At 37.4% G+C, this 72,089-nt stretch overlaps 1 protein-coding gene across 1 annotated transcript; it reads left to right on the top strand.

Moving 5' to 3' along the window:
• Window positions 1–8,341: 8,341 nt before the first annotated feature.
• LOC140140420 (uncharacterized) lies at window positions 8,342–26,232 on the top strand. Its single transcript, XM_072162181.1, has 3 exons — window positions 8,342–8,413; window positions 25,555–25,700; window positions 25,954–26,232. The coding sequence occupies exons 1-3, from the start codon at window positions 8,368–8,370 to the stop codon at window positions 26,230–26,232; spliced, it is 471 nt and encodes a 156-aa protein (XP_072018282.1). The 5' UTR covers window positions 8,342–8,367.
• Window positions 26,233–72,089: the final 45,857 nt, after the last annotated feature.

The raw sequence follows: 72,089 nt of genomic DNA on the forward strand, positions 1-72,089 counted from the left end.
AAAGAAAACCATTTGTTTTACCAAACTTGATAACACTCTTATAGCAATGTACCTTAATTATGTTATATGAAATTCTTTTTGCTTCTTTAAATGACTACCCCTGGTCTATCCGTGAATTAATTTAACTGCAATTTAATAATAAACATGGGATTTATAAAGCGCCCCACGATGTAAAAAAACATCCTCAAAGCGCGGCGCTGCACAGAATATTAAAATACACCCACTAAATAAAAAATAAAAAATAGGGCCTACATGCTGAACAAAATAGTATACATAAAAACTTACGCATGATAGAACTCATATACACACCTTACTATACTAAACCCATGAAAACATAATAATAATGTACAAGAGTTCTGGACTTCGTTTGATAGATACGAATAAGAAATCCTTTACCATGAATTTGTTTTGATAATTTCATAATAATCCTCTACTCAATGTAGCCATTAACTATATGTAATATGTTATATGCATATCCTTATGCCTCTGATAGTAACTACCTACAGTCTATAAGCGAAACTTACGAGGCGGTGTAATTATAAGTATGCCATAATAGATGAAACTGTAATTCAATTAATGACAAATTATTCTCTTTGTTTGATAGATACAATTATTACCACATTTAATCACACACATGCTTAACTTGATGATAATGAAGATCCAGTCTTTGTTTGATAGATACAGAAAAATTTGGTAATAACCGCTCGACTAGCCATTAACAATAGGTAATATATTATATGCATTTCCTTCTGCCTATGTTAACAGACTACCCCCAACCTGTGTCGGAGAATAGTTAGGTGACAAAAAGTATAGTGTAAAAGGTAATTTGATTGAAAGCATTGCCAATTTGCAATAATTTACTTGATGAATAATTTTTCCCTAGTAAATAAGTTTTATTCGGACTCTGCACCTGCGCACCCTATCTGCAAATACACACATTTCCTTGTTTTATTAATATGAACATCTATAAAAGTTTGATATGATGAGCAATATTTCACTTCAATTTGAATTCTACCCCATAGAATTTGGGGTTCTTTTTCCAACTAGCAAAAGTTTGCCGTTATTTCTCCAACTAGCAAAAGTCAAGTTGTCTGATGTGCTATGACACCTAAAAGATAATTCATGCAGCAACGAGTTTGGTTAATTAGCTACTCCGAGATAAATCCACTTACTTCAATTGCCTTCAGATCGCTTCAGCATTTAATGTATGACATTTTATCACTAAAATGATCCATTGATGACACCAAGATAATTCTGCAGTTTCCTGCAACCGCTTCCTTCATATGTTTCTTGTATTATTTGACATGGACATATTGCCCAAGAATAATATAAGCCCAATCAGTGGTACAAAATAAATTTTGGCATTTCCATCAAGCTATGGAATGATCTTCCTCTATCCTTTATTGCAGCTCCATTCGTAGAAGCATTTTTGACATCCACCGCTTCCTTCATCTGTTTCTTGTATTATTTGACATGGACATATTGCCCAAGAATAATATAAGCCCAATCAGTGGTACAAAATAAATATTGGCATTTCCATCAAGCTATGGAATGATCTTCCTCTATCCTTTATTGCAGCTCCATTCGTAGAAGCATTTTTGACATCCACCGCTTCCTTCATCTGTTTCTTGTATTATTTGACATGGACATATTGCCCAAGAATAATATAAGCCCAATCAGTGGTACAAAATAAATTTTAGCATTTCCATCAAACTATGGAATGATCTTCCTCTATCCTTTATTGCAGCTCCATTCGTAGAAGCATTTTTGACATGGACTTGTTAGCATACAGAGCTTTGCTTATGCTATTTTTACTCGCATGAAGAACTGTATAATATATAATCTTCCCGTTCACCACTTGCATTTTGGTTCGCTTCCTCGCCATATTAAGGTGCAACAATACTCTCTTTCAAGGATACACTGTATCTAATGTAGATGAAGATTCTTCGTTATCTGTACATGCTCTAAATGTAGTTAGCTGTTATACACAATAAAATTTCACCATTAGAGAAGTTACCGTTTCCATCATACTTGTGCTCTAACAAAGATCGTTCCTCCCCATAGAGCCAGGTTACGATTCAAAATATACTCCATCCACTGTCATAGGCATGGTAATTACGACTTTCTGTTGCAGATCCCGCAAGATGTCCTCCTTGCTACCACCTGTCTCGAAGTAACCACATGACCTGCAGTGAATTAAAAGACAGAAAAAAGAGAAGCAAATTCTGCCAGCAAAGCCATTTTACTTTGTGTATAATTCATGCCTGTCTATAAATGACATCCAATATATTCGACAATTCAACTCCTTTATTAATCTATTTGAACTCCGACAACCTTGGATTGAACTTGTAATAAATGTAAAAAAACACATAATTAAATCCATTTTTTATTCATTTTTTAAAAATTTATTTATTTATCTATTTATTTTTAAAGGCCGTTTTGTTTTTCATAGACGACATAGACGACAGCGTTGAAGTTTTTTTGTTTGTGATTCGTTTTAATGGAAACCCGGATGGCTTCCAAAATTAGAGCATCCTGTGTCCACGTCATGATGCTTGCGCTAAAAAAAATTGAATTTGACAATTAAATTCACTCATATGGTTTTTATATACCAAGAGAGAGAAGCACGCGTTTACGGCCATGATGATGATTGCGATAAATTGACCATGAAATTCACCCATATTATGACTATTATTATAACTTTACCCAGAGAGAGCATCACGTGTCTACGCCCATCATGATTGCGCTAAACGGATTGAAATTAAAATCACTCATAATTATGGTTATTATATACAAAGACAGATTTTCCAATTCAGAACAAAATGTTTGAACCATGTTGCCAAAAGATTGAAATTGACAATTAAATTCACTCATAAATTATGGCTTTTATATACCAAGAGTGAGCATCACGTGTCCAATGCCATGATGATTGCGATGCAAATTTTGAAAATGACGATTAAATTCCCTCATATGACTAGGCCTATTATAATTTTACCAAGACAAAGCATCACGTGTCCACCCCATGATGATAACATGTGCTAACTTCACTCATATGGCTATTAAATACCAAGAGAGATTTTCCAATTCAGAACAAAAAATTTTGAACCACTTTCAATTTCAAACCAGAACAGAAACAGATTGTGTTCCTTCAGACTGCCTAATATAATTATGATGAACATAGAAATGGTTCAAAACTTTGCTTTCCCTTAATTTCACGCATTTTCCATTCCACTACCTGCATGATTTATAAATATTTATGAGTTCAAAAAACCCCTGATAACCCAGTGACCCCCCCGGCTATATACTACCGTGATTCAGTGGTCTATGTTACCATTAATAATGTACATACATGTATACATGTAGACGACCACGTTTGACAATTTTGAAAGCAAATTTCTCACCGTGTTTATTCACTGTTGACGCAAAATACAAATACTCTATTTGGCCATCTGCTGTTGCCACCGCTTACAAGCATAGGATAAATGTATTCTCTCTTCTGACAAATGTAATAGCGCTAAGATCTCGCCTCCAACATTTCAACACATTAGAATTATTCCATACCACCAGTCCGGCAATCCCAATCAATAGTACTCATACATGCCTGACTTCCTCGGATCACTGTTTAGACAATCGACCACGAAAGTTTTATCGAGTTATACAAACAACTCCGGACTGTTCATTGTACCGTCACAATTCATTTCATGTGGTGTGATGTGCTGTAACCTGTAAGCTTACTTGCTTTTTTTTTTTTTCCAGTTGTTCATATTCGAGGTATCCTTGATGTGTTTTGTATCCACATCCGTTGGATTCACCACTACCCACTTTTTTGTAAGCTGTGACGGCCTATTCATTGTCTTATAGTTGAATAAAAATTTCTGCGTCCGTTCTTGCTGAAAAACTGACAGAGAATGGCATTAGCAAACAAAATGGCCACCGACCAAACAAGGCACCCAATTGTGACCTCACGAGGGCGATCCCATTTCAGCTGCAGGGATAATTTTGTGTTTCATTTGATATGTACAAATTAAACTGCATTTCGAGGTTTTTGCATATCTTACATAATAGAGATATTTTGCTCCAGAACGCCGTTTTACCCAATGAAATCGGACATTCCTAAGCGAAGATATTGAGTTCGTAAGTTATGGTATTATAAAATTGGAAATTGAGATATCGGTCTTTGGAAATATTATTAACAATGATAATGTTGAGAGTAGGAATTACCTTGAAAAATGCCTCAAAAAATACAAGATGCAAGTTATATTCCGGTCTGAAACTATTAGACAATATTTTAAACATTAATAACATCACAAATTCGAAACAAACCCAAATTGTAAAAAAAAAAATCAGTCCCGGGCAAATTTTTGGCTATTTCTCCATTTACGATCCTACCCAAAAGTGTCTCCTTTTGACATGACACGTCACAATATGCATCCCGTATCATACACAGCAAACTATGGTAACCGTGAAATCAATTGGCACTGATTTTGGGTGACCTAATTTCCCAGGTTCTTTTGCTATAAACAAATTTAAAATGTAATTAATGCGGTAAATAGCTCTGACAATATCATTAATCATTATTCATGATGATTACAATGATTACTATTGTGGTTTGTGGCCTTTTCATACCACTGTCATGACTGTGTGTTCCTACTATAAGCATGATACGTGATCAGCGGAAAATTGTCATAAAATAAAAATACCCAAAATCAAATTTTTAGCCCTCATCTTACCAAAGGGTGCAGGGTTGATGTTTTGGACAAATGTCTGAAATATGCAACATTCGTTGCAAACGCCTGAAAAAATTCTGTTTGACCGGATCTGCAGGGGGAGCGGATTACCGTGGTTCTATCCTCTCGTTGCACTACTGAGGTCCCCGGTTCGAGCTCCCAGGCGGCTTAATTTTTAAATCCACCTGGTTTCTAGTCTATACTCGCTCTCATGGGTTTTCATTGATATTCTGTGCTAAACCGTGATTTCTTTTATTTTGTTGCGCACAATTGCAGACATTTTGATATTGGATATTGGCATTGGCATACTTAATACTCGTAAACATGGCAGAGGATGATTTAAGGAAGCCCCATCATGCACTGCAAACGTGTTATCACCAGAGTTTGAATTCTGTGCAAAAGATGTTGTTTAAGAATTGTGTGTCATTATTACTTGGTCGATTTCAGATCTAAAGTGATGTTTGCATGAAGGATAATTCACACCTTCTGTAGGTAACATAAAATGTGAAATCGACTAGCATTTTGAATGCGTTTTTATTGTAAATATATCAGTCCAAATTCAAATTTAACAATGGCCGTCAATGCAATGTGCGAGCAGTGTTGTGTCATGTTCACTCACACAGCTGTGGTAACCGCAAGTCAACACAGTGGCGTGGTGGGAGGTGCTTTTCATCCTCTGTAAGGGACGCACCATTAGATTCTCAGGGGGGGCATGGGAGTTTGGGTCCGGCAGAATTTTTTTTTTTTATAATATATATATTCTGTGCTAAACCGTGATTTCTTTTATTTTGTTGCGCACAATTGCAGACATTTTGATATTGGATATTGGCATTGGCATACCTACTCGTAAACATGGCAGAGGATGATTTAAGGAAGCCCCATCATGCACTGCAAACGTGTTATCACCAGAGTTTGAATTCTGTGCAAAAGATGTTGTTTAAGAATTGTGTGTCATTATTACTTGGTCGATTTCAGATCTAAAGTGATGTTTGCATGAAGGATAATTCACACCTTCTGTAGGTAACATAAAATGTGAAATCGACTAGCATTTTGAATGCGTTTTTATTGTAAATATATCAGTCCAAATTCAAATTTAACAATGGCCGTCAATGCAATGTGCGAGCAGTGTTGTGTCATGTTCACTCACACAGCTGTGGTAATCGCAAGTCAACACAGTGGTGTGGTGGGAGGTGATTTTCATCCTCTGTAAGGGACGCACCATTAGATTCTCAGGGGGGCATGTGAGTTTGGGTCCAGCAGAATTTTTTTTTTTTCGCCGCCGAAGGCGGCGGATGTTTTTTTTTTCGCCTCGTAGAGCACCAAATTTCTTTTTTCGCCGCCTTCGGCGGCGAAGTATTTTTTTTTCAATTTTAATGTATATTTTTATACAAAGTTGGGTGGGGAAATTTTTTTTTTTACTCATCAGTGAGGCAAAAATTTTTTTTTTCGTCTCACTAGTGGGCAAAGTTTTTTTTTCGTCTCACTAGTGGGCGAAGTTTTTTTTTCTTCAAAAAACTCCCATGCCCCCCTGGAAATCTAATGGTGCGCCCCTAAACATGGTAAATGGTTGGAGTAACAGATGAACAGCAGTAAATCCTAGCATCCAATCCTATCCCAACCTCCTACATTAAAGGAAGGTGACCCGATCGTTTTGAAATATGGATTTCGTTCAAGCTTACATATATTATCAAAATAATGGGGGTTTCTGCAAAATGCAGCTTTGCAAATGCTTTTTACTATCCTATAAAATACTGAAAATTTAATATTCCGAGTTCCGACTGATTTTGCTTGATCGCATCACATAATTGTGTATAATTCTTCGGTGATTCAATACGGCGTATTAAATGTTTTCCCCTGTTGAACAAATCTGATCTTCTCTCAACAGCGATGGTTTAATCTAACGATTATATATTTCCGCAAATTGCATCTTCAAAACCTCCTTAAAATTCACCTGTATGCGTGTGTACTTGCCTCTTGGGTGCTTGTGTCGCATTTAGCTTAATTCTCCATTAAGCAACAAAATCGGGGCTTGCAAATCTGTCAAAAGTGCAACAATTGCATTTACAATACAGGTGCTAACGCATCAGTGAGTGTGCAGAGAACTTTAAATTTATGCATAGAATCTTTAAGTTTTCCCGGGAGATATAACCCGTTTCTTTGTTACCACTAAATGAAGCTTTTATCATCTCTTGATGGTAATTTTGATATTTAAAATGATACATTATTAAATTTTACAATTTCGACCATATCAGGTTTTGACTTTCGCGCAACATCTATGTAAAATCATAAATTCGAGGTTACCATGGTTACGCACTCTTTCGGCAAAAGTACCGTCATGAACGTTCTGCTCAAATTTCGTATCGGGCTATTCCATTTGAAATCCACACTACCCCTTGTGGAAGATTTTGGAAATATCTTCCAAAAGGAGAGTATGTATTGCAAATGGAAAGAACACGTTAGGCAGCTCCATTTGAAACTTACCCTCCCTCTGTAGAAGATTCATGTTGAATCTTTCTCAGAGGGGGTATGAAATTCAAATGGAGCTGCCTAATGTGCTCATTCCATTTGCAACTCATACTCCCCCCTGTGGAAGATATTTCCAAATCTTCCACAGGGGGAGTGTGAATTTTAAATGAAATTGCTCATTGATCAGAAATTATTGAATGAAAAATAAAGCGCATCAATTTCCATTGGAAGCTGAGTGATGTCTATGTAATGAGCCCTATATTTCCATTACTCAAAATGGCCATGAGAAATTCAACAACAGTTGAAAAATTGTTAAACTGATTGAATTTCATTTAAACTTATAGGCCTATGCCACAGAATTAATTCGGTGGCCTATGCACAACCTTTGCTTATAAATCAATGAATAGATTCATCAGATTTGTAGGTAAACAGACTGAATAAATTTATTTGGCACAAAACCAGAATTACACTCACGATTGACGGTTTCGTCATTTAATAAACTGGGACAATGCAAAAATCCTTTATATAGTTTGATGGAAAATCCATATGGATTCGAAAAACGTATCTCTATCTATATATATCCCCTCTCTTCTTTCTCACCTACTCTCACTCTCGCTCTCCTTCCCATCATTTATTCTTCATTTCTTCTTATTTCTCTCTCCCTCCAGGTTCTGACCGTATACTGAGTCGCTTCATGCTCCAGATCAAGATATGGAGCCTATCAGTCACCAAACTGTGAACCAATTACGCGTGGTATCGCGTGCAATATTTCGCGATACGCGCAGCCCCTTGTAAACGCCTTGGAAACGCGTCTCGCTCTACTTTGATGTATTGAATCAACATTAAACACATTTTTGGGGGGAAAGGGTGAATAAAGCACTTTTCTGCGGTAAGAGAATAGAAGTTAATGGTATCGCATCATGTTTTACACGCAAAAAAGTGTCATCAGCAGTATAATACGTTTAAATAATGGGTTCAGATAAGCACCACCCATTATTTACGTTTTTACTGCCTCATTATTTGGTTGTAAAGGATATACTGCATAATTAGCCTTTATTTCTTAATCATGTGGTAGGCCTATACTAATGATAGGGGCCTACCCATGATGAGAGAAGTTTCTGAAGATATTTGTTCTTTTTTTGACATACAGGTTTTCTAGGAACAACTACCAACCATGAAAGGTCTTTTGGTATTGACGATATTTGTCTTATCCATAATTGGTAAGTAGCATTTCTGCATCTTCTGTAAAACTAAACAACTCCGCCAGTTGATTCATAGTTGTGTGCCCTTAAGGTGCACTGAGCCTGGATGAGCTCTCGCTCTCTGTCTCTGCACTCGTGGAAGCTACATGTGCCTGGTTGTGATTATCACATTAGATTAATCCATAATCCTTTTTGGCGTGGTGACAGCTTGGATTCGAAACCAGTCATCTCTGAAGTCTCTCAGCTGACCTTCCTGACGAAATTGGTGGTCATCTTGAACCCTAAATGTGTGATCTTTCACAAGACTGTGAGCGACCAGTAAGCTTAAAACAGTAAGCTTAAGCCTGCAAGGCTGCATATTAGCTTTTATTCTGGTTCACATACACGAGTGTAAAAACAATCAGCAATGGCCACAACACATCGTGCGCCGAAGCAATGGCCTCTAACAAAGAACGAAACAATAAACTCATTTGAAAGCTGGAAACATAACCTCCAGTATACACTGTCATTAGACCCAAGCTTTTCTCCCTACTTGGTTGAAGGAGCGGTATGGGGCAAAAGTCAAAAACTTCCCTCTTCGAGGTCTCACTAACGATGGTGAGGACATACAGGAAGCCCAAAGGAAAACAGCAGTCCAGAAAAATGCTGCATTGAGTTATGCTTGGACAAATAGCCAACTATTGTCCAATTATCTCACGAAATACAATACTCAAAAACTGCACCAGCCTGAACAAGATATGGCAAGCCATCCGTCTCCATTTTGGCTTCCAAACAACAGGTGGCCACTTCCTAGAGTTCAACAATTTTAGCCTTGGCCCTGATGAACGGCCAGAGGACTTGTACCAGCGTCTAGTAGCATTCACCGAAGACAACCTCATGCGTGAAGGAGGCGGCATCAGTCACCATGACCAAGTCATCGATGAAGATGAGGAGATTACGCCTACACTAGAAAACTTTGTAGTGTTAACTTGGTTGCGTCTTATAAACCCTGATCTGCCCCGATTAGTAAAGCAGCGGTACGGTACAGAGCTAAGATCCCGCACCTTGGCTTCTATCAAAGCCGAAATTTCTGAAGCTCTGGATTCGCTCCTGGATGAGCTGAGCTCAAACGATGCTGCTCGCAGCATGCGCACTAGTAGTCAGCGTAGACCGATGCCTAAATTGAAAGCTAAGAAATCATTTGGTAAATCCTGCCCTCTGTGTGAGCAAGCTGGTCGGCATGACCATGCGCATTTCTTAAGCGAGTGCTCGTACCTCCCTGAAAAGGACAGAAAATACCTGGCCCGCGCTCGTCAGCTGAACATCCTTGATGATTGTGACAGCGACTCAGATTTAGCATGCGCCTTTGTTGACCAATCTGACCTTAGTGCGCAGCCCAATGTTCAGACAGCGCTGCGAATTCATGTTGATCAGTCTCCTTATGTAGATGCATTCCACAAGCACCATGCGGTCCGCATCACCATTGACAGTGGATCCACTGGTAATCTCATTCGCGAAAACACTGTCCAACGATTAGGATGCCCCATTCATCAGAGTTCGCAGTCTGCCCGTCAAGCTGATGGGTCATCCCTCTTAAGGTAGTTGGGGAACCAACCCTCACCTTACTCGTGACAGACACTCCTTTGTCTTTAAAGGTCTAGTTGTTAGAGACCTTGACGAAGAAATCCTTGCATGTATTCCCTTCATGAAATGCAATGATGTCGCAATTCGCCCTGCTAAGAACCAAATCATCTTGAAAGATGGTACAATTATCACTTATGGCGCCAACAAGAGCCCCAAATCCCAGCACACTGTTCGTCGTGCCCATATACTTCGTGGACCTTCTCAAAACACTACCATATGGCCAGGCTCATACGTTGAGGTAAATCTCCCTGCAGACATCGTTGAATCAGATGCTACTTTTGCCATTGAGCCCCGTGTTGATACCCCGCTCGGTAGGTTCCTACCGCCCAAACAAGCCTGGCCCAAGCCTGATGTAATCACAAGTATTGCAGGCAGGGTTCGCATTCCCAACAATACTGGTGTGCCACTTGTCATCAGAAAGCATGAACATCTTGGCCAGATACACACTGTTTATTCACCATCACTAGCTTCTAAGCCATCACACACTGCTGCAGCAGCATCAGTCAATGTCCCAAAGCCCAGTTTACCGGTTAACTACTCAGCTGCTGTTGCCCTTGACCCAGATGGTATACTTGGCACTTGTGAGCAATCCAACTTCCGCAGTCTTCTCGATGAGTACGATGAGGTTTTTGACCCTAGTTTCCCAGGTTACAATGGTGCTGTCGGCCCTTTCAAATCTGTGGTTAATATGGGACCGGTCCAACCCCCCCAACGCAAAGGTCGTCTCCCATTGTATGCACAGGATAAACTCCAAGAGTTGCAATCAAAGTTTGATCAGCTTGAAAAAGCAGGCGTCTTTGCTAGACCTGAAGATGTCGGTGTGTGTGTCGAATACCTTAACCCGTCCTTTCTTGTCAAGAAGCCTAATGGAGGCTTTCGTCTGGTTACTGCATTTGCTGATGTCGGTAGATACAGCAAGCCACAACCCTCTCTAATGCCCAATGTGGACTCAACATTGCGTTCAATTGCCAAATGGAAGTATTTGATTGCCACTGACTTGACTAGTGCTTTCTACCAAATTCCTTTATCCCATGAGTCCATGAAATACTGTGGTGTTGCAACTCCCTTTCGTGGGGTGCGTGTGTATACACGGTGTGCCATGGGTATGCCAGGTTCTGAAACAGCCCTTGAGGAACTGATGTGTCGTGTCCTTGGTGACCTCTTAGAGAAAGGTGTCGTAGCAAAACTCGCTGATGACTTGTACTGTGGTGGTAATACTGTGGATGAACTTGTTGAGAATTGGCGTCAAGTTTTGCAAGCTTTGTCTAAGTCTGGGTTACGTCTTTCTGCTTCCAAAACAGTCATTTGCCCCCAAAAGACAGTAATTCTGGGTTGGATTTGGTCAAATGGAACCCTTTGTGCTAGCCCCCATAGCATCGCCACACTTTCCAGCTGCTCGCCTCCAAGCAAAGTTAGTGGCATGCGGTCCTTCATCGGTGCATACAAGGTTCTGGCCCGTGTCATTCAGAATTGTGCCAGTCTGGTAGCCCCATTAGATGATGCTATTGCAGGGCACCAATCAACTGAAGAGCTTACATGGTCTGATAGTCTGCATACTGCTTTTCACAAGGCTCAAGCAGCACTGTCTTCCGCTAGGGCAGTCACACTTCCCCATCCCAATGATCAGCTTTGGATCATTACTGATGGATCCGTGAAGAAACATAGCATTGGGTCGACATTGTATATTTCCCGCAATGACAAACTCTTCCTCGCCGGGTTCTTCAGTGCTAAATTGCGTGATCGACAGCCAACATGGTTACCCTGTGAAATTGAGGCGCTGTCTATTTCTGCCTCCACCAAGCACTTCAGTCCCTATGTTATTCAGTCCAAACACAAGACATGTATCCTCACTGACAGCAAACCTTGTGTTCAGGCATATGAAAAGCTCTGCCGGGTTGAGTTTTCAGCCAGTCCTCGCGTGTCCACATTCCTCTCCACTGTCAGTCGTTTCCAAGCATCTGTTCGTCATCTTGCAGGATCAGCTAACACCCCCTCAGACTTTGCTAGTCGTAATGCCCCTGACAGCACTGAGCCCACTTGTCAAATATGCTCCTTTATCAAACGTGAAGAGGAAGCAACTGTCCTTCGTGTTTCCGCACATGACATTCTGTCCGGGAAAGCTAAGCTCTCCTTTGCCAGCAAAGCAGCCTGGCATGCTATTCAGCAGGAATGCCCGGATCTGCGACGAACACATGCTCATCTAGTTCAGGGCACTCGCCCTTCAAAGAAAGCTACTTCTGTCAAAGATGTGAAGCGCTATTTGCAGGTTGCATCTATCGCTAGAGATGGCCTACTTGTTGTTCGTCATGATCAACCATTGTCCCCAACTCGCGATTGTATTGTTGTTCCCAGACAGGTCTTAAATGGTCTTCTCACTGCCCTGCACATCCAACTTGACCATCCGTCCAAACATCAGCTCAGTTTGGTGACCCAGCGTTACTTTTATGCTCTTGATATGGACAAGGCTATTGATCAAGTGACATCAACTTGTCACCAGTGTGCTTCTCTGTCCAATGCCCCTAAGGCATTGATTGAGCAGTCCTCAAGTGACCCTCCCGATGCAGTTGGCATTTCTTTTGCAGCTGATATCCTGAAGCGTAGCCGCCAGCTAGTCCTTGTGCTGCGCGAAACCTCAACGTCCTACACAGCTTCTTGCATTGTCGAGAATGAACAACATGGCACATTGCGTGATGCCCTGATTCAATTGTGCATTGAACTTCGTCCACTTGATGGCCCCCTGCAGTCATTCGTACTGACCCAGCACCAGGGTTTGTTCGACTCGCCAATGACAAACTTCTCACACGTTACCATCTATCGGTTGAGATCAGTCGTATTAAAAATAATAACAAGAATCCTGTTGCTGAGAAAGCCATTCGTGAGCTTGAAGATGAGTTGCTCAGACAAGATTCTACAGGTGGTCCGGCTACAGCATTATCACTTGCCATTGCTACTGCAGCCCTTAATACTCGCATCAGATCTCGAGGTCTTTCAGCCCGTGAGATGTGGTTTCAGCGAGACCAGTTTACCAATGAGCAGGTTCCTTTCACTGATTGTCAAATGATTCAGGCCCAGCATGCCTTGCGAAAAGCCAACCACCCACACAGTGCTCATTCAAAGGCCCCATTAGCCTCTGCCTCCCCAGCAGCAGAGTTGGAGGTTGGTGATCTTGTCTACCTCTACTCAGATCGCAAAAAATCTCATGCTAGAGATCGCTACTTAGTCACTACTATCGAAGGCCCATGGTGCAACATCCGCAAATTTGTGGGTTCTCAGCTTCGGAATACTTCTTATCGTATCAAGAAATCTGAGTGCTTTAAGGTCCAGTATTATCCTGACCTGGATTCTCGTCCCTTTCCCAAGTCGTCTCCACCCACCGAGGATTCCGAGTTTGTTGAAGTGGTCCCTGAATGTACTCCTCCAGAGCCTCCTTTCATACCTGGCGAGTTGTCCACACCTGCTACTTGTGACCCCCTGCCCAGGAATGCTAATCACTCGCACCCCAGTTCTGAGTCAGATCCTCGCGATCCCTTGCGCGATAGCGGTCATAGCTCCAGCAATACCTCCGGTTTGGTTGCACAGTCTAATCCATGTACCGGTAACAGCAGTGAGGTTAGTGAAAGTATCCCCAAGCAGATATAGCTGCTGAGTCAAGAGTGCACACACACACACTTCTTGAGCTCCCAAACATCCGTCAATTTAACAGTCTTCATTGAAGTATACTACATAAATTTTATACTGTTGTAACCAGCTAAGCACCAGGATTCTTCACATGTGCTTTTTATTTTGTATGGACATATAATTTTGCAATTATATTGCATTTTATATATCAATTTTGAGTAATATCTACAACTTGGAACTGTAAACTGTAAACATCATTATTGATTTTCATCACTGCACTTCCTGTTTTGCATCCAGCCATCATCTATTCACTGGACAATAGGGTCCTAATTGAACAATGGCATCTTCCCTGAATAGGACAATTGGCTCAGCATGGAGTACTATACATACTTTCATGAACTTGTCCTTTGCTGGATTTACAAATGGAGAAATCTACAACACTGAGAAATGGAAAATTATTCCAAAAACATTTTCCACTACAATACATGTGGACCCTGAATGTATTCAAGAAGTTCGCCACCAATTATCAGCTATGTATGGATCCCCTGAATGCAAGGGCAAATGTGGACTTATCTTCAGATCTTCTACACCAGTGGCAACTATTACTATGTATACTTCAACATTTACTATTTCTGTTCAAGGCACCCAGCATACTGAATGGGTAGACTCCGTCCTTCATGAAATCAGCAGTAGAATTGACTCTGACACATCATTTGTTGGCCCCTCTCCAGACATCTGCCAGAACACTTCAATTTGTACGCAGCCTCAAACATCAACCCCCCAGCGAAGCTCAACACTGCCATGTTTTGATCTCAATGCTTCTGCAAATGTCATGGACTATTCATCTTCCAGAGCTGTTGAAATACAAACAGATGATGCTCCAGTTTATGCCAGTGTTGGAACACAAACCACTACCACCACGTCATGTGCATCAACCCAATGTGACACCACCACCACATGTATGTCCACCCAATGTGAGGAAGCACCTAAACTAGTACCAAAACCAGCACCAAGAACTTCACTACTTCAACAACAGCCATCCTATGAACCAATTGTGAATCCAAACCCTACCCCCGCCCCACAGACTTGTGAAGCAGTTGCTACTATTCCCACCAGCAACCGTTTTAGTGCTCTGCAAGTTGAGGACTGCGACGTGCCCAGGAATATCCCCACAATTGTAACCAGCCGCAACTCTCCAACCAAGAAACTTAGACCTGTACCAAAGCCAAGATTACTTTTCCCTCCTCCCACGCCATCTCCTACCCCTGTTGAACCAACTCATGAACCACCACAACCAACAGCTTCAGCTTCACGCAAACATACCAGAAGGAAGATATTGATAATTGGAGATTCCATCCCAAAACTTCTTGTAGGCCATGGACAAAACTGGCTGCCCCTATCATTGAAGAGGAACAACCGGACTTAATCATTATCCACTGTGCTACAAATGACTTGTCAAAATGCCTTGTAAATGAATGTCTTGATATGTACAACTCTCTTCTAGCTGCAATCTTGAAAACTGACCCTTCAATTAAAATCGCGATATCATCACTTACTACTCAGAGAAATTACGCCCATCGAATGTGGATCAACGAATTTAATGCTAGGCTTCATGATTTATGTAACGCAAAGGACTTACTCTTTATCAACAATAACAATATTGAAAGAACTCATATCGCGGATGAAGGCCTGCACCTGTCAAAATCAGGCAGAGCTCTCCTTGCCCGGAACTTTATTTCTTGTGCTTCAAATGCTTTCCAACAGGATTTTCACATGACTCCATCTCAGTGGAGGAAGAGGTAAATAAAAAAAGGACTCGTGTTAAAGAAATAATAATATCAATAGTTGCCAAGAACATATGTTCTGTGGACAGTGTAATTGTAAAATTGGTAAGGCTAAGTATTTATCTTGTAATAATTGTAATCTTGATTTTCATGTTCAATGTATTGGTAGATCTTTAACAGATAATTTTGTGAATTGGTTATGTGATTGCTGTTTTACACGAATTGCTAATGATGAGCTCCCTTTTGGTAAGTGTTTTGTTGATTTAAAGTGCAAGTTGCAACAAGGTCTCAAAATGGCTCATCTAAACATTAGAAGTGTTATTGACAAACTTGATTATCTGGATATCTTTGTGCATGAAAACAATATTGATGTTCTTTGTCTGAGTGAGACCTGGACAGATAATAGTATTGATGACTCTGAACTTATGATAAGTGGTTATAATTTTTGTCGTCTTGATAGAAGTAATGGGATGACTCATGGTGGAGTAATGTGTTATGTAAAAGAAAAATTTATGTTTTAAAGAAAATATTGATATTCATGATGATGAGGTAGAGGCAATTTTTGTTGAAATCAACTTACCTAACACCAAACCTGTTGCTGTAGGTACTATTTATCGACCACCAGATTCTACTGTTGATTATATTGATAAAATGAATGTTTTGTTTCAAAAGTGCAATGATATTTATGAAGATGTGTATAATTTGTTAATTTGGATGTTGCAAAAAATGTGATTCTAAAAAAGTAACCAATCTTGCAAAAAATTCCCAAATGTGTCAACTCATTAATGATTACACTAGAATTACTGACAAAAGTAGAACTATAATTGATTTGATCTTTGTGTCTCGTCCAGAATTGGTCATTTCGTCAGGTGTACATAGTCTAGGACTTAGTGATCACTCATTAATATATGTTGTTCGTAAACACAAACAAATTAAATTGCCTCCAAGAACTGTCACATCCAGAAACTTCAAAAATTTTGATGAATCACACTTTGTGGAACAAGTAAACTGTATTGATGATGTTGATGATGCTTTATCTAAGTGGCAATCATTGTTTAATGAAGCATGTGATAAACATGCACCTTTTAAACTAAGCGTATAAAGGACATCTCCTGAATGGGTAGACAGTAATTTTCTTAAATTGTGTAAGGATAGGGATTATTTGTATGCCAAGGCTCATAAAACAAATGACCCTGATGATTGGGAAAAGGCTAAGTCAGTTAGAAATAGAGTTAATAATATGAAATTTTATTTGAAGAAGAAGCACTTTGAAAGGGCAATTAATGATAATGTACATGATAGTAAAAAGTTATGGAAAACACTTAAAAAAGTAATTCCAAGTAAAAATAATAAACCAACTGTGCCTAATATTATAAGTCAAAATGGTCATGGTAATATTGCTACAGGTAAAGACACTGCTGACTCATTTAATCAATTCTTCACCTCAGTAGGTGAAGAACTTAGCAGACAATTTGATAATGTTGATATCACTTGCCCATGTAATGATGGAAAAAGTAGTATATCTCGATGTAACCATAGTGAGAGTTTTAGATTCTCTTCTGTATCTTATGATTTTGTATATAATCAAATATGTAATATGGATAATAATAAGTCACCAGGTTTAGATAAATTCAATGTAAAACTACTCAAATTGGCCGCACCTTATGTGTCAAAGCACTTGCTCATATTTGTAATATTTCTTTAAACAGTTCTAAATTTCCTAATGAGTGGAAGAAAGCCAAAGTTACTCCAATTTTTAAATCTGGTGATAAGAATAATGTAAACTAGAGCGGTCCTCGGCTTTCGCGGTTCTCGGCATTCGCGGTTCTCGGTAGTGTGGGTTGGTCCGTATGTGACGTTTCTGTTCAGAACCTTGTGTGACCCTTCCCCCCCCCAGAAAAAAATCATCCGCCACCACTGGTTATAACAAGGGCCTTGTAAATGCAACTGGTGAGACAGAGCCTCGAATGACGTTTGTGTTTTCAGTCTGATTTCAGTTCCCTAACAGGTACAAAGTTTACGCATTATCATTAGGCCTACCAAGTAGGTATGTCCTATAATCTCTTATGTATGACATGGATCTTTACCATGATTGTGCAAGCCAAAAAAATATAATTTCAATACCCCAAACATGCGTTAAAAAAAGACCATGTTTTACACATGCAACCTCAAGTTTAGACATATAATTTAATTTTCCCTAATCCCTCATGCACGGGAAAAATCATGCCGCCACCATTGGTTATGACAAGGGCCTTTTAGGGTGCACACCAGTAAATAACCCCCACTGACTTTCTGTACAGACATGGGCCGGGAAAACAACTCAGTTCTTCAAAACTTCCCCTTTCTACAAGCAGAAGGTCAGATGACGACATCCATTGTAAAAATTAATATATGGATTTCAGGATTTTTTTTCCAGAAATATTGTAAAAAGTTCAACCTATAACCCATACAGCTAACGCCACCTCACAAACAGCTTGGTGTTTCTGAAATGTAACACATTTTGAAAGTCGTCATAAAAGTCGGATCCTGCTAAATTTACACAGACAATCTAATTTACAGGCCTAAATGATGATTAAATATGAATCAGGGCCTAATAGTTGCCTTTTAAGCCTTTTCTAATGTATTACATTAAGTCATATTGCACATTTCCTCGTTTCAAATACTGTTTTTTTCCCGTCCAGGGTGTAGCTAGACTTCTCCGTACTCCACTTGCCAATTGTGCTTCTGGCTATTGCATTTAAGCTTAAAACTCTGATTATTATTTGTGCACAATTGATAGATTTTCACATCTAATCTTTTCAGTCACCGTACGCCCTCTGTTTGTTAGCTTCCCAAGTGGACTACTGACTTTGGATTGCGGATAACTTTTTAACACGGGATTCTATGGAGAGTTAGGCCAATTTCTGGCCTAACTAAAATTGGTCATGATGTAATGCATCTTTAAATGAATCTGGCTTGTGATTGGTCCCCCAGATATCGTTATTGATTGAACAAATTCATCAGGATCGGTAGAGTAAACTAGTAAACCAGAGTTCGTAGTATCTGATCCAAGAAAATGCACTTACTGTGTACGTTTCAACAACCACTGTTGTCTTTGTCAACACTTGATGAGGAGTGACTGCAATCTACTGACAACCAACGCTAGAGGGATATGTAAAATCAGGCGATTTTTGGCGATTTTAGCCATTAAGCCCCCCACCGCATAAATCTGAAAGCCCTCTGAGCCCCCCTCCTGGAGACGCTATTGCAAAATCAATGGAGAGAAACTATACTACCTTGTTTCTTAATAAAATGTAACGGGGTACATCAGGCAACTATGAGAGCCAAAAAGGCCTCAAATTGAGCAAAGAAAGACATTAATTTTCACGTGCATTTCAACCAAGACGCTTCATTAGTGGTGTTCGCCCTTAATGTCATATTATCATGACCGTTTTATTTTGTTTTATGTTAAGGGCTGGGGTATGAACGTTTGGACAGTATTTATTGTGGGACATTAGAGCACATCAGACATATCGAATTGCATTCTGAATACTAAGAATGTCCTGATATCAAATAATTTTGATTTTTTGAAATTCGCAATGTAATACACATTTTATGACAAATCATTAAAATTGATATTTTGATATATAACAGTCCTCGAAGTAAATTTTATAAATTTAATGATACATTCTTTAAGTATATGTAGCTGGGAGGAAAGGCCGACGATCAATTGAAAATTTTGACCTTTCGTATTGAAGATATGGGTTGAAATATTTTTGAAAAATATCAAATTTTAATAATTTGTCATAAAATTTGCATTATATCGTGAATTTCAAAAAATGAAAATTATTTGATATGAGAAAGACATTCTTCGTATTCAGAATGCAATTCGATATGTCTGATGTGCTCTCATTTCCCACAAAAAATACTGTCGAAACGCTCAAAACGCTCATTCCAGATCCCTTAAGTATATGTCATATTACATGTTTCACATTTGTACGATTTTAAATAATTCTTTATCATGTTTATAGGACATGCTCTGTTATATTTTTATATCCTCTTTTCATTCTTGAAAAGATAGATCATGCTTTTTATTTCACCCATTGGGTATTTCTTTATTAATTTGTGTTTATATGGCGATTTCAGGTGGGATAATAACTCCTGGATGACGTAAGCATAATGTTGCTAGATTTAAATATCATTATAAATAGGCACTTAATAATAATGATATTGAAATAAATTGATAAATAGATAAATTAATAGATAAATAAATAAAAGATATATAAGCCTAGATAAATAATAAATAAATGATAAACTAGGAGTAAATTGCAAACATTAAATATCTTAGAGCAAATGAGCATTTAATAAGTTTTTGCGACAAATATTTTGCCCCTTCTTGTACGTTTTATCATTATTTTATCTTTTACTAATTTTTTTTGGGACATGCTCGCTTATTTATTTTTATGTGTTCCTCTTATCATTTGTGAAGTATTTCTTTATTTTTGTTTTAGTACAAGTGATCACTGAGTATGTTTAACTGTGGAAATATCGGTAGATAAGGTGTTTTTTATTTCACCCTTGAGTATTATTTATAAGTGTATCAACATACATTTCACATGTCATGATTTTTCATTGTTTTATTTTAAAGCAATTCTTTATTGGGGTGCATGCTCTCATATATTAGGTGTTTTTTTTTCATGTTCCTCTTGTCATTCTTGATAGATGGCTGTTTATTTATGTCGCGTGTTAAGTATTTTTTAATTTTTGGTCGAAGTGTATAATTATCATCAGACACATGTCACATTTTTATGTATGATTTTGCATTATTTAATTTCAAATTATATAATTTTTTAAACGTACTAACGTAGTTCTTTATTTTTGTTTCTGTGAATATCATCCGAAAAGTAGGCCTCCTGCACATTATGATTTTGCCTTGCTTTATTTAACTCTTTACTGGGGTGCATGCTCTCTGCTGGTTTTTTTCATGTTCCTCTTATCATTATTGACAAGATAGCACCTGCTGTACGCTGTTTATTTATTTCGCCCTAAATTATTTCTTTACTTGTGTTTTTAGATTTTGAAGTTTATATCATGATAGCACACGCTATGTTTTTATACCAACCGCGTTTTCTTTTTGAAAACAGTTCTTGTTTCAAATCCTGGTCCGCAATGTCAACATTCAGTTCGTTCATAAAATATGGCTATTTATTTATGTCGCGTGTTAAGTAGTTCTTTATTTTTTGCTCGAAGTGTATAAATATCATCAGACACCTGTCACATTTTTATGTATGATTGTTCATTATCTAATCTTAAAATATATAATTCTTTAAACTTATTTCTTTTTTTCTGTTTCAGTGAATATCATCCGAAAAGTAGGCCTCTACACATTATGATTTTCCTTGTTTTATTTAAACTCTTTATTGAGGTACATGCTCCTCTTATCGTTATTGACAAGTCATCACATGCTGTACGCTGTTTATTTATTTCGCCCTCATTTTCTTTTTTACTTTTGTTTTTAGATCTTTAGTTCTTTTTTTGTTTCTGTGAATATCATCCGAAAAGTAGGCCTTCTGCACATTATGATTTTTCCTTGCTTTATTTAACTCTTTACTGGGGTGCATGCTCTCTGCTGGTTTTTTCATGTTCCTCTTATCATTATTGACAAGATAGCACCTGCTGTACGCTGTTTATTTATTTCGCCCTAAATTATTTCTTTACTTTTTTTTGTTTTTAGATTTTGAAGTTGATATCATGATATCACACGCTATGTTTTATACCAACCGCATTGTCTGGTTAAAGACAGTTCTTGTTTTAAATCCTGAATACAATGTCAACATTCAGTTCGTTCACCTCACAATGCGGTGCGATGTTATATAACTGTATATATTGCAGGGTTGCCAAACCCGCGATGTAATAGGCCTAGGTCAATAGGATGAGTTTTGAAGATTTTCCTCGCGACAATTTCCTGTCCTATAGACACCAATTGATGGTTAAGAAAAATATTGCATGACATCTCAACATTGGCTTACATATTGCAGGGTTGCCAAACCCGCGATGTAATAGGCCTAGGTCAATAGGATGAGTTTTGAAGATTTTCCTCGCGACAATTTCCTGTCCTATAGACACCAATTGATGGTTAAGAAAAATATTGCATGACTTCTCAACATTGGCTTACGCGACTTCTGGTAGGTTTTTATCTCATAGAAACCAACGGTTGATAAAAAAAATATTGGGCGACTTTTCAATGATTTGACCCGCGGTTTGCCCTCATTTGTTTGGCAACCGTGGTCTGTGTTAAGTGAATATATTTCGGTAAGAAAATAATTATCATAGACCATGTAGACAGAACGGACAATAGTCATAGGCGCTCTCCTCCATTTTGAGAAATATACTTTTACACACACACTACATTTACCTTAAAGTTTTACCTTTTAGTGGGTTAAGCCAAACCTAAGTGGATGAAATATAAATCAACACTTCTGGCACTGATTGGTTTCCGTAGTTGTTATATGGAATACGAGCTGTCTGTAGCTACAACAAATTGTCTGCAAATCGGCTTTTGCCGGGCCTCTCTTTTTCGGCGTTTTTCTCATTAAATTAGGGTCCCGTTCAAATAAAAAATAAACTGGTGTCTAGATGTAATCACAGTTAACACACCAGGAAAATTATAGAATATACAACAACCTAGTTACACCTGTAGACTGCGAACAAACATGCACCTGGCCAGACCTGGCCGTAAAACAAAGTGTTCTCCCTACGGATACCCTTAAGGGTCACACAACAATTACAGGCCAATATCTGTCTTACCAATTATTTCGAAGATTATTGAAAGAACTGTTCATAACCAATTATATGATTATCTTTGTAGTAGAAATATCCTTTCTGATTCTCAATTTGGTTTTAGATCCAATCATTCCACAACAACAACTTTACTAGATGTCCAAGATTATATTCTTAATAATACGGACAATGGTTTTGCAACAGGAGTTATATTTTTGGATTTAAAAAAGGCTTTTGATACAGTAAATCATGAAATTTTAATTAATAAACTTGCTGAATATGGTATTAAGGGTAATGAACTTGGTTGGTTTAAATCATATCTAAGTAATAGGGCTCAAGCTGTGCATGTTAATTCTTTTCTGTCAGATTTCAAAACTTATAATACTTGAATTCCTCAAGGCTCAATCTTAGGTCCTCTGCTATTTATTATTTTTGTTAATTGTTTACCTGATGTTGTAACTTGTAAGACAGTAATGTATGCAGATGACACTTCTCTTATGTGTAAAGCAAAAAATGCTGATGACTTACAAATGCAACTTGAATACAACCTAAAAACTGTAGCTAACTGGTTTAAAGCTAATAAGCTCACATTAAATACTGACAAAACAAGTGGAACTAATCATACACTTAATCATTACAATGACATAACTCTTACATTTGATGACAAAATTATTGAAAGAGTTGATGTTTTCAAATATCTTGGTATTAAGTTTGATAGTAATATGTCTTGGTCATCACACATTGATTATGTATCTGGAAATGTTTCCAAGAGAATTGGTGTTGTAAAACGTGCAAAGTATTTCCTTCCTCATAAAACCTTAGTTATGCTCTCTAATGCTCTTGTAATTCCACATTTCGACTATGCCAGCAGTGTTTGGTCTAATTGTTCTACAACCAATCAATATCAGCTTCAAGTACTTCACAACAGATTAGCTAGAACAATTCTCTTTGCTGATATCAGAACACCAGTAGATGAAATGTTAAGTTCTTTAAATTGGATTAAACTTTATGATAGATGGTCTAATCACATGATTTTTCTTACCTTTAAATGTATCAAAAATATGTGTCCTGAATATTTATGTAATCAATTTGACTTTGTTCATAATACTCATGATCACATTACAAGGAGTCATTCTTCAAACACATTGATCGTGCCTAAATATTATTCTAACAGTGGTAAACGTACATTTATTGTAAGAGCTGCAAACTTATGGAACAATTTGCCACCATCATGTCGTGTAAACCTTGAAACTATGTCTTTGCATCAATTCAAGGCAAGCATCATTACTACTGCTGAATTATAATCATTTATTTATATTGTATGTATTTTAAGATTTATATCATTCATGTATTTGAGGTATATTTATTTTCTTTCACACTTATTATTGATGTTTTTATATAAATTACTAAATATCATGTTATTTTGTATATATTCTGTAAAAATGTTGTATATATCATTGTATGAGGGCCTGCTTGGAAAGCAGTGCTTGCCACTGAAGTAGTTTAAATCCCTCAATAAAGATTTCACAAATAAATAAATAAAATAGTATGGTTGGCCCTGAGATCATGCCACCATTGCTCACACAAAGGCGTTCCGCGCGCCCTCACAAACTTCCTGAGCACCTGAAAGACTATGTGTTAAACTAAATGGACAGGTCACTGTGTACTATGACATTTTAATCCATCACCGGTGTCCTCCTATGGTCACTTCATTGAACTTTGAACTGATTTACGTATGTTATTTGGAATTCTAAAAGAAAACTCTGGAACTGACGTTTACTTCTTTGAACTTTGAACCATTTTACATTCATGTTGAATGTCAGTTTGTCATTGCAGACAAAAAGACTCTTGAACTGTTGATGTTATTGACTGTTGGCACATTGCCTATTTTGAGTGTTCTAACCAACAGTGTCTTCATTGTATGAGGGCCTGCTTGGAAAGCAGTGCTTGCCACTGAAGTAGTTTAAATCCCTCAATAAAGATTTCACAAATAAATAAATAAAATAGTATGGTTGGCCCTGAGATCATGCCACCATTGCTCACACAAAGGCGTTCCGCGCGCCCTCACAAACTTCCTGAGCACCTGAAAGACTTAGAGAATAAATGATAGATTTTGTCTTTTGCCTATCAATATCGTGTCATAATGGATGGGCTGGCCAATATTTTGAGTAGTGGATGCCGGCGCAGCCGGTATCCACTACGATAAAATATTGGCCAGCCCATCCATTATGACACGATATTGATAGGCAAAAGACAAAATCCTATCATTTATTCTCATTCTTATTCAGTTTTAATGTAATTTTTGCGAGAAAAACTGCCTTTTTTCAGAAAAAATAAAGTTACTTTTGTGAGGACATCCCCGTTGTTTTAAATGAACGAAACCATCACGAACATCTAAGCCGCCGTATCGCGTTCTTAGTTCTCGCACGTGTATTACGCGAACGCATTATCGCGCGATCATTGAGAAGCAACAAGCGTGCCGCCGTTGCGTGGCGGCGCGCGCCCTGACTAATATCACTATCAACTATTGTGAGATATTATACACCCGAAAGCCAATCAAATTATGTGAATTCTTTACAAGACGCACCCATTGAATAAGAATATGTGTTAAACTAAATGGACAGGTCACTGTGTACTATGACATTTTAATCCATCACCGGTGTCCTCCTATGGTCACTTCATTGAACTTTGAACTGATTTACGTATGTCATTTGGAATTCTAAAAGAAAACTCTGGAACTGACGTTTACTTCTTTGAACTTTGAACCATTTTACATTCATGTTGAATGTCAGTTTGTCATTGCAGACAAAAAGACTCTTGAACTGTTGATGTTATTGACTGTTGGCACATTGCCTATTTTGAGTGTTCTAACCAACAGTGTCTTCATTCACATAAGCTGTTAGATTGGTTTCTGCAAGTCAGTTGTTAGTAGTAGTTGTTTAGTAGTGTTATCCTCACTTCCTTGTGAGGAAAGTGATCTTGGTTTTTTTTCTTTAAAAAAAAGAGAGAGAAAGAGGTAGTTACGCCAGTTGATTCATAGTTGTGTGCCCTTAAGGTGCACTGAGCCTGGATGAGCCCTCTCTCTCTGTCTCTGCACTCGTGGAAGCTACATGTGCCTGGTTGTGATTATCACATTAGATTAATCCCTAATCCTTTTATTGGCGCTCATTGTCATTCAAGTCTAATAATAGTTAATACCGTTTTCATTATCCTCTTCCATCGTGCCGTGTGCTAGTGAGATGTCAAAATAAAATTTTCCATTTATCAACCACTTTTTTTTGATAATTTTGTTTGAGTGTATGTAATGATTCACTTCATTAAAAACATTGTGTTACCCCAAACCAAAGTGTGAAACATTTCCATTATATTTTGCAGTTAATGTAGTAGTCGCGGATGACCATGAGAACACCTGTTACTTCTGTACATGGTTTGAAGGGATGGAAGACGATTGCTCTGACCAAAACTTTAATACAAGTTCGCCAACTGTTTTTGCGATGCCATGTCCCGACAACTTCTGTGTTGTAAGTATTTCATAAAGTCTGCTTTATTCCCAAAAAAATTATTGTAATTATGTTTTGACGTTTCGTCTTCTGGTCAGAAGATTTCATCAGTAACGCGCCGATCCCATGGGGGGGACAATGTTATCAAGAAAGTTCATACGCCTATTAAATCTTTAAGGTTCTTTTTACAACTTTTAAAGGCTCTCTATTTTGGACTTTTTTTCATAAGAGTGTATTTTCACATTCACATCTCATTACTTGGTTCTGTTTTTAGATCATAGCTACAGAGAAGTCGGACCTCTTGCCAGCAAGTGTGACTCGGGGATGTGACAACATAGAAGGGGAAGAAGGCGAAGAACAGGAAAAGATCTGTACCAAAGCAGGTGTATTTCCTCAACCCTTTGGCCTAGGCGAGATAACCTGTTGTAACGATGACAAATGCAACGTACCAGCTACAGGAGGAACTGCAGGGATCGTCATGGACATGTCCGTTGTTATTTCAACTACATGTACCGTTCTGACAATCCTGCTGGACAATTTTAATCATAATTAGCCTATTTATTTAAAGTTTGGAAAATATTGATAAGAAACAAACTATTGAATAGATCTAAATTATAATAACTTTGAATATAGAACCATTTTCACACTTGAACAAAATAATGTAATTATTAATAAACAAGTACCGGTACTCATATTCAATGGACAATTTATTATTTCTATTCTGTTTGTTGTTTACGTTACGAGGGTACATAAGGCCAAGAAAAAAATGCTTGCCCTCCAGTGGGATATTTGGGATGGGTCGGTCGGTCGGTAAAATCATTCTGTAATGACTCACTATACTATCATAGGTCTGTAGGCAATGAACATTGGTCATGTGGAAAGATACACCAATACTTCACTTCAGACCTTCAATACGCAAGATACACCATAGAAAATGATTCAATTAGAACGACTGCATACTTACAGGCATAAGACGCCAAGTTTATTGGAAACGTTGATGCAGGAAGCGCTGTAATTTTGCTGCCATGGTGAATCATCACAATCAAGTCGCATCGACTAGGCCAGTTGCAGCCGAACCTGGCGCAAACCTATCCGCACTTAGATTGTAACATCCACCAAGTAACTGTGCAGCTCCCCAAATTCCATTGGGTGATGGAAGTTTTTGATAACTAAACAATTAGTCATCGATCATAGTTTTTGAAAGCAGGAGGAAACCGGACATCTCGGAGAAAACCTGCGAGAGCGAGCATGGGCACGGCCGGGGTTTGAACCTGGGACCTCAGTGGTGCAAGGCAAGGGAACAACCGCTGCGCCAACTCGCTCTCCCCTATCTCAGGTCACAGGTGTGTCATAATATAAGAGATACGTTAAGTTCACACTACGACCACTATCCTATGTATTCTTCTGACTAAGTTGTATCCCGAATCTCTTACACAGATGTTCTGCATCGCTCCGTAACTGCATCACTCGTGTATTCAATAATTGCATAATTAGTAACATCGATGGTCTTTACGATAATCCGCATATATGGAATCAGTAGGCCTATGCCCATATTAAGACAAAATAATTGCAAAGGCCTGGCAAAGACCATCGGATGCACACGATCTATGAGGTTGATGAACTACGTCATACCCCCCTGGAATAGTGCATTGTGGAATAGAGGGAAAAAGGTCAATACATGGTCCCTAATTAAATAGGACCAAATAAGATGTTGTGCCTAAACACAATGTTCATGGCGAGTACTTTCGCTGATGTATTATAAACTCTATCTGAGTGCGGCGCGTACCCTAGATTTTTAATGATTTTAAATATAGGGCCCTACACAGAATTCAAAACTGTAGGCCTAAATGGACGAAATTTAAATAAAATGTGACATTTTAAGTATTACCATTACATGTTCCATCAAGGGATTACAAAAACTGAATTTAGCATATAGATACCATAGACACGGGTCTTATCTCGCGGGAAAAGTTAAAGATTCTGACTTTAAAGTTATCTGCACACTTACTGAGGCGTTAGCATATGCATTAGTTTAATTAAATTGTTGCACTTTTAACAGATTTGCCACCCCCATTTTTGTTTCTTATTAATGAAGAGTAAAATTAAATGTAACACAAGTCCCAAGAGGCAAATGTGCAAACATAAAGGTGATTTAAGGAGAGTTTTTATGCGAGTTCAGAAAATATTATAACTAATCTTCGGATTTTCCTTAAACAGTTGCTGTAAAGTCACTTTCTACAATCAATTAGAAGAGATTAATGCAACACTCATTACGTTTGGGAATTGGAAAGAACCTTCTGATAAATCATGCATGACTCAATTACAAATCTCTACATCCCTTTCTTCTTGTCTATTGATATTTTGAATAGTGTTTATCTTTCCCTAATAGATAGCGCCCTGATCGATTCTTCCTGCATATCAATATGCTTCATTTACATTACATTACAGAGATCGGACACTAATCCCTACCATAACAAACCATGTATAGACTCTCATGCAAATACAGGTGATATAACAGGTCTATATTACAGGATTAGATTAGTAAACTATGATCTATTTGCAAGTATTATATTGATTGAGCAGGAAAGATTTGATACTATTTTTTTGTATAGTAGTAGGGATGCCCACTCTCAATACAGTTTCCACTAGAACGATTTTTCATTTACTGTGTGCGTGCACTCACACACGTATTGTCTATGGAGAAACTGATCGATACAAGAAATCCCAGGCCTGTTAAATGGCGTACATACTTGTTTTGATCCAAATGTAGGCCTATATCAGGGTGTTTCAAGAAATTCCTGATTCCACCAGAAAACATTAACCAAACTTTTTCCTGTTTGGTCAGTAAATAGAGAGGACCTTCCTGCATGAAGAGATCAACTTTTTTTAATGAAAATTTAATGAGATGAGAACTACAACAGGTTGAAGTGACACCATTCCGTGCATCAGGTGTTCAAACGCAATTATCTCCGAATTTGGAGCGAATCAGACAAGCAAACTTACATACTCATAAAATTTAACTATTTATGAAGACAAAATGTGTAGGATGTTAAGAAATTTAAGAATGTTTAAGCCTACCGCTGCCCATCTCAAATCATGCACTTCCCCGTGCACTTCTCACTACCATGTCCATTTCATAGGGAGTATAAAAACCGGGGACCATCATGGCTTCCATGCACACACAGTGTATTGCTCAATGTAGTAAAGATAACTTTTGAGTTGGAGCAAATTTCTCAAAATTGGTAGTGATTAATGTTACCAAACTTATGCCATGATGAAATATAATAATTTTTGAAGATAAAATGTGCTGACCTTAAAAGATTGAACAATGTTTAAGACTACCGCTTTTCATTTGAAATAATGCACTTATTGTTCATCTCCTCTATGGAGATATTTTCCATGGCGGCCATCTATGATCATGCTTGAGGTTTCACCAAACAAACCATGGGTTTTGAGGTCTTATATTTTTGTTGTATGTCAACAAAATCGATTACATTTTCAGGATGATCTTATTTTCATGTTGTTATAAGCAAATATAATGTTCCAGATAAGATAGTTAATAAATACATTAAGAAAAAGTACCTTAAAGTTGCACTTTCTGTTAGTATTCCTTTTTGGACTTTAACTTTTTAACATGTTCTAGCAGCCCTATATAAAACCGGGACACTCGAAAGGCCATATCTCTGGAATGAAACGTCCGATTAAGATTATTTAAACGCCAAAATGTTTCTTTCATCAATTCCCATCCAATAAGTTAGGTCTGAATCAATTTAAAAGTACTTCAATTTTTAGTGGACATGCCTAATAGTAGTCTAGTTGCCGGCGTGCGTTATTTCTTTCTGCAACCATAATGGGCCACAATGCGATAACACATAGTACATACATGTAATTAATAGGCCTATGAGGCTAGATATAACACGAGTTTATTACCATTATTATTTCCTCTTACTTAATAAAATAAAAAGAAATCAATAGAATTAAAATTCTATAACGGTTTACCTGGGGTTCGAACCCACAACCTTTGTATCCATAGTCTAATGCCTACACGACTGTGCTATGATTCGTTGTGCCAGAAAGGTGTTTGTTTATGATACTTATTGATTACGGAATAAACTGCATACACACAATATACTATTACTTGTATAATAAATACGAATATAATCCTAACCCTAACCCTAATCCCTAACCCTTACCCTAACCCTAACCCCTAACCCTAACCCTAACCCTAACCCTAACCCTAACCCTAACCCTAACCATAAGACCCTAACCCTAAGACCCTAACCCTGACAATAATGAACCTTGCCTCGGACTATGCGGTTAGTGATATATTGCGGCCCATTATGGTTGCAGAAAGAAATTATTTATGTCCTCTTTTGCACAATTACTGTATTTTTGTGGGACCTGAATTTCAAATTTTTATGATGATGACATAGACTCGCTTGCCAGTCCTATATACGCCGTACCTATGTATATTGAGGACTGGCTTACGCCATTTTGGATGTCAATGGGAAATACACACTTAACGATTTGCGCCGGTTAGAAACTTGAAAAAAAATCTTTAAAATTTCATCAATGTATATAAATGTGGTACCAACTGTATTGTGCTTGATAATTGAAGACTCGGTTGAAACAAAATTAAGGATCGAAAGCATTTAAGTGTCCAAAAAGGCAAAATTATCGTCAAAGTTCTGCTGAAATCGGCACCCTTGCGAAGGGTTCAGAATTCGAATCGGGAACGAAAATATCCGATCTTTGCGATCAAAAACACAAAATTACAACTTTAAACATACTATTGGCAAAAGACATTATTACCAAACAATATAGAATAGAAAATTTGACATCATTTTCTCAAAATAATGAAAAAATTTGCTCACTAGACATCGAAAAAGTACGCAATCCAATTCCCGTTCAAACGCGTGGGAAACTGAAAGTGCATAATCGTGACTAATGATGACATGTATGATGCAAACTCATAGGTGTTGTGCGTTTGGCAAGTTGGGAGGGGTGGGGTTCAAAATGACCCCATAGGATTATAAAATTGCTCAAATACCTCTTTCAAATATATCAAATTATTTACATAAATAAACAAAAACAAATAAATAAATAAATAAATAAATAAATAAATAAATAAATAAATAAATAAATAAATAAATAAACGAAAAAATTGAACAAATTTTAGCGTAGCATTAAAATCATAAATATAACCATTGCTGGCAGGAGGACTCGAACCAACGATATTGATATCAGCAGTCTGATGCTCTACCATTGAGCTAAATGACAGTATCTAGTGATGCGCGTCGAGTTTTTAGCTTATACAGTGTTTGTCTGTGATAATGTCGCCTCGTGAAAGAAAGAAATATAAAATCTCAAATTGTAATTTAAATTTATTTGATAATTTTCTAACCTATATTTTCTTTCGAGCAGGGACAAATATTTCCCCTTTTATCTAATTTGACCGCTATATAAGAATCTATTTCTTTTATTACTGATTTAATTCCGCGATTTGTTCCATTAAGCAATATCAAAGATTAATGTCACACATCTCACAACAGATATTTAGTTGGTCTAGTGGTCTTTCACAGTGCTGTTTAACCGGGAGGTACCGAGATCGATTCCCACCTCTGCCTGCAATTTTTTTAAAGACTGGGAAATAATAACCTGACATTCGCCGGTGACATTCGTACTTCAGTAGCGGAGTTATAACTTGTTAAACTTTGCTCCTTCCGTAAAAGGGTACATTATTTTAGCACTACATTCTTTCTTTCTTTTTTTTTTCACATTGCTGGTATTAAATATCAAATGGTCATAATTGGCGGTCACCTCAAATCATCCCCAACTGAACTAGGTTCAGGAATTTCCTCTCATTGTTAACTGTTGGTTAACCCACCACTTGAGAATAAAGGACTATGATAGGTGCAACAGGATTACCTACGGGATTATCTCAAGGATATAATTCTGTTCTCCATCCTTTTCTTACATCTTCTCTGATATGTGCTAGTGTCAATGGTTATTGTTAAAAGGCAATAAGGTGTGTAATTGCAATATTTCCTCTGAATAGGAAAGACTTACATCGAGTTATGTATGCTGGTGGTTCGCAATACTGTTATTTAAGAGAAGGTATCTTCCAAATCCAAATTCAAATGGGAAAATGACACGCTGCTTTTATGCGAGTTCAGAAAATATAACTATCTTCGGATTTTCTTTAAACAGTCGCTGAAAAAAGTCACTTTCAACAATCAATTAGAAGAGATTTGTGCAACAGGAAAATAAGACACCGTTTCAAATCACCGAAGTTAAGGTTAAATACAATTGATTTTCAAGGCTTGATTCCAGAGGGGCGTAAGTTAATAATGGAAACAGCCATGCAGAAAAGAATGAACTCACGCGTACAATAGTGTATCAATCTGAACTAGGACCACGGACAAACCGCGGCTCGTGAGTCATCCTATATGTTGCAGGGATAGGGAAGGGGCGACCATGATAGGACCATATGGGCTGATGGGGGGGGTGATTGTGGGCAGCCGTTTTCGGCAATTTTCCTTTGGATTTTCTAAATTTTCAATTTTTAAAATTATCCTGGATGATATCTGTCGTGAAATACATCAATGCTTCTATAGGTTATAATAGGCCTAGTATGCCTATTTATACCCTGATTATGCAATATATAGGCCTACAACAATAACTACAACAGTAACAAAACCAACAACCAATATTTTGTTAATATAATTTGTAAAAATATATTCATAGGCCGCGCCTATTAAACTAGTATAGCCTAAAAATTCCTGAATTATATAATGAAAAAAAAACCGGGCAAAAACAATCAATCGCTGCAGTAAGAAAGAAAGAAACGAACAAGAAAAAAGAAAAAAGAAAAAAGTGAGAGAAAAATAAAATAAAATAGATGGAATGGACCACATAGGGACTCGAACACGTACCAAAGTTTTCCAGATCAAAACTATAGTATTATATAGTAGAACGTGAGCTCGGCGCGCTAACCGATTGAGCTACTGAGTGACCTGTGAAATCGATTGATCTCAAACTGACTATTATGGAATAGTGCATACCAGGCTCTTATGGTAAACAATCTCATCACCGCTGTAAATGTCGGAGGTATCGATGGCGAAAAACCTCGATTTTTGCAAAAGTAGCTTAAATTTGGAGTGAAATTCAAATGGTATAGGAATTGGCATACTTTTGAGAAATAATGTAGGCAGTTAGAAATCAAAATTAACGTTCCACAATCCAGATATCGATAATGTAACATAACAGTGTTTTGTGGTACAAGATTCTCGAAAATTGTTCCCAAAAACGGGCTAATAAAATTTAATCGGTACTGTATTTGGTTCTTCCCCATGGCAACATTATTTCTTTGGTCGATTTGTAGTACAATACAAAAATGGAGAAAACAATCACTCGGCGTGGTTTTATACGGAGCGAATATTTGAAAAAAACTGCATGGAACGTGTTTTTGATCTTGAGAACATGGTGCGTAAAAATGATTTAAACGAAGGATTTTCAAACGGATTCTAAAAATTTGTATAAACACACAAAAATAATGGTAAGATACATCCATGCACCAACATTTGACTCACTGCGATATTTGATTGCTGAGAAAACGCGGTTTTAGAGAACAACTTTATACGTCTTTTATACGTTTTTTATACGTTTCTTCGTGTAACCTTAATCAAGTCAGTCACCTGAAATATGTATAAATCCACAAATTACTTTCACATTAATTGGAATCGTCAAAGTAAGCAAACATTCCTGGGTGCGCAAGTCAGATACAAATTTAGTCGTATGCAAGTTATTGTTCTAAAGCTAGGCATCTTACTATAAATCTTACTATAAATAGGGGAATGTTGTATGTGTGTATGTATCTATGTGGTTTATGTAAAAGGCTCCGTCAGTTTCGATCCAAATGTCGCCAAATTCATACGGGAGATCGAGGAATATACGGGAAATTGCCTGGACTTTATTTGGTTGAAATCGGTCAAGAATTGGCTGCAAAACAGTGAAAATATGGATAAAAACGGGGTTTTTGTTATGAAAATCAGTTGCCAGCCTGCGCGTCACTGCAGCTGGCAGGCAGCGCGTCAGCGCGCGAGCGTAATGCGCACTACGCCAATGCGCGCGTAAACGGCGCAGAGCCACGCGACTTGCGAGCCAGAGACCAGTGGACATGATAATACAGAAAGAAGGAAAAATAAATAAAAAATTAAGGACAAAAAGGTACATGGACGGGTCACGGGATTATGATAAAGATGAACACGTCCGCATACACGCTATGAGAGGACGTATACGGGAAAAATATGTTTGTTGTATAAACAAAATGAAGCAGTAGACCTACTATAAAGAAAAATGAAATTAAAATGACAAAAGAGGTACAAGTAATTAGGCCAGCGGGTTAAATTAACTAAATGAAACAGGAACGAAACAAAGAAGGAAAGAAACTAATCAGGAAATGTAAGAAAAAAATGAAACTATAATAATGATAACAGAATTAAATAAAAAGCATGGAAACCGGAAATCACAAGCAGCAAATAAAAAGTGAAGCTAAAAGGGAAATGTAACAAATAACAGATTTAGAAAAAAAATGGGAACGGGTTTAAATAAATAAATAACATGGAAACGGAAAATCCAAATGTATCTTTTCGATGATTCTACCTGTTCAGTAATTCTTCCTGTTATAGTGAACGCTCCCATTTACTCATCTAGCGGGGACCCGCGCGAAGCGCGGGTATCCCGCTAGTCTTACTATAAATAGGGGAATGTTGTATGTATGTGGTTTATGTAAAAGGCTCCATCAGTTTCGATCCAAATGTCGCCAAATTCATACGGGAGATCGAGGAATATACGGGAAATTGCCTGGACTTTATTTGGTTGAAATCGGTCAAGAATTGGCTGCAAAAACAGTGAAAATATGGGTAAAAACGGGTTTTTTGTTATGAAAATCAGTTGCCAGCCTGCGCGTCACTGCAGCTGGCAGGCAGCGCGTCGGCGCGCGAGCGTAATGCGCACTACGCCAATGCGCGCGTAAACGGCGCAGAGCCACGCGACTTGCGAGCCAGAGACCAGTGGACATGATAATACAGAAAGAAGGAAAAATGAATAAAAATTAAAGGGTAAAAAGGTACATGAACGGGTCACGGGATTATGATAACGATGAACACGTCCGCATACACGCTATGAGAGGACGTATACGGGAAAAATATGTGTGTTGTATAAACAAAATGAAGCGGTAGACCTACTATAAAGAAAAATGAAATTAAAATGACAAAAGAGGTACGAGTAATAGGCCAACGGTTTAAAGTAACTAGATGAAACAGGAACGAAACAAAGAAGGAAAGAAACTAATCGGAAATGTAAGAAAAAAAAAAGAAGCTACAATAATGATAACAGAATTAAATAAAAAAAACATGGAAACGGAAATCGCAAGCAGCAAATAAAAAATGAAGCTAAAAGGAAATGTAACAAATAACAGATTTAGAAAAAAAAATGGGAACGGGTTTAAATAAATAAATAACATGAAAACGGAAAATCACAAGCTAAGCAGCAAATATTTTTTGGGAAAAAAAATAACCCCATGTAGAAGAAACTGAAAAGAAAGGAAATGTAAGAAGAGACAGATTTATATAAAGAAAATGTATCTTTTAGATGATTCTTCCTGTTCAGTAATTCTTCCTGTTATAGTGAACGCTCCCATTTACTCATCTAGCGGGGACCCGCGCGAAGCGCGGGTATCCCATAGTCTTACTATAAATAGGGAATGTTGTATGTATGTATCTATATGGTTCATGTAAAAGGCTCCGTCAGTTTCGATCCAAATGTCGCCAAATTCATACGGGAGATCGGGGAATATACGGGAAATTGCCTCGGCTTTATTTGGTTGAAATGGGTCAAGAATTGGCTGCAAAAACAGTGAAAATATGGGTAAAAACGGGGTTTTGTTATGAAAATCAGTTACCAGCCTGCGCGTCACTGCAGCTGGCAGGCAGCGCGTCGGCGCCACGGCCGTTCGCCGCCTATGCGTAATGTCTACTTTTATCTAGAGCGCCCTCAGTTTTGACTTAAGGAGTCTTATTTCGTTAAAGTGGTGTAGGGCGATACAAAGAGTTATAATTGTAAACTACCGATACCAATTAGCACATAAAAGTATAGCGGTACTGTTGACTCAAAATTCCCATACCGCCCAACCCTACATAGTTACCGAATGTAATCGGTCGCCGATAATGGCGACGAAATGTCCTTTCGAAGTTGAAAATAGCCCATTTTGATCACTAGAATAGACCCACAAAAACACTCCCAATTATATTTTATTAATTTTTTCATGTAAACCAGAAGCTTTAGATAAAAATGCTATCCAAGAGTTACCGTTCACACTCCTTAGATGCTTGATAATAGACAACATATGTCCGTACACCATCACTAAATTCACTGCACAAAATGCGAATCATACCGTACGGTATAGCGTATTTTAGTCAGAATATTGGAACATAAAAACAGTTAATAATATCATCCTCGCTTTATTTACAAGTAAAACAGATGCTAATGATAATAATTTGTGCGAGCATAACAGTGTCACAGTCCATATACTTTGCAGAAATGATATGACATGTACTGATAATACACGCACTATAGCATGATAGCCACTCATGATACTGTACTACAGTACAGTACATGTACATGTAAACTCTACATAGATACCCAAAAGTATAACATGTAGTGTGTGTGCGCTGACTGAAATCATTGTGAGTTGCGATTTTGTTGTCAAACCCTTACGAAGCATTAATTTGCTTCGTGTGAGATACGTAACGATACGCTATGACTTTTCGCTTGTTTTTACCAATCTCGATAAATTCTCCATTTTTTATATTTTGTCCTTCCGTAGTTCTTTACAATGCCGAAATAGTGTATTGGTATGTTCTGATATCATCGTCGCACTCTTCCGAAGAATAAATTTGGTCCGATTTACAAATGTAACGCTACGCGATGAGTTTTAGCTTGTTTCAACCAGCTACGTAACTAAATGCTCTACGGGCCAAAATTTCCGTATTAATTTACGGGTTCCGTAGCAATTTATTCCGGGTTCCGTAGCAATTTACGGGTGCCGTAGCAATTTACGGGTTCCGTAGCAATTTACGGGTTCCGTAGCAATTTACGGGTTCCGTAGCAATTTACGGGTTCCGTAGCAATTTACGGGTTCCGTAGCAATTTACGGGTTCCGTAGCAATTTACGGGTTCCGTAGCAATTTACGGTTTCCGTAGCAATTTACGGGTAGCGTAGCAATTTACGGGTTCCGTAGCAATTTACGGGTTCCGTAGCAATTTACGGGTTCCGTAGCAATTTACGGGTTCCGTAGCAATTTACGGGTTCCGTAGCAATTTACGGGTTCCGTAGCAATTTACGGGTTCCGTAGCAATTCCCGATAAAATTCTACATTGTCTAATATCTTGTTCTGTACTGGGTTCCGTAGTACTTTACGATGCTGAAATAACCTACCGGTATGTTCCGATTTCATCATTAAGCTCCTACGAAAGACTAATTATGTACGCAACAATACACGATAAGTTTTAGTCTATTTTAACCAGCTACGTAACTTATTTTTTACGGGGCCTAAAATCTGGAGTAAATTGTACATTTTGCTGTGTCGTACTTCTTTACGATGTTAAATAGGCTAAAATAGCGTACCGGTATGTTCAGATTCACCGTCACAGTTTATGTTTACTGACCGGGTCTTCAAGAATCGGACTTTCACTTTGGAATAGATTCAATTAAACTTACATTAATTGCTTTAGCTTAGAGACAAAATTATTCTTAAATTGAAGATATTGGACACTTTAACTATTATATAACCATGATCTAATGGGATTTTAAGGAAGCTTAACTTTCAGTAAGCTTAAAAACCTAACTTTCAGTAAGCTTAAAAACTTAACTTTCAGTAAGCTTAAAGCGTATTACGTGTCCATATCTTCAACGTACTCATCAGTAACGGTGGGCATTCGCTGTGTAGGCGTCTGACACGCCACAAACGTATATACGAGACTAATAGTTTACCCCCTCAGTTTTCGTTGTTTTCGATAAAAGTAGACGTTAAAAACGGCCGTGGCGCGCGAGCGTAATGCGCACTACGCCAATGCCCGCGTAAACGGCGCAGAGCCACGCGACTTGCGAGCCAGAGACCAGTGGACATGATAATACAGAAAGAAGGAAAAATAAATAAAAAATTAAAGGACAAAAAGGTACATGGACGGGTCACGGGATTATGATAAAGATGAACACGTCCGCATACACGCTCTGAGAGGACGTATACGGGAAAAATATGTGTGTTGTATAAACAAAATGAAGCGGTAGACCTATACTATAAAGAAAAATGAAATTAAAATGACAAAAGAGGTACGAGTAATTAGGCCAACGGGTTAAATTAACTAAATGAAACGGGAACGAAACAAAGAAGGAAAGAATCTAATCAAGAAATGTAAGAAAAAAAAGAAGCTATAATAATGATAACAGAATTAAATAAAAAACATGGAAACGGGAAATCACAAGCAGCAAATAAAAATGAAGCTAAAAGGAAATGTAACAAATAACAGATTTAGAAAAAAAATCAATAAATAACATGGAAACGAAAAATCAAAATGTATCTTTTCGATGATTCTACCTGTCCAGTAATTCTTCCTGTTATAGTGAACGCTCCCATTTACTCATCTAGCGGGGACCCGCGCGAAGCGCGGGTATCCCGCTAGTCTTACTATAAATAGGCTAATGTTGTGTGTGTGTGTGTGTGTGTGTGTATGTATGTATGTGGTGGTTTCTGTAAAAGGCTCCGTCAGTTTCGATCCACATGTCGCCAAATTCATACGGGAGATCGAGGAATATACGGGAAATTGCCTCGACTTTATTTGGTTGAAATCGGTTAAGAATTGGCTACAAAAACAGTGAAAATATGGGTAAAAACGGGGTTTTTGTTATGAAAATCAGTTACCAGCCTGCGCGTGACTGCAGCTGGCAGGCAGCGCGTCGGCGCGCGAGCGTAATGCGCAATACGCCAATGCGCGCGTAAACGGCGCAGAGCCACGCGACTTGTGAGCCAGAGACCAGTGGACATGATAATACAGAAAGGAAAAATAAATAAAAATTAAAGGACAAAAAGGTACATGGACGGGTCACGGGATTATGATAAAGATGAACACGTCCGCATACACGCTCTGAGAGGACGTATACGGGAAAAATATGTGTGTTGTATAAACAAAATGAAGCGGTAGACCTATACTATAAAGAAAAATGAAATTAAAATGACAAAAGAGGTACGAGTAATTAGGCCAACGGGTTAAATTAACTAAATGAAATGGGAACGAAACAAAGAAGGAAAGAAACTAATCAGGAAATGTAAGAAAAAAAAGAAGCTATAATAATGATAACAGAATTAAATAAAAAACATGGAAACGGGAAATCACAAGCAGCAAATAACAAATGAAGCTAAAAGGGAAATGTAACAAATAACAGATTTAGAAAAAATGGGAACGGGTTTAAATAAATAAATAACATGGAAACGAAAAATCAAAATGTATCTTTTCGATGATTCTACCTGTCCAGTAATTCTTCCTGTTATAGTGAACGCTCCCATTTACTCATCTAGCGGGGACCCGCGCGAAGCGCGGGTATCCCGCTAGTCTTACTATAAATAGGCTAATGTTGTGTGTGTGTATGTATGTATGTATGTATGTATGTGGTTTATGTAAAAGGCTCCGTCAGTTTCGATCCACATGTCGCTAAATTCATACGGGAGATCGAGGAATATACGGGAAATTGCCTCGACTTTATTTGGTTGAAATCGGTCAAGAATTGGCTGCAAAAACAGTGAAAATATGGGTAAAAACGGGGTTTTTGTTATGAAAATCAGTTACCAGCCTGCGCGTCACTGCAGCTGGCAGGCAGCGCGTCGGCGCGCGAGCGTAATGCGCACTACGCCAATGCGCGCGTAAACGGCGCAGAGCCACGCGACTTGCGAGCCAGAGACCAGTGGACATGATAATACAGAAAGAAGGAAAAATAAATAAAAAATTAAAGGACAAAAAGGTACATGGACGGGTCACGGGATTATGATAAAGATGAACACGTCCGCAGACACGCTATGAGAGGACGTATACGGGAAAAATATGTGTGTTGCATAAACAAAATGAAGCGGTAGACCTACTATAAAGAAAAATTAAATTAAAATGACAAAAGAGGTACGAGTAATTAGGCCAACGGGTTAAATTAACTAAATGAAACGGGAAAGAAACAAAGAAGGAAAGAAACTAATCAGGAAATGTAAGAAAAAAAAGAAGCTATAATAATGATAACAGAATTAAATAAAAAACATGGAAACGGGAAATCACAAGCAACAAATAAAAAATGAAGCTAAAATGTAACAAATAACAGATTTAGAAAAAAAATGGGAACGGGTTTAAATAAATAAATAACATGGAAACGGAAAATCAAAATGTATCTTTTCGATGATTCTACCTGTCCAGTAATTCTTCCTGTTATAGTGAACGCTCCCATTTACTCATCTAGCGGGGACCCGCGCGAAGCGCGGGTATCCCGCTAGTCTTACTATAAATAGGGGAATGTTGTATGTATGTATGTATGTGTGTATGTATGTATGTATGTGGTTTATGTAAAAGGCTCCGTCAGTTTCGATCCAAATGTCGCCAAATTCATACGGGAGATCGAGGAATATACGGGAAATTGCCTGGACTTTATTTGATTGAAATCGGTTAAGAATTGGCTGCATAAACAGTGAAAATATTGGTAAAAACGGGTTTTTTGTTATGAAAAACTGCAGCTGGCAGGCAGCGCGTCAGCGCCGCGTGCGTAATGCGCACTACGCCAATGCGCGCGTAAACGGCGCAGATCCACGCGACTGCGAGACAGAGACCAGTGGACATGATCCCAGACAAACGAGACATGATAATATCACAGAATTAAAATGACAAAAGAGGTACGAATAATAGGCCAACGGGTTAAAGTAACTAAATAAAACGGAAACGAAACAAAGAAGGAAAGAATCTATTCAGGAAATGTAAGAAAAAAAAAGAAGCTAAAATAATGAAAACAGAATTAAATAAAAAACATGGAACGGGAAATCCCAAGCAGCAAATAAAAAAGAGAAGCTAAAAGGGAATTGATTGGAACAAAATAGCCCCATGTAGAAGAAATTGAAAGAAAGGAAATGTAAGAAGAGACAGATTTATATAAATAAAATGTACCTTTTCAATGATTCTACCTGTTCAGTAATTCTTCCTGTTATAGTGAACGCTCCCATTTACTCATCTAGCGGGGACCCGCGCGAAGCGCGGGTATCCCGCTAGTCTTACTATAAATAGGGAAATGTTGTATGTATCTATCTATGTATGTATCTATCTATGTATCATGGAAAGGCTCCGTCAGTTTCGATCCAAATGTCGCCAAATTCATACGGGAGATCGATGAATATACGGGAACGTGTTTAAACTTTATTTGGTTGAAAACGGTCAAGAATTGGCCTCAAAATCAGTGAAAATGTGGTACGTTGCTATGCTGGGTAAACAAAAAAGGGAGTCAGTTGTCAAGCTAGCCCGTGCGAGTCGTACGGGCGTATCTAATGCCAAGCCGCTCGCGTAGCGCAGCGATAGCGAGCGGGTAACGCAGCACTACGCCATGTCGCGCGTAAACGACGCAGAGTCGCGCAATGAATGATAATACGGGTGAACGACCGACCGTAGGCGTAATAAATACGGGGAAAAGATGTGTCTATCTATGTATGCCTAAAAGGCTCCGTCAGTTTCGATCCAAATGTCGCCAAATTCATACGGGAGATCGATGAATATACGGGAACGTGTTTAAACTTTATTTGGTTGAAAACGGTCAAGAATTGGCCTCAAAATCAGTGAAAATGTGGTACGTTGCTATGCTGGGTAAACAAAAAAGGGAGTCAGTTGTCAAGCTAGCCCGTGCGCGGCGTACGGGCGTATCTAATGCCAAGCCGCTCGCGTAGCGCAGCGATAGCGCGCGGGTAACGCAGCACTACGCCATGTCGCGCGTAAATGATAATACGGGTGAACGACCGACCGTAGGCGTAATAAATACGGAGAAAAGATGTGTGTTAAAAAATTCAAACAACATGAAGAGGTAGGCCTACTGTAATTAAAAAAGAAAACAAAATGCGGACAAACAGGTAGGCCTACGAGTATGTGGGTTAGCCTATAGTTAGTCACAGTAAGAAAATGAAAACGGGAATAAAATAGGCTAAAGAAGGAAAGAATAACAAAATCTAATAAAATTAGATGATTTAAATAAAAAAAAGCTATTAAACTGAGGACAGAACTAAATAAATAACATGAAAACGGGAAATCACAAGCTAAGCAAATGAAAAATAAAGTCAACAGGAAAATGTAAGAAAGGACAGATTTAGAAAATAATGGGAACGGGATTGAGTAAATAAAAAACATGGTAACGGAAATTTGCAAGCTTAGCAGCAAAATGTTTTTAAAAAATGGAACAAAATTGGCCCATGTAGAAGAAACTAAAAAGAAAGAAAGAAGCTAAAATGGAAACTTAGGCTTAACGAGGGTCAGACTCAGATAAATGAAATTTACCTTTTCAATGATTCTACCTGTTCAGTAATTCCTCCCGTTTTAGTGAACGCTCCCATTTACTCACCTAGCGGGGACCCGCGCGTAGCGCGGGTGTCCCGCTAGTTCTATTAACAAGAATTTGTCTTTAAAAAAGACAAGTTCACGGATCAGGTGTATAGTACATGTACTTTCAGCTACTTTGGTCTAACATTTAATATTCATATCTAACCTACTCTGCACTTATTCGACAATAAATAAGTGATATGAGGCTTAATAATACCTGCGTCTTGATTCTGGAAAACAATATTTTTTAAAAACCTCATTTTGCATTTAGTTTTTTAAGCCCCCTCGGGAGCCACCTACAGGATCTCATTTTGCATTTAGATTTTTATTGTGTTGCAAAGTAGCAACACTTTCTTTATATATGGCGTAATTTGTGCCTGGAAAAGCATATCCCCTCTTACAACCTATCGACAGGTCTTATTTCTATAATGAGGTGTCACCGGGTTTACAAGAGATAATAATACCAAATCTAAACACCATGAAATTCACCACATCACGACCAAGCTCACATTGGGCGCCCCATTCCTTTTTTAAAGGATTTTTTTTTATTAAGCTACCTATACAGGAAACAAATTTGGCTATAACTACAACAAATTAAACAGCTATTTGCTCTTGCTAGCTTTTGTCAGGGTCATGGTCCTGTTGTTATGAACTGAACACCAATATTATACAGGTTTATACACATGGGTTATTACAAGAGTCAATAAACATTCAATTAACTATAGATAATGGACTTAGTTTTGTGCAATGTAGTAATTTTCTGAAGTAAATCGCCTGCTGCATAGTTTTCTATACAGATGATATGTTTATTTTGTGATCAGGCCTAGCCATGACCTGCTACCCAATCAGTTATGTGTATTGTCAGCATGTGATGGCTATAAGCCAATTGCAAACATGTTTATAAAAAAGGCTGAAAAATTCCTACATTTAACAGACTCTTCCCCGGCCAAGGGCTAAATAGTAAGTTGTTAGTGGGGCAAGATTAGATAAAGGCATACAAATTTAGGTATGAGATATTAGGAATTATTTCCTAGTCTCTTTAACTACAAGGTTGGTGGGCTATATAGCTATTCAAGACACAGGGTATGTAAGGGATAAACTGTGCATATGAGATGTGGGTGCAAGTGGCATCATTTCACTGCCGTGAAAAAACACCGTGATTTACTTAACAATGTTATTATCTGGTATGTATTTGATATACGACTTCCTGTAACAGATACATGGTGTCTGATCATGTTATGACTAGAAAGTGAGATAAAAACAGATCAGATATTGTTAACAATAAGAAACTGTTTCGATGTCGTACGTATGTAAAAAAAAAACATTCTAATTGGGACACATTATTAAACTAATGCAGAATAAACTTAACGCGATAGCATCCGTCTAGGAAAGAGGGAGACACCTTTAGCGCGCACATCGAGACATCAGAGCACACGAGAGAAATTAAAATACATACCAAATTACACATAATAAATACACCAATTTCATTTTTAAGGAAAGAAAACAGAAAAGTAAACGTATCATTTGAGAAATAAATGTAATTGTGCCAATGAAAACAGTTAATAATAAATGATATAGCAGATCTCATCACGAAAACAGTTAAGTAAACGTAACATTTTGAGAAATAAATCGAGCAATTATGTAAATTGTGCATACAAATGAATATCATATAATACCTAAGAGTGAAAAAAGCATCACTTCACACCACTGAGAAGAATATATTTAAATCAAACAACAGATGGAAACTTTCTTTTGAAGAGATCACTTGAAAAAACGAATGTGGAAGTGAGAATTCCAGTTGTAGTTCTGCTATATAGGGCGTATTGAGTGGCCTAGGGAAAGCCCGGGGGGAAGCAGACCTTTATTGTAAGACAATTAATCATTTCATGTGCTTAAGGTGAATATGGCTTTAAATTATGTTGTATAAAATACATTAATAGCTAAGTTATTCCGTGACTTCATTCACCAAAGACGAGTAGCCTATCTATTAGGCTACGCTCTCTGCCATATATCCACTACTCGCAATATAGGGGCCTACAATGGACAAGTGTCAATTAAGCATTATGGAGTCAGGTTGTCTTATTTATGATCTGTCTTAGGAACCAGGAACAAATTTGTTCGATCTTTGGATCGACCGTCGATGCTGCTTCGATGCTTGTTATTCATGAATTATCAACTAATAATTAATCGGAATTAATGCTTAATTTATGTTGGTACTATCATGACTATCACTACATGTACAAATGACTATTTTATCGCTAACAATAGCAAATTGATTGGTTTCATAAATAATAAGGATCGACTAAGCATCAATGGTCCATCGACAGATCGAACTAATTTGTTTCTATTGCCTTAGCATCCACAAATTCACATTGGCAATCGTTATAGCTAAGATTACTATTGCGTTTTGAGAACAGGTTTTGGCAACCAGTCACGAATTTCACTAATTTAAGGTTCCAAACATCTATAATGCCGATATGAAATTGAATTTAGACCCAATGAACTAACGTGTCACTTGTGATTTCACATCAAAATGATGACTGCTTACTGGTCCGTTGTACATCAAATATTGATGAGAATGTCACGAGCGAAGAAATAGAAAAGGGTTTTGAGGAAGTCAATGAATTGTTAGGCTATATTTATTTCAAACACGCTCAGTCTCATCATTTCAGTCTCACAAATTGAATTCTCTTTTCCCGCCATTAAGCACCTACAAAAAAGACGATGTAGTAGATATGGGACAGCCTAGAGCAAAATCGTCACAAACAAGTTCACCGTTTATCACGCCTTTTCTAGCCTTGTCGTCTTCGGTGAATCAACTTTAACCTGAGGAGGACAATACAGCATTCAAATTTTTTCCAAGTTTCATATTAAAGATATAGGCTAAGTTCTCACTACGTCCATTGTAGTACTACTCCTCGAGGCAGAGTTAAATTTAGATGTAGTTTTTTTTTTATTGTATCTCTAATCTAAACATAATGATGACACATTTAGATGATCTATGGCTATATAAAGTATACATTTTCAGAAAGGAAATGACGCAAACTAACATGGCAGATCCCCGCAAAAATTAGCAGCGTTTGAGAAAATCACAAAATTTTATTATACTTTACTACCTCGAGGAAGGCATACGGACTATAAGATACATCATAAATGAGGGCGGACACTTTTTCTGAATGAACCGTTTGTCGTTGTTATTACCACAAAGGAAATTGTGTATAGGATTACATGAAATTCGATCCGTATTCGAAGTGATGGGCATCACAATTGTTCGATTAAATTGCTGAATTTTCCATGGACATTTTGAATGATTGAGATACATAGCTCATAAAGACACCAGTCAATGTCCAATGGGAATTGATGCGTTTCAGTTTCCAATGAATAATTTCTGATCAAGACAACATTTAACGTTCACGGCGAGCAATTTTGCCGATGCATTTTTACTCTACCTGAGTGCGTAACCTCGATTTTAAATGGGTTTACATAGATGATGCACGAAAGCCAAAACAAAAATGGATGAAATCTAAGTAAAATGTCAAATTTAGATAACACCATTATATGTACCATCATGGGATGTTAAAAAGCTTCACTTAGTGGTTCCCATGGAAACGGTCTTATCATTTTACATTCTGACTTTAAAGGTCTTTGCTCACTTACTGAGGCGTTAACATCAGCATTATCAATTTAATTTTTGCACTTTTAACATAACTTAATTGCAAGCATTTTTTTTTATTAATAAAGATTTTTTAAAGGAAACTTCCACACAAGCACCGAAGAGGCAAATACCCAAACATAGAGGTGAATTTTAAGGAGCACTTTGCAGGATCCAAGTTCAGGAAATATAATTAATCTACAAATTGGGCCATTCCAGTTGAAATTCATAATTTCATACACCCCCTATGGAAGACATGACCTAAATATTCCACACAGGGAGTGTGAATTTCAAATGGTGTTACCTGAATCGGTGACTGCATTTGAAATCTGTGAAATTAACCCTAACACGCCCAAAAATTATGTGTGACATATCTATTGCATGTGCCTCACGTGATGCGATTACCAGCCTAAGTGATACGCATGGTTTCGTTGGCCTGATCAGCGAAACATCCGTGGCTATCGGGCACCGACATGGCACGCGACGGGTTTTGTTTTCGAATCCTGACCAAAACAAATAACTTAATTAGAAGTATACACCTAGTGCTTTTGTTAATCTGAAATGGGAGTTCAGTAATGTAATCGTCAAAGCAAGCAAAGATGCCCAATGCTCGCCCTACTATTACCTGCCAATTAAGAAGAGGCGACTGTCCCAGAACGATCAATTACGGGTGAAAGGTGTTTCCAATTTACAACTTGATACCTTAAGCAAGTAATGGTCGTGCTACAAGCCTACAACTTCCCAATTCAAACTACTGCCAATAGTCAAGTACCAAATTCGGACCTTGATCTGGACCATTCTGGATTCATGTTCTCATATTTATTGTCTGTTTTACCACTCGCAAAGCTGAAATCAATTTATATTTTTTGCCCGATATGATTATCATCGCGCTTTGAGAATAGTTTTTGACAACCAGTCACGAGTTTCATCAATTTAAGATTCCAACCGTCTATTCGTGATGCCGACATGAAATTGGATTCAGACCGAATGAACTAATGTGTCACTCGTGATGACTGCTGCTCCGTGAACTGAACATAGTATCAAATATAGAAGACCTGAGCGCAAGAAGACCGTATGTCCACTTGGCCCCTCAACATGTATACACTAAAGTTACGTTTAGTTTCTTAGGGTTTTATAATGTTTAAGTTCAAGTTTATTTCACCATCATCATATCATAATACAGCCCACTGGTTGTGCCACTGACTGTCCGGTTTTTTTTATACACAATACACAGTGTTCTCACCATTGACGAGTGACCTTTACAAATAGTGTATGTTAGAAGTATAGGCCATTGCCTAGTTAACGTCACTGTTTGAAAAATAACCGGCCAATATTTAAAGTACTCTTCTGAAATTCTAGAAATATAGTATTGTAACATGTCCTAAATTTTGAGCTAATTTATATGTTTGGAAATATTCGCACTTTGGTGTTTTAGTGTATGTTATAGGTAATAGGACATTCCCTAGTTAACGTCACTGTGCGAAAAATAACCGGCCAATATTTAAAGTACTCTTCTGAAATTCTAGAAATATAGTATTGTAACATGTCCTAAATTTTGAGCTAATTTAGATGTTTGGAAATATTCGCACTTTGGTGTTTTAGTGTATGTTATAGGTAATAGGACATTCCCTAGTTAACGTCACTGTGCGAAAAATAACCGGCCAATATTTAAAGTACTCTTCTGAAATTCTAGAAAATATAGCTTTGTAACATGTCCTAAATTTTTAGCTAATTTAGGTGTTTGGAAATATTCGCACTTTGGTGTTTTAGGAAGGATATTTTAACTACAGATAACACCAAAAAATATGAAGAAATTATTTCCAAACCGTGTTACGGTCTACAACCATTATGTTTCTCATTTTCAAGAATGCTGGTTAACAATATGCACACTATTGTCTCATTTCGTAAACAAAGGCCCGCACAGTATTGCTACCTCGCGTTTGCTTTATAATGGCTTGCTCAACTGAAACTATAATACCAGCACTATAATACCAGCTCATTGCAATACTGCACAGGTAAAACAGAAACAAGTGTAGTGTGGATTTAAACCAGAGAAGATCTGATGTAATATAGTTTAGCTGTTTTCAATGAGTGTTATCTTGGTTTAATAGCTTTTAATGGGGTTTTAGTCCTGCAAAGGTCGTGGTGAATTCTACTGTAGACATGACTGCATCTTGTAACAAATCGAGAAAAGGATGGTAGGACAATCACAACATGTATACACTAAAGTAACGTATTAGGGTTTTATAATGTTTAATACATGTTCCAGGGTGAAAACATCATGAAAAGTTGTGAAAGATTTGTTTTAGCCCCTGAACATGTTTAAAATATTACCAAACTATACGAAACTATACCCAACTTTAGTGTACACATGTTGAGGGGCCAAGTGGACTTATGGTCTTCTTGCGCTCAGGTCTTCAAATATTGATGCGAATGTTACGAGTGAAGCAATGACATGTAAGATTCCGAAGAGGTGTCAGGCAATAACTCAAAACACGCTCTCATCATTTCAGTCTCATATAATGACTTCCATTCCCCCTCTATTACCACACTAAAAAGAGGACGATGTAGTAGAAAAAGAAATGGGACAGCTACCAAAGTCGTCACAAACTAATTTATGATGCCGCCTTTGTCGTCTTTGTTGAGCCCCCTTTCATCTGAAGAAGACAAAGGAGCATTCGTTTACTCTATTTTTTCACTTTCATATACGTCACACTACGACTACTAAACTACTGAAGAATGCTGATACAGGGGGAGTATTCGCAATTTATGTAGGTCAACTTTAATATGACCTGAAAAAGACCAACACTGATTAAGCTTTGGCCGTTGAATTGAAAACTAGCTGGCGGCCGGAGAATACTGTTCAGGTTCAACAGTAAACATCGTCAAGGAAATCTTGTCCCAAGTGGAAAATATTGCGAAATTTGGATTTAAACATTATTCTTTGTACTTTCTTTGATCTTCGTCAATTTCTAGATTGACAAGACTTGGATATGGAGTACTGCTTTTTGACCTGGTCCGTTTTTTAGTTTAAGTCTGATGGTTCTGTCTGATACCCAACTTGGCAGAACGCATAGCCTCCCAATCACTTTCTCGACAACTGTTGTTTCCAGGTTATTTCATAGGGTCTCATACCTTTCAGAGATAGACTTGGAATCTGTTAGCTCAAGCTGAAACGCTTCTTTTGTTTATAGCATGGCTTTGCAACTTATGCCAATAGAATTGATTTGGATGCTCATAAACCCCACTTCTACTGAATTCTCGCTATTCGCAATAAGGGCGCCGCCAGCAGTTTGCGATGTAATCGTGATGTATCATGGGAAAAGGTCGACATCCAAGTCCGCGCAATATGTTTTTTTCATGGCTCGGCCATAGGAGCAAGTGCCAATATTTTTTAGTTTGTCGATATAACGGTATTACACGCAAATCGATAGAGAAAAATTAATTGTGCACATTTCAAATCACATTATTAAGTATTATTGAGTATCGATTCGCGTGTAACACCTTTATTTTGACAAACTAAAAAATATTGTCACGTGTTCCTATGTAATAGCATGGTAATATTCGTATTGCGCGGACTTGGATGTCGACCTTTTCCCATGATACACCACGATTACATCGCAAACCGCTGGCGGCGCCCTTATTGCGAATAGCGAGAATTGTATGTTAGACAGTTGCGAAGAGAGTTGAACCATTTACTGTTTGTAAGTACAATCAGTCTACTCTGAAGTTCAAAGTACCGACGCGGCGACGCGGCGACGCGGACGTATACGCACACATTGTGCCGACTTTGAAGGCAGGCATACCTGCAGCAGAGACGCAGGGCTACGCACTGTGTACGCGCGCGTTGTCACTTTGTACTTCAGAGTGGACAAACTGTATGTGATCTAACTGGTGGGTTGAGGGCACACACCACTAAATAATCGCCCCATTGAAATACGTGTAAAAACACCAGTTTTATATGCTCGTTTTGAGGCCTTTTCGGCGCTTTCTGAGAAATTTAATGATAACCAGTCGATTGCAAATCGATGAAAGTTTAACATATGTTTCAATGTATGGGTAGTCTTCCACCTCGTTTTCCCGGTAGGAGCCGCTAAACAGCGCCCTCACTGTTTTTGACATGCTCTCATGACTGAAAACCCGTTTCTGCCCATTTTTTAATACGCGGACCTATTTTCTCGATAATTATAGAAATGCGACTTTTTTAGTGATTCAAATTCATGCACAGGCTTTACACTTTTATTTAAGCTATAATTCGCTACTCTTTCTGATTATTAGTTCAAAGAGCAGCTCATAATACCTCAAAAACTTTCTGTATTTTACCGGAACTCAGTAGGGTTGCACAAATGGCGCATTGATTTAGTGGTGTGCTCCCTTGATCCAGCTGGATGGTCAAAGTCCCTAAACGGTTCCTGGGCTGAGGGAATCTCATTTGGGCAGGTCTAATGTTGTACTCCTGGAAAATAATGACCAGTCCCTGACCATTGTTGTTGGTTGAATTCGTTTTACCGTTCGTTTCCCATCATTTTCAGTTCTTCGTTGCGATGGTTATCTTCGTTCGATGTGTTGTTGCCAGAGGTTGCGTTTCGTCCATTTTTTTTTCAAAAATTTATTTTTTTCTAGACTATGTTTATCTTCTCATCGTTTGCCCGAGTAAAAAAAAAACATCATAATATAATTATTCTGTCTTTTGGGGCATAAAATATTCCCTGTTCCAGAAAAACACAGGGCTATTTTGGGGATTGGACAAATGTATCCTGTTGTGCCAAATGAAACATAACTAAATCGTTCAATATTAACAACACAGTGCTTTTAAAGAAAAATACCCGAATTTAAAAGTTGCAGCTATTTGTATTGATAAACAATTGATTAACAATGGCGGGTTTTACTTGTGTAATAACCAATTTAAAAGTTATAAACGGCAACTTTTAAATTCGGTCTTTTTTCTTTTAAGGTTATTAATTATTTTAAACTGTAGTGATTTGGTAGTTCACAGCATCTTACGAATACTAGTGAACTTTGGCAAAAACTGCATTGCCTAATTCATAGCGAGTGTGTAGAAGAATTAAAATATCACAGATATACTTTTATAGGTGCTGCGGTTCTTGAGTTACGTTGTAAAGAGGGCTGAAACAACAACACTTTTGTAAAACGTACATAACTTATTAACAACAATAAATTAAGCAAGTTTGCAAAGTATACGATTTGCAGAATGAACTTTTGCAAAACATCAAGGTGTTATTTTTCAGTAATATATTGATCTAGATAATGAAGATCGATTTTTAGGTTGCTTCGACCAACAATACCTCGTCTACCCTTAAAGCACTCATGTGTTGTTAATATTGAATGACATTGGATATATTAAATGAAGTATCAAAATGCGAGTAAACAAATCATCTTTCTTTCTATGTTGAAATATTGTGAAAACTATTATTAGTTCTGAAGCTATAGGAGTACATATAACAGCTGCGTTACTTTTTGTTCAGACTTTACATTACGGTGTAGGTTGATATCATTTTAAGGTTCATCAAAAATGAACTTTATACTTATCTAGATAAGGGCGCAGTACATCAAATCACTACGCTAAAGGTGCAATTGTGATGAGTTTCGGTTAAAAGTATATGGCTACAATCAGCGTTTTTCTATCAAATGTACAGTATAATAAAGAATCATTCCGGTTAGAGATTAAACCGGAATATTCCTGCTCACTGTGAGTTTCTACTCCGCTAAATATCGGGTAAATACCCGATGCCGCTGTTGTCATTTGCATATTTGTCGGTTGCCACCCCCACCCCCACATCGTGATCAAACCTTTCAAAGCTTCAGTACTCCAATGTAGCGAACCGGAATACGGAGGCTGTGGTTTTCTATTGACGAAAGCCGGCTCTTCTCTCCGGAAAAAATCTTAGTTTTGAAAGATAAATGCCGGCGAAATAGCGGATTTTTTAAAAATTTTTTAATTTTATGCATTTATGCACAGTTAGGTGGGGAAAGTATTTTTTTTCTTTTTTAAGTGTTTAGTGGGGAAAGTTTTTTTTTTGCTCATGTAGTGGGTGAAGTTTTTTTTCCAAAAACTTCCTACCCACCCTGAGAATCTAATGGTGCGTCCCTAACAAACTGGTAACCCTACACACATCGCCCAAATATGCAAGACCGTCCGAGCACTTCCGTGTAGAATATCAAGTTGTGACTTCAGGCCAAGTTCAGTTGTCATGGTTATACACCCACGCCCAGTTGCCGCGAGATGTTAGGGACCATTCATTATTTACGAGGGAGGGGGCTGGGAGAAATATAGGGGAGGGGCATGTAACTTTCAAGAGGACAAATAGGGGACTATGTAACTTTTTATACTTGAGTAGGGGGCTGTTAAGTAATGGTAATTACGTGATTGTTATGCAGCAGTACTTAAATGTTTCTATTTCGCTATTTTCCTCCTCAAAATGTGTCCCAAAATCTACTATATTCTATTGAAAAGAAAAGAGTAATTTTAAGATAGCAAGTGTTTTATTGTAAACCTTTGCACAGGACTAAAATATTGGGGAGGAATTTTGTATGATACTATACAATAAAGTTTTCAAGGTATACAGAGATTATTCAAACCACCTCTGGAATTTTCTTTGACTCATTTACATGGGGGGGGGGGGATATTTAATTTTCCAAATACAAGTTTCACCCAGCCCCCTTCCCTATAAATAATGAACGGTCCCTTAGGCTAAGCCAGCAATTCAATAACCGCTTTCAAAATGGCTACATCACGTCGGCTCATTGTCGGCTACTCTGGCACCAATATTCTGACTCCAACGCATTTGAGAATGAGTAAAAATGTTCTAAATTTGGAATGATTTGTCATTTTTGTATTTGCGGACTTTACCATACATACGTGTATATTATTGACAATAGGCCTACTGATGAGTGTTACGTCTAGCTTTTAGGAGATATTATAGTGCTACTTTAACCTACAATACCGTCTGTCTGATATTCATAAATCTGTCAGCATGATCAGTGAAACAATGGAATGTGGGTGAGCAGTTCACAGGTTGTTGATAATCTTGTTGATGTATTGCAAATTATGTTTGGACTCCATCATGGCCTCGACGCGTATAAATGTCATCCTCATGTGTCATGTGTTGTATTCGGTTTGCTTTCTGTCAACAAATGGGCAAACTACAGAGCAGACAAACTCTTGCTATCCACAAGGAAGTATCATTTGTAAAATGTGGAATTATACCAATATGGATTGTAGCTACAGAGACTTAGAATGTATACCACCATTAGACCACAAGGACTCTATCAAGTTACTTGACCTGACATACAATCAACTTAATGTTATTCCTGATAATGCATTTTCTGGTCTTCACACGTTACAGCAACTGTATCTTACAGACAACTATGTATTATCATTGCATGATGGTGCATTTGCAGGACTCAATGAACTATTTACTTTGAAATTGAATTCCAACGATATATCTTATATACAAGCTAATGTATTTAGTAATCTGCACACGTTGCAACATTTGGACCTTTCTGTTAACAATATATCAGAATGTCATGTTGATGCATTTACTGGACTATACAATCTATTAACTTTGGACTTGAGCTTCAACAGCATTTCATCCTTACCTGGTGGTGTATTTACCGCACTTCTGAATCTACTGAAGCTTGATTTAAGTTACAACTCAATATCTTTCATAAGTGACAAAACCTTTGGTGCCCTAAAAAAACTTACTAAGCTGTCCTTAGATTGGCACTACTTAGTGACGTTATCAGGTCCCCCATTTCAAGATCTCATCTCATTGCAGACACTTACATTCAATTGGTACATTTCAAGTCTAAGCTCTTCCTCATTGAAAGGGTTGGAAAATGTACAAAGCCTCTGGATAACATTTCAAGATGACTCTGATAATATCACCAGGGCTCCACTTACTTCTTTGCGTGAACTGAATATTTGGGGTGACTATGACTGTGATAAATTTGATAAGCTGTTCACTGGATTATATAACCTACAATACCTCGACATCTTTGTTGGTGGATCTTGTCCTGAAATCCTATTTTGTTCATCATATCATAAACATCCCCATCTCGTGAATGCAAGTCAAAAATGTGACAGATTGATTCCGTTGAAACATCTTACACTTGTACAGTTTACTACAAGTCTTCCAGCATTTGAGGTACTCTACAATCTCACCAGCCTCAACTTTGACGTTGGTGATATTGATACATATGTAGCAATAGAGGCGATAAGTAGACTCAATTCACCTCTTCTTAACCTAACACTAATTATATCAAACCCCCAGAAAGTGGTCTTAACTTCAAAAACTTTTGCCTCATGGGGAAATTGGAAGACAACATTGCAGGTACTAAAATTATCTGCTACTGAATACGAGTTTAATGGTGCACCCTTTGAATGGTTTGTGAATTTGAAATGCTTAGATCTTAGCGATACAAATGTTGGACAGCACACATTGTTTACCTTCAAAGGATTAAGAAGTTTATCACCTGCCATCATTACCGAACTACCTTTGGACAGTTCTCTAAGTACCTCTTCAACCAGGTTTGATCTGTCTGACAATCTACTGAGTAGTGACTTTGAGTTTTTCTGGAAGCAACTGTGTAATATGTCATCGCTTGAAAATATAGTGCTGCCAGGTCATGAATTACGCAGTGATTACAAATTTCAATGGCCATGCTCTCCACCAAATCTAAAAGTACTTGACTTACGTTTTGCAAAGAAACAGACAATGTTCAATGCATATTTATGCGAGTTTGTCAATCAGTTGGAATATGTTGATGCGAGTGGATTAACAGTGTGGATTCCAAAAAAATGTACCTGCCCTCAACTGGTTACTTTAGTTTTTTCAAAGTGCTCATTCAGTTCAAATAATGTTGAAATGCATTTACACGGTTTACAAACCCTGTTCTTAAATGGACTCAGTAATCTTTATTTTATTGATATTGATCATATACTGAGTTTATTCAAAGCACCAAACTTACAAAACCTTTACTTGAAAGATAATCAAATCACACAATTTGATAACAAAATTGCTCAGTATTTTAGTAATTTAACATACCTTGATTTACGCCACAACAGACTAACATCAGTAAGCAATTTACAGTATTTATATAATATAAAATCATTATTGCTGTCTGACAATACTATCAGAGTAGTACCCGAAGCTATGCTTACCAAACCAAGCTATTATAATACTGATATGAGCTATATATTAGATGTAGGTGACAACCCCTTCCAATGTGATTGCAATGTGGAAGCATTTAGGAACTGGATACATACTGATAAAATGGTTCATCTTAACAAAGGCCCTGGTGATGGGTTAAAAGCCGCCAGTTATCAATGTTTTTCACCAGATTCAAGAAAGGACCTTAGCATCACACATGTCAATTTAGACTGTGACCCACACACATGGAAGTATGTTTTAATTGGAATCACTTTGACTGTAATTATACTAATTTCAGCCATTTTAATTGTACGGTATCGCTGGCACATTCAGTACAAATATTTCCTAATGTTCAACAGAAGACGACAGCAACAGCACTTCCTAGCCAATGATGATGATGATGATGATGATGACCATATTGATGATGATGAGAATGGTGTCCCTCGATATGATGCTTATGTCCCTTACCACATAGGAGATGAAGATTGGGTAGATGGAGAACTTCTAGCCAATATCGAGGAAGGTGAGGAACCTTTCAGACTTTGCCTAAAGGGTCGAGACATACGTGCTGGGAGACCAATTTTTGGTGAATTATCTCTTCACATACAAAGAAGCCGCAAAATTTTAGTAATACTCTCACCGCGCTTTGTTGAGGACAACTGGTGTTATTTTGAATTAAACATGGCGCATCATAGAATCCTGGAAGAGGGTCGCAATGTTATGATTCTCATCATTCTAGAAGAGATTCCAAATAACAAAATGACTCTCTTATTAAGACAATTATTCTGTAGAGTGCAGTGCATCAAATGGCCAGATGATGGGTATGGACAGTACTTATTTTGGAGACGTCTTAGAGAAGAACTTAAGAGACCCGTGCCTCTAGATCGCCGCTTTAATATTTAATTTCCTCATAAACCATGAGGATAAGGAAATGCATGCTTCCATGAACATAGATTGGTGATTGTATCGATAGAGTTTGTGTCCTTTGTTTATACATTTAGGCACAAGAACCAAATTTGTTCGATCTTTGTATCGACCGTTGATACTGTTTCGATGCTTGTTATTGATGCGCTAACAACAGCTTATTAATGAGATGCTAAATTTATATTTGTTAATTTAATTGGTTACAATTAACAATAGTCATTTAATTGATTTCATAAATTAAAAGGATCTACCAAGCATCGATGGTCGATCGCAAAATCGAACTAATTCGTTTCTATTGCCTTATTAACCATTTTCATTTGCTTGTACAGCTGTACTGATATTTTAATTAATATGGGATGGGACGGGAGGTTGTGTCAAAGATTTCCGTATGGTTGCCAAAATGGTCAAAACAAGCTCTAAACTGAAATTTTACCTGAAAGTGACCATACGTTAAGTGCTATAGTTAAAGCATCCCTATTGAGTTGATCAAAAAGCATAGAAATAATTCAAGCACGGATTTGTATATAATTCTAACTGCACGCACGGAATTTTAATATCACTGCACAAACGTGCCAGGAGGCACGTTAAGATAGCCCCTAGTTGCCATCCATCTGCCGGAATAAGGAGGGACTACAAGTGGCTATCTAAGGCCAAAAAACAAGTTTATGTAGCAGATCTAAAAAGTGCAATGGGCAATGCGGTTTTTATCTTTATTTTTTGAATACAACAAACTACAACGCGCTACACGATAGTTCTTTTTATTTGAATAATACAAAAATTCAAATGTTTGATTTACAAATTGTAACAGAGTCGTTCCTGCATGAACTGCTGATCGTGTATTATTTTCAGAAAAAGACGTGTATGTTTTTTTGTCAAACATATTAACAGGGGTTAGATATTTTTAATTTTTTAATTATTCTAACAATCCAGTTATGCTACATGCATATATTTCGTCGCATTTTCATGATATGTTTTGATGCCACATTTTTCAAACGTTGTAGACTGGTGTAAAACGCTCTCTTGACTCGACACTTTTAAGAATGTTATAGAGAAACGATATTTGTAAATAATGTGTCGTAAAATGTGCATATTAAGTATTAAAAGAAACTTTTTACATGTTTAAATAAATGCTGTAAAGCTGTCAGAGCAAAATGTTTTGAAGAAATTATTCTCACTCTATTTAGCTACTAGCCCACCTCATTCTACCCACCTCAACCGCGCCCTACCGTATCTCACCTCACCCATCCACAAAACCACACCTACCCTTACACAACCCCTACCACACCGTATCACACCCCTACCCCACCAATCTGTACCTTGCCTCAAACCCACCCTATCCTACTATACCCTTTAAACTCTTCACCACCACTCAGGAATCTGTTTAGGTGCATAATCATTCCATTCGAGTTTAATTAAACTTAGATATAATAATAAAATTAGCTATTTGAAAGTAAATGTAGGTTTTTAAACAAAGGTTTCGGAATAATTTCTGATATTTCTTAATCATTTCCACTTGCGAAAAGATATCCTTGACGATATTTACTGCTGAACACTATTCTCCGCCAGCTAGTTTTCAATTTGGAATTAACCAGCCAACGCCTAATCAGTGTTGGTCTTTTTCAGGTCATATTAGAGTAATAGTGTAACTTTAAAGGGTATTACACTGTCACCCAGAATTAGGGAGAACAATTTGACTATGTTATCTAGTGGCTATCCAACAAAACAAGATACGAAAACAAAGATATATATATCAATCTTCACAAGAAAGTAAACTTTAATATTTGTTTTTTAACTCTTTCTTCCAAACAAATACATGTACACAAATATAATTGTAATATAAAATTATTAAAATGATGATCCAGATTATTTAAACTCCATGAGTGACATAACGGTTTTTTGTAGAGCTTGACAATTATTAGCAGTATGTTTTAGAACATCCAAAACTGACATACCTGGTATTGATGAACTATATGCTTTATACTATTACCCTTTTTTTTTATATATGAATATCAGTATGTTCAAAGAATCCATTGCATTTTAAAGTTCATAGTAAAAGTTCTGTCCAAGCTTTGGAGTTCAAAGAGCTGATCTTGTTGTTTTATGGATGAAGTACCCTCTGTTCTTCAGTTGTAAAACGTAATTCCAAATGAAAAATCCAAACCAAAGAAAAAAGGTGGCACTATATTGAGGACAAATAGAAATAGAAAAACGACCTAACAATATTTGTCCACAGTCCACAAGCATACAAAGCAAAACAAATTTATTAAACTTGATAAGATGCTATTTCAAAAGCATGAAGACTAATTTCAAATGACAGAAAATATTACATGCCCAAACAAACCTAAAGTACAAAGCGAAACCATACTTCGAAAACGCCCATAATTTAAGACTTTACCCATGATACCAAAAGCACAATTCATTCATCATGTTCATGACAAAGATAAAATTTTGGGTGTGGCACATGACTGCAATGCACCAAATTCAAGAAAATATGAAATTGATTTTTTTAAAATTTACAATCAAACATAAATATTTTGGCCTACTTTAAACACAAATATATATACATTACATTTACCACATAAATAAATCTAACACCAATTTGCAAGGTAATACCAAAATGCCCTATAAAATAAATTTCAAACATGATTTTATAGAAAACAAAACATTTGAAAGTATTCAAACTTTACAGAAAAATAAATTAATGTACTTACAATGTGTTGCAAAAACTACACCAAGTCACAGGCGATTCACTTCATCGCAGTGGCAACTGTAGTGGTCGAGGGATCCCTCACCAAAAATAACGGATGTCCAGTCCTTCGACATGGACGCCACTGCATTTCCCATGCCATCAGCAATACCAATAGCCAGAGTTATTACTTTAAACTCGGCCACAATGATTGGTTATGTCAATAAAGTAGACATCGACCAAGACGTAAAATTGCTGAATGGCCAATAACATTTTGAAGGAAATACTGTTTTCTGCAATGACTCGACATCAAGGTGTTCTGAGACGGAGTGACTTCCAAGCTGAGCTACACCCACTCCCTCAGATCAAAATTCGCATTAATCAGCGCACAAACACAAACAAAGCATTGACCACTATTGTATCACTGAACATCCATCAATTCATTACCCAAAACCCAGGTGTGCAGAGCACTAGAAAAGTTATGAAAAGATCTTAACAAAAAAGGATTGAATACCTAGAACTTTTCAATCAATGGTCTTAGTCAACCATCAATGCCTACAGGGTGAATGACCAAACAGGACAGTGACTTAAGACCTGTTGTGACCTATTGTAAGCTTTAAGCACCAAGCAATGCTTTTAAAAAGACGCGATGGCGCGCAATTATAACAAACTCAACAAAAATTACTAAATTAATTACAGGCCTACGATTCTAATGTGACATACACCCCTAGCCAAATTTGTGCATATTTTTGCATTTTTCTCAAAAAATTATAGCGCATTGGTGACAAGTAAGATATGTATATTATAGGGCAATGACTACAACTACTGTACTGAAAATTCAGCAACTCAAGGCAAGTAGTTATTGATTTATTGATCAAATATTGGTTTCCCTCATTTTTTACTGTAACTCCACAACTGTTGTCTGTGCTAAGATAAAATTTCCAGTGCAGTAGTTGTAGTCCTTGCCCCTATAATATACATATCTTGCTTGTCACCAATGCGCTATAATTTTTGAGAAAAATGCAAAAATAGGCACAAAATTCGACAGGGGTGTAGTACCCCCTTAAGATAGGTTGACCTACATAAATTGCGAATACAATTTCAGCATTCAGCAGTAACATAGTGGTCGTTTGAACGGCACGTATATCTTATGAAACTGAAAAAATAGAACAAACAAATAATCTTTTGTCTTCACCAGGTGAAAGGGGACTCACCAAAGACGACAAAGGCGGTGTCATAAAGTTGTTTGTGACGACTTTGCTATAGACTGTCCCATTTCTCTCTCTACTACATCGTCCTCTGTTTAGTGTGGTAATAGAGGGGAAAGGGAAGTCAATTTAAGAGACTAAAATGATGAGAGCGCGAACGTGTTTGAGTTATTGCCTGACACTTCTTCGAAATCTTTCCTGTCATTGCTTCACTCGTAACATTCGCATTAATATTTGATACTCTGTTCAGTTCACGGAGCAGCAGTCATCATTTTAATGTTAAGTCACGAGTGACACATTAGTTCATTCGATCTGAATTCAATTTTATGTCGGCATCACGAATAGACGGTTGGAATCTTAAATTGATGAAATTCGTGACTGGTTGTCAAAAACTATTCTCAAAGCGCGATGATACTGCATATCGGGGAAAAATTATAAATTAATTTTAGCTTTGTGGATGCTAGAACAGACAATAGATCAGACAATCTCAATCCAGAATGGTCCAGATCAAGGTTCGAATTTGGTACTTGACTATTGGCAGTAGTTTGAATTGGGAAGTTGTAGCACGACCATTACTTGTTTAAGGTATCAAGTTGTAAATTGAAAACACCTTTCACCTGTAATTGATCGTTCTGGAACAGTCGTCTCTTCTTAATTGGCAGATAATAGTAGGGCGAGCATTGAGCATCTTTCCCGGCATCTTTGCTTGCTTTGGCGATCCAATTACTAAACTCCCAATTCAGATTAACAAAAGCACTAGGTGTATACTCATTATGAAGTTATTTGCTTTGGTCGGGATTCGAAAACAAAACCCGCCGCGTGCCATGTCGGTGGCCGATAGCCACGGATGTTTCACTGACCTGGCCAAGGAAACTGCGCGTATCACTTAGGCTGATAATCGCATCACGTGAGGCACATGCTATGCGCAGTAGATATCTCACACATAATTTTGGGAGTGATAGGGTTAATTTCACAAATTTCAAATGCAGTCACCGATTCAGGTATAACCCCATTTGATTTTAACATCCCTGTGGGAAATATTTAGGCCATGTCTTCCATAGGGAGTGTATGAAATTTTGAATTTCAACTAGAATGGCCCAATTTGTAGATTAATTATATTTCCTGAACTGGGATCCTGCAAAGTGCTCCTTAAAATTCACATCTATGTTTGGGTATTTGCCTCTTGGGTGCTTGTGTGGAAGTTTACTTCTTCATTAATAAGAACAAATGCTTGCAATTAAGTTATCTTAAAAGTGCAAGAATTAAATTGATAATGCCGATGCTAACGCCTCAGTAAGTGAGCAAAGAACTTTGAAGTCAGAATGTAAAATGATAAGACCCGTTTCCATGGTAACCACTAAGTGAAGCTTTTTAGCATCCCATGTTGGTACATGTAATGGTGTTATCTAAATTTTACATTTTACCTAAATTTCATCCATTTTTGTGTTGGCTTTCGTGCAACATCTATGTAAACCCATTTAAAATCAAGGTTACGCACTCAGATAGAGTTTAAATGCATCGGCAAAATTGCTCGCCGTGAACGTTAAATGTTGTATTGATCAGAAATAATTATTCATTGGAAACTGAAACGCATTAATATCACATTGGTGTCTTTATGAGCTATGTATCTCAATCATTCAAAATGTCCATGGAAAATTCAACAATTTAATCGAACAATTGTGATGCCCATCACTGCGAAGACGGATCGAATTTCATGTAATCCTATACACAATTTCCTTTGTGGTAATAACAACGACAATCCGGTTCATTCAGAAAAAGTGTCCTCACTCATTTATGGTGCATCTTTTACCTGCAATAGTCCGTATGCCTTCCTCGATGTAGTAAAGTATAGTCAAATTTTGTGATTTTCTCAAACACTGCTCATTTTAGCGGGGATCTGCCATGTTAGTTGGATTGTTTGCGTCATTTCCTTTCTGAAAATGTATACTTTATATAGCCATAGATCATCTAAATGTGTCACCACTGAATGGTCTATTGTTCTATTGTGTCCGATTTGAGCGCTGACATATTGGAAAATGTTGCCAATCAATATTCATGAGAGTGTACATTCAACGTCCAATTTTCGAAATTGGGTGACTTGTGCTTGGCAGGTGTAAAATACATCTGACTGGGCGTTTTAAATACGTAACGCATAAAGGCATTGGCATCATCGAATGGCTGCCTATAGTGCTGTTAGTGTTAGGCCTATGTGCGTGTGTGTGGGGGCGGGGGGGCTGTGTTTAGTTTCTATAATAATTATTATAAGGCCTACATTTATTTGTCATTCATTTCTTTTCCTTTCTCTGTACTTGCTAAAGTATCACTCCCTCTTCTTATCTCCCTTCCCTTCTCCATCCCCTCTTACGTTTTGTCCCCTCTCATTCCTATCATTTTCCTTACCTCTCACAGAAGAGCTGCCCCCTTCAGTACGCCACTGATTATGACATTCTCCTTCTTAAAATAAAATAAAATAAAATCTCAATTTGTAAAACAACTTTTATATTAGAGTCACGCGGTAGCCGTGACCAGCAAGTTTTTTTTTTTTTTTAAAAAGACTGATAAAGAAGACTAATAACAGATGCTCCCGCGAGACTATATTTACACGTAACATTAAAACACTTGTTCGATGTTATTTTTCGCTGGGTACAAAATGTATCTAAAACCATGCTAAATGTTATTTACAGTCCCAGGTGTAATATCGTGACAACTCATTAATTCCAAAAGGGCCACCAATCCTACAGTCAATCATTGTTCGTAATAAACAAATATTTTTGCTTCCATTTCACGCGGTATTTCATAGAGAAAATTAGTTGCAAATCATACTGATCCAGAATTTTGGACACTGCTACAGGTCTACCTGGTTATCACCTTCACACTACTTTTTCAGATTCACTTCCAAATATACCCTAGCAGTTTCCTGGATACCCTACATACAAATTCTGAGTCCCATGCGCCAAAAAATCAAGTTTTTCACAATTCTTTTGTTCTTATCGGACGACGCATCCATTTATATAATAAATGCTGTATTTCGACAGAGTAATTTACAGCAGAGGTCCGTGGCCTAATGGTTAGTGCGCTTGACTCCAGATACGCTATCCCGAGTTCAAAACCCGGTGACCAACTGATTTTTTTTTCAATGTTTTATTAAACAATTTATTGTCATTAATCAAGGATAACATAATTTTAAACATCCAGTGCTATTGTGATATTATTTTTTTATTAAAGCAAGTTGTTTGATTCTCATGGAAATTGTTTATTGTGTTAAGGGCCTATTTAAAAACATAGAATAATGTGATACAACACCATCAAGGATCAAAAGAAATCTGAATAACACAAGAAACCAGATCAGGTATTATAGGGTATGCAATACGACGTTACTCATTATTATTCTCATTTAAATATATTTTGTCCTACCACGGGCAAATTCGCATGATAATAGGACAATGATGATTGTGATATGTATGAATGGTTGTTGAATCGATTAAGAGACCTGACTCTCTGTCATCTTCAGCTATCGTAGAACATGACAATTGTCATACCGTCCCGGTAGGTTGATTACAAACACTCTGTAGGTGTGGAAAATTGTTCCGCTAGTATGGAAGGCCAGCAGGAAAAAATATCCAAATAACATTTATCAAGCATATATAGTACGGAAGCGTCTATGTGACACAACTTGACAAGATAATTATCTTGCCATGTCGACTTATTATCAGCATTATGTCAACATGACGATATAAAATATCTCGCCAAGACAAATGAACAAACAAGTCAACATGGCAAGATAAATTATCATGCTAAGTCGACATACCAAAAATGGAGGTCGTCTTCGCGAAATAAATTATTATGCCAAGTCAATTGAGCAACAAATTAATGTCTACATAGCAGGATATTTTGTCACGTCCAGTTGACTTAACAAACAATATAAGTCAACATGGTAAGATAAATTATCATACCAAGGAATAGTAATTTTTGACACCGTATAATTTAAATTATTGAAAAGCATCCTCGGGATGTAGAGGAGGGGGCGGCCCGAAATTAAAGGAAAAAATAAATCTCAAAAGACCGCCGACAACCGCCGCTCAATAGGGATATCCAACTAGATTGCCCCGCAAATACAAAGAACCACAAACCGCGAAATTTGGATATCCAGCTAGATTGCCCCGCAGGACTCAGGAACCACAAATCTTGAAATATGGATATCCTGCAAATTAAAACCACAAACCGCGAAAAACCGCCAACAACTGCCGCTTAATAGAAATATTCAACTATATTGCCCCGCAAATCTAAAGAACCACAAACCGCGAAATTTGGATATCCAACTAGATTGCCCCGCAAATGCAAAAGAACCATCAACCGCGAAATATGGATGTCCAACAAGTTTTAACTATAAATTAGCCCTCGATAGAGGCAAAGCTTGAAGGATTAGGTAAATTATAACCACGAACCGCGAAAGTTGCCTTAACAAACAATATAAGTCAACATGGTAAGATAAGTTATCATACCAAGTAATAGTAATTGTTGACACCGTATAATTTAAATTATTGAAAAGCATCCTCGGATGTAGAGGAGGGCGGCCCGAAATTAAAGGAAAATTAAATCTCAAAAGACCACCGACAACCGCCGCTCAATGGCTTTCGTGCAACATCTATGTAAACCCATTTAAAATCAAGGTTACGCACTCAGATAGAGTTTAAATGCATCGGCAAAATTGCTCGCCGTGAACGTTAAATGTTGTATTGATCAGAAATAATTATTCATTGGAAACTGAAACGCATTAATATCACATTGGTGTCTTTATGAGCTATGTATCTCAATCATTCAAAATGTCCATGGAAAATTCAACAATTTAATCGAACAATTGTGATGCCCATCACTGCGAAGACGGATCGAATTTCATGTAATCCTATACACAATTTCCTTTGTGGTAATAACAACGACAATCCGGTTCATTCAGAAAAAGTGTCCTCACTCATTTATGGTGCATCTTTTACCTGCAATAGTCCGTATGCCTTCCTCGATGTAGTAAAGTATAGTCAAATTTTGTGATTTTCTCAAACACTGCTCATTTTAGCGGGGATCTGCCATGTTAGTTGGATTGTTTGCGTCATTTCCTTTCTGAAAATGTATACTTTATATAGCCATAGATCATCTAAATGTGTCACCACTGAATGGTCTATTGTTCTATTGTGTCCGATTTGAGCGCTGACATATTGGAAAATGTTGCCAATCAATATTCATGAGAGTGTACATTCAACGTCCAATTTTCGAAATTGGGTGACTTGTGCTTGGCAGGTGTAAAATACATCTGACTGGGCGTTTTAAATACGTAACGCATAAAGGCATTGGCATCATCGAATGGCTGCCTATAGTGCTGTTAGTGTTAGGCCTATGTGCGTGTGTGTGGGCGGGGGGGGGGGGCTGTGTTTAGTTTCTATAATAATTATTATAAGGCCTACATTTATTTGTCATTCATTTCTTTTCCTTTCTCTGTACCTGCTAAAGTATCACTCCCTCTTCTTATCTCCCTCCCTCCATCCCCTCTTACGTTTTGTCCCCTCTCATTCCTATCATTTTCCTTACCTCTCACAGAAGAGCTGCCCCCTTCAGTACGCCACTGATTATGACATTCTCCTTCTTAAAATAAAATAAAATAAAATCTCAATTTGTAAAACAACTTTTATATTAGAAAAACGCGGTAGCAGTGACCAGCAAGTTTTTTTTTTTTAAAAAGACTGATAAAGAAGACTAATAACAGATGCTCCCGCGAGACTATATTTACACGTAACATTAAAACACTTGTTCGATGTTATTTTTCGCTGGGTACAAAATGTATCTAAAACCATGCTAAATGTTATTTACAGTCCCAGGTGTAATATCGTGACAACTCATTAATTCCAAAAGGGCCACCAATCCTACAGTCAATCATTGTTCGTAATAAACAAATATTTTTGCTTCCATTTCACGCGGTATTTCATAGAGAAAATTAGTTGCAAATCATACTGATCCAGAATTTTTGGACACTGCTACAGGTCTACCTGGTTATCACCTTCACACTACTTTTTCAGATTCACTTCCAAATATACCCTAGCAGTTTCCTGGATACCCTACATACAAATTCTGAGTCCCATGAAACAAAAAATCAAGTTTTTCACAATTCTTTTGTTCTTATCGGACGACGCATCCATTTATATAATAAATGCTGTATTTCGACAGAGTAATTTACAGCAGAGGTCCGTGGCCTAATGGTTAGTGCGCTTGACTCCAGATACGCTATCCCGAGTTCAAAACCCGGTGACCAACTGATTTTTTTTTTTCAATGTTTTATTAAACAATTTATTGTCATTAATCAAGGATAACATAATTTTAAACATCCAGTGCTATTGTGATATTATTTTTTTTATTAAAGCAAGTTGTTTGATTCTCATGGAAATTGTTTATTGTGTTAAGGGCCTATTTAAAAACATAGAATAATGTGATACAACACCATCAAGGATCAAAAGAAATCTGAATAACACAAGAAACCAGATCAGGTATTATAGGGTATGCAATACGACGTTACTCATTATTATTCTCATTTAAATATATTTTGTCCTACCACGGGCAAATTCGCATGATAATAGGACAATGATGATTGTGATATGTATGAATGGTTGTTGAATCGATTAAGAGACCTGACTCTCTGTCATCTTCAGCTATCGTAGAACATGACAATTGTCATACCGTCCCGGTAGGTTGATTACAAACACTCTGTAGGTGTGGAAAATTGTTCCGCTAGTATGGAAGGCCAGCAGGAAAAAAATAATCCAAATAACATTTATCAAGCATATATAGTACGGAAGCGTCTATGTGACACAACTTGACAAGATAATTATCTTGCCATGTCGACTTATTATCAGCATTATGTCAACATGACGATATAAAATATCTCGCCAAGACAAATGAACAAACAAGTCAACATGGCAAGATAAATTATCATGCTAAGTCGACATACCAAAAATGGATGTCGTCTTCGCGAAATAAATTATTATGCCAAGTCAATTGAGCAACAAATTAATGTCTACATAGCAGGATATTTTGTCACGTCCAGTTGACTTAACAAACAATATAAGTCAACATGGTAAGATAAATTATCATACCAAGGAATAGTAATTTTTGACACCGTATAATTTAAATTATTGAAAAGCATCCTCGGGATGTAGAGGAGGGGCGGCCCGAAATTAAAGGAAAATTAAATCTCAAAAGACCGCCGACAACCGCCGCTCAATAGGGATATCCAACTAGATTGCCCCGCAGGGCTACAAAGAACCACAAACCGCGAAATTTGGATATCCAGCTAGATTGCCCCGCAGGACTCAGGAACCACAAATCTTGAAATATGGATATCCTGCAAATTAAAACCACAAACCGCGAAAAACCGCCAACAACTGCCGCTTAATAGAAATATTCAACTATATTGCCCGCAAATACAAAGAACCACAAACCGCGAAATTTGGATATCCAACTAGATTGCCCCGCAGGGCTATAAAGAACCATCAACCGCGAAATATGGATGTCCAACAAGTTTTAACTATAAATTAGCCCTCGATAGAGGGCAAAGCTTGAAGGATTAGGTAAATTATAACCACGAACCGCGAAAGTTGCCTTAACAAACAATATAAGTCAACATGGTAAGATAAGTTATCATACCAAGTAATAGTAATTGTTGACACCGTATAATTTAAATTATTGAAAAGCATCCTCGGGATGTAGAGGAGGGGCGGCCCGAAATTAAAGGGAAAATTAAATCTCAAAAGACCACCGACAACCGCCGCTCAATAGGGATATCCAACTAGATTGCCCCGCAAATACAAAGAACCACAAACCGCGAAATTTGGATATCTAGCTAGATTGCCCCGCAGGACTCAGGAACCACAAATCTTGAAATATGGATATCCTACAAATTAAAACCACAAACCGCGAAAAACTGCCAACAACTGCCTCTCAATAGAAATATCCAACTAGATTGCCCCGCAGGGCTACAAAGAACCACACACCGCGAAATATGGATGTCCAACAAGTTTTAACTATAAATTAGCCCTCGATTGAGGGCAAGGCTTGAAGGATAAGGAAAATTATAACCACGAACCGCGAAAGACCTCCAACAACCACCTCAATAGAGATATCCAACTATATTGCCCCGCAGGGCTACAAAGAACCACACACCGCGAAATATGGATATCCAACAAGCTTAAACAATAAATTAGCCCCGATAGAGGACAGGGCTTGAAGAATAAAGGAATACCACGAACCGCGAAAGACCGCCAACAACCGCCGCTCAATAGAGATATCCAACTAGATTGCCTGCAGGGCTACAAAGAACCACAAACGGCGAAATTTGGATATCCAACTAGATTGCCCCAGTGCTACAAAGAACCACGTACATTTTAGTTATAGGTATAGCTACATATACTCGTATTTTTTATTGTCATAAATCAAGGATAATATTATTCAAACTTCTATTTTTCGATTTATTCGTCTTATGGAGTACTTCGTAACCGGATGACTTTTCAAGCTTGGAGCTACTCGGCTTCATTCATAAAAAGAAAGAAATCTACCAAAAAACGTTGACAACGTAAAGAAAGCAGCAAGTTTAAAAAGCCCCACCTCGGCTCACTTTTTGAAACTTGGTCCCATTTATAAAAGATACTGATTTAAACATTGTCATAATTATCAACTTAAAACATTTCCAGAAGTGTTATGATGCGATATATTACTTAAAAGTTGTTAGCATTCTGGAACGATCAGAAAGGTTATTATGTTGTTCTTGGCCATTATCCTATATATGTTTTGTTTTATAATAATTATTAAGTTCATGATCAATGATTGAATTAAACGAATAACAAGTAGGCATGTTAATGGCAATGATGCTTAAAAACACCGATTTGCTGTTGATATTCAAAATGGGACCAAGTTTCAAAAAGTGAGCCGAGGTGGGGGCTTTTTTAAACTTGCTGCTTTCTTTACGTTAATCAACGTTTTTTGGTAGATAACCTATACCGGTATACTTATTATATGTTACATATATACGTAGCTCCCGGGACGTAGCTTTTTAATACCATTATAGACATGGCAGCCATGATGTGTAATCATTCAGCAGGCCCATTCAATTTATTTAAATGAAGCACCTAATGTCAGTGGGGTGACAACGAACTATGCATTAGCGGCTAATGTGTGCCTTTTGTGATTACGGCTACTCAATCACACCCTTGGGTTTATGTATAACAATAGGTACTTTTCATTCCATTAAGCGCTTTCACGCGACTTGCATTTGATCACTTATTGACAGTAGCCTGCTAGGTAAAGCGTTAATACACTGTCGGGTCAGCTTACCGATTTAATGGTGGAAGCCCTTTGTCCCAAACAAAAGGTACCTTTCGATGAATAGCTTGTCAGATTTCAAATCGGCACAAGGTTTCAATGCGTTACGTAATCTATTTCCTCTCCATCTTATAATAGCTCCATGCAAATAACCATTGTCCAACCACACTGAAAAATGGACTGAAACACTTCTGAAAATCATTGGCCAGTCATTAATCCCACTGAAATTTATTTAATCCCACTAAAATGGATTTAATCACACTGAAATGAGCTGGCCTGTTCTATTGTTATGGAAATTAGTGCCCTAGATCATTGCTCATTATAGCAGACAATAACCACTTGATATACCACTGAAAAATACACTGAAATACCACTGAAAACAATTTCAGTCTAACAATTTGTTTTGTTCTGATGATTTTCAGTGATACCCTGTCATTTTCAATGTGATTTCAGTGTAAAAATTTCATAAGTGGTACATGCCAGATAATAACATCGGTAAGCAAATCACGATGTTTTAGAATTCCTTGATTTAGAACAATAAATTCGCTTTGTAATCTGCCAGGATATACGGTGTCTCACAATATCTGTCAAATAAACGCATTAATCACCGGTTATTTCAATTCATATAAAATATAATGTGCTATATGATGTCTTAATTCAAAGATCTGCAAGTTTGGGTTTCATTCCGCTTTAAGACTCGTTGGTTACACGACCACGCATAACCGGATATTGAGAAAATAAAAATAAATTAAGATGTAGTAATTGTAGAGATTAGTAAATCAAGATGTTCAATATTATCTTGATTCAAGATTTGCTTGTATTTAATCTCCATGAAAGCAACTGAGGAAACGGTAAATATTAATTCCTGACTTTGGCACACTTTTTGCAACACTTGACACTATCATATAAAATGAGTCGCAGACAATACATTGTTCAATTATTTTAATTGAAAGTTTTGAACATTAGTTGACAAAAAAGGAAAGTAAAAGTTTTGATTTTAAAGTGGGAATCCCACACATGGCTAAATTTGTAATAAATATGCCCCTGCATGAGAAGTGGTAAGCAGTCATATATGATGACACATTGACCTCAAAAAGGCCTTCTTCCAGAAAATGACCCCACATACCGTACAAAGGTCCAAAATTAATTTCACTCCAATAGTAAAGGTAAAGGTAAAGGAGACGATCCTGTATAAACAGTGATCGGAGTGCCCATCTCTCTTTCATTGGCGATTGGGCCAGACTCCTACATGTAATGTTGCTCTAGGGGGATAGCTACACCTCCTCTACAGCGAGTCTGTTACCTTCCCAGTATTTAAGAATGTAGGTACCCATTTAAACACCTGGGTGGAGAGGAGTAATCGAGATAAAGTGCCTTACTCAAGGGCACAACACGATGGCGTCGCCGAGGCTCGAACCCGCAACCTTCCGATTATGAGTCAGTGCCCGTTCCGCTATGCCACCGTACTCACTCCAATAGCCCTTTCAAAACAATAGCATCTTTATCGTTAAATTTCTTAACTTCACATCGCATAGTGCAAACTATTCTTTTCCCGATTCCCTTGAGCTATAGGAACAAATTATTAATTTGCTTCCATCTTTACGCAAATCGGGGCAAATTTAGTTTCAACCCCTGTCCTACGCAAACCTTTCCAGTAGGGGAGAAACACTGAAACAGTATTCAAATGGGGCTGATTTGAAATGACATTTTGTTCTTTACGTCCCGATTTCACCTGAGATCAAGAATAACTGGCACTTGACCCACTGGTTACACCTTTGCATTTCAAAATATCAACAAAATTTTATATCGATTTTAATTACTTAAAATACAATGTTAGTTTGATTACAATTTCCTAAAGTTTAAGTAAATGTTTAAAGTAAATATGAGATACACTAACGTGAGCGGAAAACTAAAGAAAACATAAAATTTCTTAATTTTCTTATAACACCGGGATAATGCTGCAGATACAAGATTTTTAGTTTTGTAAGGGACCATTCAATATTACGCCAGGGGAGTGGGAGTTTTCATCAAAAAAATCGACAATAAGGCATAATGTACAATCTTATAATATGAAATTGGTTATTATTTTTTTCGAACCTGATTTTTTGGCATATTGCAATGTTTACACATGTCCCAACTCGCACCTAAATGGAATCCGACAAATTTGTTGTGTTTATAGGTCAACAGAGCAAAGTTCATAAAGTCATAATTCATGACTTTATGTCCTCCTATAGAACTAGGCCTACATGTTAAACGGCAAAAATAACCAACAGGATTTCTTTCACTTTACCTTGTTATTTCAGTGTATTATTTAAGAATTTTGAGTACAGAATAACAAATTTAAAATTGGAAGGAAATTGTACATTGGGGCTTTAAAACTTAACATTCCCCTTTATGGTTGAAGTAAAAAATTCAGATTCCCCCCTCAAGACCCCCCCCCCCCAAATCGGATTCTCTCTTAAAACTCCTACTCTCCCTGGCGTAAATATTGAACGGTCCCTAAAAGCTTGCATTATCAGCACTATTCAGGTTGGGATAACTTCATTTTCAAAATGACTGGTATTGATTTAGCAGCCTAAAAACTAAGTTAGACAAAATAGGGGAAAAAGCTGCGCATCTTGATCATTTTTTGTAATATTAGAAAAAGGTTGTTGGATTTCTTTTCCCACGCTTCAGAACCAAATTTTGCCATTTTGATTATGAAAAGGGGAGGCTGGTAGCACCTAAAATCGAAATTTATTTATTTTT

The sequence above is a fragment of the Amphiura filiformis genome, chromosome 19 (assembly GCF_039555335.1).
Source record: "Amphiura filiformis chromosome 19, Afil_fr2py, whole genome shotgun sequence".
In the NCBI taxonomy this organism is placed as follows: Eukaryota; Metazoa; Echinodermata; class Ophiuroidea; order Amphilepidida; family Amphiuridae; genus Amphiura; species Amphiura filiformis.

Bases quoted from the DNA above. Each gene is read 5' to 3' on its own strand.
- LOC140140420 (XM_072162181.1), top strand. From the start codon at position 8,368: ATGAAAGGTCTTTTGGTATTGACGATATTTGTCTTATCCATAATTG. The intron at 8,414-25,554 runs GTAAGTAGCATT...TATATTTTGCAG, and splicing joins ATTTGTCTTATCCATAATTG to TTAATGTAGTAGTCGCGGAT. The intron at 25,701-25,953 runs GTAAGTATTTCA...TTCTGTTTTTAG, and splicing joins GTCCCGACAACTTCTGTGTT to ATCATAGCTACAGAGAAGTC.